Here is a 71,426-nt window from a genome sequence, read left to right on the forward strand (position 1 = left end):
TTTGTCTTATAGCAGTGTACATTGCAGCCATACTAAAATCATCATTCATCACTCGAGCTGACTTCACAAGACGATTCTTCTTACTAGCGTCTAAAGCCCAACGACGTAAGCCCCTACACTGCCACGTGACTGCTGATGTTTTTCACTTTGAGTGTTACCCAAACCATTTGGTGTATCCCAGCCATTTGAACTTGCAAGTTGATTTGACTCATCAAGAGAGCCCCAACCTTCCTAACATTCTGGTGAATGTTGTTGTTCCCAGCCACTAGATTTTGAAAAATCATCCAAGGTTTTCGTAGCAATGACATCTTGTGTTCACAGCTGTCGCAACATCTTGTGTTTTAGATTTACTTCTGCCACAATCACACCACTTAGTTTTCTTCGTTGTACTAGTCAGAGTATCATCTCAAGACTCTGTCAAACTCAAGTTCAAATAGTATTATTCAATGCAAATATCAATGGAAAGTTCGAAACAATCCCTAACAACTGACGTCTGAAGGGCCACTATCTTCAGGTACGACACCTATAACGTTATTAGAGTTTCTAGTTCGCATTGGACAGCGGTTTTGTTTATGCCCGGGTTGTCTACAAATTGCACATGGCTTGGGTCATCGTCGTCGAGCCGTCAACTGAGCAGATGATGTTTCCCCATTTGTCGGTGGAGCTGCAAACAGAGTTTGATAATATTATCTATTATGACCATAGCTCTTGCATTGTGAACATCTACGCCATCCGCTGCCTTCCCCAGCTGATGGAATCCTTTTCCTCCTAGGTCTTCCCGCTTGACCTCGCCAACTTAGTGGTAAAACGATAATTTGTTGAACGTCATGGGGGATGTCCCACTCACTGGGATGCCCAACCAATTGAATGGGAACCGCATATCCTTCCACCCAAGACCGAGTCTTGTAATAGTCCGAGTATAATTCAATGGCTGCACATTTGCACTTAATACCAAGGCAATGAAATCACAATTGGCGAACAATGTAAAAATTCAATTCATCATGCACAAAATAACAAAACATGATTACTCATACCTTATTGCCGCCATGTCATGCATGCAGGGGAGTAGATCAGTCTGGAACTCACCGCATGAACATGTCTTGGTGGAGAGGTTGACCACTTTATCCTTAGTCCCGCCTATAACTTGAACTCCACCTGATCGATTGCGTGTATGGAAAAATGACATGCTTCATTGAACTGTCTGTTCAACAGATCGGTAGCCCAAGGGCTGAGGGGCGTGGTCAAATTCAATGCCTCATTGTGCCAGTCATGGAACCAATGTTGAAACATGCATCTGATGCACTCGATCAACATCGTTATTGGCGTTTTTCTTGCATTCCTCAGGTAGGAGTTAATACACTCCACAATGTTGGATGTCATTAGCTTGTATCGCCTTACTGGTGACCGTGCACATGCCCATCTCTCAACGCTTAATCTCATAAGGATGTCATAAGCAGGTTTGCAACACTATTTCAGCTTATTCATATGTTTGTTAAAATCGACGAACCTATAACAGTTGGCGGCCATGGTGAAAATCGCAGCAACATCTTTGCGCTTGAATCTATTTTTAACATTTTTCCCTAAATGGTAATTGCATAGCCCGTGATAAGCGTCCTTGTACACTTTCTCAACTGCATTCTTAATGCCAAGATGCTAATCAGAAATGAACATTGCATTTTCAGGACAACCAATTGCACAATGCAATTAATTAAGAAACCACGACCAATACTCTTTGTCTTCGACGTGGCCAATGCCAAATGCAAATGGATATATCTGCTCCTTCGCATCTTTACATACCACCACAAACAAAATACCCTTGAATCTGCCTTTCAGATGTGTGGCATCGATAACGACTACAAGTCGTATTACAGCATTGAACCCCCGAATACATGACCCAAACGCTCAAAAATAATATTTGAATCGTTGTTCCCCATCAATAACGACACACATGACAGTATCAGGATTTTCACATTCCAACATATGGAAATACGAGGAGAAGAGTTAGAATGACTCTTTCGACGGATCGAACACAAGACTCTTCGCATACTCCTTCGCTTGCCAAGCCTTACCATAGAGGCATTGCAATCCCCACTTGCAATTCATCTATTCCATTATTTCCTTTGGTTTCAATGGGGTTACACAATTTCCTTGCACCCTGGTGGAGATAAGCTCACCAATTACCCTCGCACTCGCAGTGCAGTACCCACATTGCAAACCATCAACAGTACACGTGTGTACCTTCTAGAACTTTTGAAGTTGCCAATATTCTCCCTCAGGCAACTTCATTGCACGCAAAGCAAACTTGCATGCCTTATCCTTACAACAACCTCAAAACGAGCGTGACATGACTTTTTAACTCTAACCTCAAAATGCTCCTGTAGTGCCAACATGCTCAAAGCTCGTTTCAATTCAGCCTTTCGATGGAAACACTTTTTCACGATATAAATGGTCGTCCATTGATCTAGATTCCTCACTCCCAACTGTTTGAAAGGATATCATATATAGCCCGGGAATAATCCATTGACGAGATACCCCTGTATTTACCCTCTCTTGATCACTGTCATCAGGAGAACAAATACCGTTCTCAAGTGCGATGGCATTCTCATAAATAGGGTTCGCACCCTCAATATCTTCTAATTCAATGGTTCTGCCATGGTCGTCCAACTCAACATCTTCTAACACAACAGTTGTGGTATCACCTGTATCGCCATTTGCATGATTACAATCAGGAATGTCGGTCTGCTCAACCCTATCATCCTTTGAACAGTCTTCATGTCTGCCAACATAATCATCTTCACAGTTATCACACAACTCATCATTCTGATCCACCGTGTCATCCTCTTCAACATCATCTTCAATCTGATCAGATGCATCGTCATCACTCACAACCATCACAATGTCGTTTGCTAATGACAATGGACCCAATGCATTTTCGAGCGACTGTTGTGTTTGTTGCAAAGTACTAAGTATTTCGTTCGATGCACATTTCGATCGAAACTTTGCAGACATCATTTGCAGACACCTCATGTGTGTACCAGGCTGTTGAAACTCATGAAGATACATCAAACGTAATTGCCATGGTTGTTTGTTAGGAAATGCATGTTGTGGTATGTCAGAACAATTAACATTTTGTTGTAGGTGATTACTATGTTGGATACCATGTTCATATGGAATATTTTTTTCATTTCCTGTCTTAACTATCACAAACAAAACAACTGCCCTCTCATCTCGCAGAATACTTGCTACATCTTCATCATCCTTGATAACTACGCGCGAAACTCCTACGGCATGGCTGAGCAATGCATGTAGGTTGATTTCATTATTATGTGAGTTGACCCCAACAACCTCTTCAACGAGCTTCACTAGGCCCGAAAATGACAAATCACTCCCAACACTTCTCACTCGTGTCTCACCACCCTTGTAAGTGTCATCGACCCAATGACCACCGTATGTAATCATAAGCTTTACGTTGGTAGGCTACTGAAATTTAACAGAAAATAAGTGTCACAATCAATCAATTTATCAAAAATTGCCCCTCAATGCATAGAAACCACTTACGCAATGCCTAAGTCACATTTGGTCAATGCATAGAACTAGTCACGCAATACCTAAAAAACTACTGAACAAAAGCCTCAAAACAACACATGAATTGCACAAGTCACGGGCCACCACTCTCGCAATACATAACAACAGGTAACGCAATATATAAAAACTAATCACGCAATGCCTAAAAAACTATTGAACAAAAGTCTCAAAACAACACATGAATTGCACAAGTCAGTCACGCACCACTAAGCTCGCAATACCTAAGAATAATTCACTCAATGAATAATAAGCCTCAGAACCAAAGGTGAATTGCACAAGTCACGCACCACTAGTCTTGCAATACCTAATAATAAGTCAATCTAATATCCACTCACGTTATGCCAACTTAAACAGTTGTGTACCGGCCCAACGTCACGCAATACATAACAACACGTCACCATATACATACAAACCACTCACGCAATGTCTCAATAGAAGGTAAGCATTGCATAATTCACACACCGCGTATAACCCACTTTCCCAATACCTAATAATAGGTCACGCAATACCTAACATCCACTCATGAAGTTATTCAGCATAATATAACTTAAACGAAAAAAAATAACTCGAAAATATGTGCTCAATGAAAATAAAAATTTTTATAAACTTTATTAAAATTTTAAAAAAGATATCCCACCGAAAATACAAGAAGATGATACAAAAAAAAAATGAACCGTAGTTCATTTCTTCCTAAGTTCATCTACTTTGAACTCTATCTCGATGAGAATCTTTTCATTCTCAAGATGGCAGCCTCCAAGTCAAAAGTCCTTTGCATCAGGTTGTCCATGAGGGCATGTATCTCCTGCTGAAATATCTACAGCTTCTCCCTCAAAGACACCTCCTCTTCAAAGGCTGCCTCTTCCCTGTTCTCGACTCTTAGATCTCTGTAGGTCATTTTTCAATTATCTGAGATTGATTAAGATAATTGAATTTGATTTAAATGGTTATTGGCCTTTATTTATTGGCATGAATGCTGACTCTTCATTGTCTACACCCATTTAAGTGCAATGAAGGGAGGCTGAATTGGTTATTAAGTACATGTTTGGCCTGACGTTTCATCTTATCTACCTCTTAAAAGCAAAAGTCATGCCAAATATCATTTTCCAAGAAATTCTTAATAAAAATCAGTTTAAAGGTTTTCTCTCTTTTTCACTAATCAAGAGTATTTTAATGTTACCTCTTTTCTCTTTTCCAAGAAATTCATTATCGTTTCCTCTTTTCTCTTCTTTTTTTTTTAAATTTAAGCATTATGGTCCGATTTCTTAGTAGACCAATCAAAATCTAATACTATTGCTATTATACAAGTCTGAAATACTCAGTCTAAAATTATATATAAACTTCAAGAATTACATTATAGCTTATTAGGTTATTAAAGATTACACTCAATATCCTTTATGGTAATTTTAACCGAAATTACAACTTATATAATTTATTTTGTTAAACAGTTTACCAAACAGCTTTAGCCTATTTTTCTTCTAATTTTACACAATTTGTTATTAAGAGGGCTGAATCAGTAGATAATCACCTTCAGCATTAGGTAGATAAAGTCACGGAATGCCCACAAACAAGTCACGCAATGCTTAACAAATATTCAGTCACATAATGCCTGTCACGCAACGCTAAACAAATATTCAATTACGTAATGCCTATAAACAAGTCACGCAATGCTCAACAAATATTCAGTCACATAATATTCAAGCACCTAATGCCAAATAAACAAGTTACGATTCCTAATATCCAGTCACACACCCTAATATCCAGTTAACTCAATGCCTAACAAATATTCACGCATTGCCTATAAACTAATTGATTTCGCTACCCCCAGCCAGATTTAAGTTTTCAAACTCATATAATTTACCCATCAACTTTTTCGTTCTATGAATAACCCTAAATAAATCCAAGAACCCATAACAAATACCTTGATGTCATCTCTACAGTTTGGGATCATTAGAAAGTTGGCTGCCGATATAGACCTCGATGGCGTTGGAGAGTTGGAAGGAGGGATAGCTAAATCTAAATCGAGATTTAATTTTAGAATTTTAAGCCGAATGGCGGCAAAGCAGAAAGAAAGAAACCAATATGCTCTTTCATTTGGATTAATTGATTTAAAGGGTATTTTTGTCAAGTCGTGCCAAAAATTGACTCAAAACAGTTAAAATTATAGATACGGTCATTTTTTAAGTCATTTTACTATGAAGGTCATTTCCCATAATTTCCTCAAAATATTATTCTAACAAGTAAAGATTTTGACATTGCATATTACCAACTTTTTTTTTTGGGTGAATATATTACAAACTATTACATTGGATATTTTCAAAAAGTTATGTCTGAAGAAAAAACCAATAGTTGTATTTGTTAGGAAAAAGAGATGTTATTATTTAAAACATCTGTTTCAACAGATGTGACTATTTGAAACAAACACAAATTGTGTTTGTTGGAAATAGGCATCTAAGCTTGTAAAATATCATCATTTAGAAAACAGAACGTATAACTGAAAATAATAACATATTTCCTTTCTTTTTTAAACATTCTCCAAGTTTTCTTTTATATCATTTTGCTGCAGGAATATTGTATATAAGTTTGATAATCTTACCATACTCTGGTGAGTGCTTAGTGAATTGATTTCGTCAGTGCAAAACGTCGTCAATCAGTTAGTTTCATTATTTCTTCGAGATTTATATGCCAGTAACTCTTTTGCACACAACAAATGAGGCGAATAAAACCTTGACAGAATAAAACTTATCAAGGAAATGCTAAATTGCTTCAGCAACTTAAGAATGGTCTTAAGATTTTCAAAGGAAAATAGACTTGATAATATATTTCCCCGAATGTTGTCTGGAATCAAATAATGAAAGATATGGGTGTAACTGATGTCATCTTAGGAATTAAAATATTTCGAGATAAAAATGGAATAACTTTGTCACAATCACACTACATTGAAAGGTACTTAAAAAGTTTGATTGTAATAATTTTATACTAGCATTTACACCCATGGATCCTCAAATTAAATTAATACCAAATGTTGGTAGGATTGTTGATCAATTACAATATGCAAAAATAATTAGTTACTTAATGTATGCAATGACATGTAAAAAGAAAGATATAGCATTTGCTGTTGAAAAGTTAAGTAGATACATAAGTAATCTAAGTATTTTGCATTGGCAAGTCATAAACAAAATACTATCGGCTTTGTTATAATAGATATCCATTAGTATTAGAAAAATATTTGAATTCTAGTTGGATTGCAAGTTTAGAATATCATGCTTGCACAAGCAGATGGATCTTTATGCTTGGTGGGGATGCCATTTCCAAGAAACAAATATGTATAACGGATTCTACCATGGCAACCGAATTTATTACATTGACTACTGCCACCAAGGAAGCCAAATGGCTAAAAAATTTACCTTATGGTGTGTGTTTATGGCCTAAACCAGTTTCTTCAATTTCTTTCCATTTTGATAGTGAAGCAACTCTAATAAAAGCATATAGCCAAGTGTATAATGCAAAGTCTAGATAGATTGGATTAAGACATAGCTATGTTCGATAATTAATTTCTGATTGAGTGATCACTAAAACTTTTGTAAGGTCTAATGAAAACTTGACAGATTCTTTAACAAAAAGTCTTACTTGAGATCTTGTAAATAAGACCTTAAAGGAGATGAGGCTCAGGCTCATAAATTGAAAATCACTCATGGTGGAAACTCGACTCAACCCATGGCTCTAACAGCACACATAAAAAGAGCATGTAGACAAATGGCCATAAAAGCATTGCTAGATACTGTGCATTCATTGGTGTTGAAATCGTCGTGTGAGATGTGTTTGGTTAACCAAATAAAATAGCTAATTCAAAGCATAGTCTACCATGCAATTTTGATTAACTTTAACATGTTTTCACTAAGTGAAAGATCAACCGGAAGACACCTTGATTTATGCAATTGAATTCCAAGATTATCGAAAATTTGGATTAATTTAAAAATGGTGGGGATTTTTGGACGCTTTCAAAAAGTTAAGTCTGTTGAACAAAACCAATAGTTGTGTCTGTTGAGAAAAACCAAGAGTTATGTCTATTTGAAACAAATAGGTGTAAACTGTGTCTCTTGGAAATAGGCATAGAAACTTATAAAAAGGACCATCTTTTAGGGGTGAGCAAATGTAAAGCGAGCCGAACAATCGAACCGAATCGAAATGAGTTCGATTTTTTTGGTTCGATTAGTTCGATTCTTTGGATAGTTCGGTTAGGACAGTTTGGTTATTAAAATTAATTTAATTTAGTTTCAGTTAGGAAAATTTCTAACCGAACTAATCGAAACTTAAGTAAGGGTATTATGGGGATTTTGCATGAAAAATAAATCCTAAACCTAATCTCTTCTCCTCTTTAGTTCCTTTTTAATTATATGAGTATTCATCTTATTTATTATAATTTTTTATTATCATTTTTAATATTTTTGTAGTATTGATTTATTAAAAAAATAAAGGCATAAATAACTATATATAAATAAATAAATAAATAAATAATTTGTCAAGTTTGATTTTTGGAAACCGAACCGAACTAACCAAATTAGTTCAGTTTCGGTTAGTTCGGTTATTTGTATAGTTCGGTTCGATTTCGGTTATTTTTAAATATGAGTTCGGCTAATTCGGTTATTATATATCTAAAACCGAAATAACCGTTTGCACACATCTACCATCTTTTAGACAACACAACGTACAACAGAAAATAATAACATATTTTCTTCCTTCCTCAAACATTCTTTAAGTTTTTTTCTATATCATTTTGTTGCAGGAAAATTATATAAAAGTTTGATAATCTTGTCATACTCCAATAAGTGCTCAGTGGATTGATTTCATCAGTGCAAAACGCCGTCAATCACTAGGTTTTACTGTATCTTCGAGATTTATACGTCAGTAACTTTTTTACACACTATAAATGGGGCAAATAAAACTTTAAGAATAGTAACATTGATACACGCCTTGAAGCCAATTTCTACATTTTCCAATTCGGTGTTCTAACATATTATACTATACATTCCCAGTTAAGACTTTAAACTTCTCAAGTGTAATTAGAATGTTATGACATGTTTTTTCGTTTATTATCATATTAATTTTTTAATGTTTTAAATATATTTTAATGAGATATGTGACAACGCTCTAATTCTGCTTTTGAAATTTAAAACTTCACTTACAATGTATTAGATGATAATTATTTTCTTGATTTATTACTTTTTAAAAAAAATCAATTGGAACTTAAACTTTTGAGTAAAATATGAGGCATCTACTCTTAATTGCCCATTTGATTTATTTTATCTTAATTAAAAGCTTATGCTTATATAGACTTGTTTGAAAGTGGCTATATACAACATCTTAACAAATATTTCTTTTGACGACGTTGGTTATTCAAGAGACCACCAAGCGAACAAGGCTGTACACATTAAAGCTCAATCATTTCAGTATTTCACTGATTAATATATTTCGTATCAGAAGGCAGGGCGATGTAGGCCGTAGGCCTTCTCGACGCATCAACAAAAAAAATTGTGTTATCATGATAGAAAGCTGCTCAATGCTTCATCTTTAGCTTCCTTATAACTGGCACCATAATTTTGTTTCTCATTTTCTACTCATAAAACTCTCATGGTTGCCCTACTCAGCACAACACACCCATTAATGTTCTTGTTAAACCAAAAAGATTGTCTCCACTCTCCATTTTGAAGCATAATTTTTTTCTGCTAAAGTTCCTCTTAGTTGAGATGCCTTATACTAGTTGTATTCTGGTTTCAGTGGAGCAATATTTGATTAAACTAACTATTCTGATAGGCCCCATGTGATGGAGTGGCGATTCCATATCTCGATTAAAGAGGGAAAAAGATTCCTTCTTCATCAAGGCAGAAATCATTTACTATCTTGTCTCTGCTCACAAGCTTTCATCAAACCTTAATCATATATAGGATTTGTTTGATATTGCTGTTAACATAGAAGCTGTTTTACAGGATCAAAATTGTAATGGACTACTTTTGTGCTTTTAAAACTTGGTAATGTGATAATAAAGAGGGGAAGGAAGGCGCATATATATATATATTCGACCATATCTCATCTCCATTGCCTTTTCCGATCCTTCTTGTTTATCATGTTCCGCCTGAGTGCCTAATCCTTTTCGTCATTCATTAATTACAAAGACAAATGCTCAAGTCATGGACCTTCATTAATTGTTTTTAGTGGCTGCCCTTGTTTTCAGGGTGGAGGGTTAGGCAGGAGCAATATGAAATATAGGAACTTCTACAAAAGTACTTGTTCATGGAAATTCTCATGCACCGACAATAGGAAGGCAGGCTTTCAATAGCTCAAGAGATGAATCACAGTGGTCAAGAAAATTGCATGGTTGATTGCATGCATAAGCTTTGTTGTTGCAAAAGCAAAGGAAGTAGGAACATTTAAGTAGTTGGAGACTTCAAATCAAAGTATTGGGATTGGAATATGTCTAAAATGTTTCTCTTAATTAATTATATTCTCCAAGTGTAAAGCCTAAACCTTGTCCGAAAGTGAAGTAGAGATTTTGTACCTTTATTGTATTGTTTTTCATATAAAATTTCTGTGTCGCCTTTCCGACGAATGTGGATCAATGTATCTATTAATTGCTTTGCCCTGTGATTCATTTGAATGTTGATTCATTGTCCTGATCAGCACATTGGCAGATAGACTAATTAATGCCAATGACATGTGATGCCCCATTTAAAGTAATCGAGGGTCAACTTATGCCTACCTCCTAGCCAAAGTATGTGAGATTTGATCATCCAACAGACCAACCCTCCAATATTTTCACCAACTTAATTGGAATATAAGCACAGATTCCTTGTCTCCTAACTGGTAATCTTGAATATATACTAGCAACAGCACTATATATATCCATAACGCGGAAAACCAGTGGCTGTGCACATGAATCATATACACATTAAACCTGTTTCAGAACCAATGAAAAAGTTGCTCAAATTAAGTTCAATCAGCCAAAAGAATCTTTGAATTTAAATACCTGCAGTCATAAATGTATAATTTGCTTGTTGAGGGGTTTCTCTCGCCGTCTACTTACCATGGAAGTTGATTTACGTACATTCACAGGAGGAGGGAGATCATTTTGCTTTGACACTAAGGAAAAAACCATGTACTACTACTTTGTTATGACTCATCTCGTGTACAAACTTCCTCCAAGTTGTGGTTTGTTTTTTGTTGAAAAAGAAAATCAAACAGTGGGTGATTGTGAAAACTCTTTCTCTACTTTTTTTTCTCAATCTTCTTGGCAGGCGAACCAAGTAATCTTGAATCACCAAATGGAACTTTACAGTACTTATAAGAAATCATCATCCTACTGCAACGCCAGCAATAGTTAAGAAAACAAGGCATCTAATGATAGGGAAAAGCAAAGGTCCCTTAAAGCTAGCCAGCCTCACACCGAAAGTCATAAAACCAGTCCCCATAAAACAAAAGCGCATGATGCTTCCTTCCATCTCTCCCTATTTCACTCTCTAAAGGCAGCACTCATTAGCTAGCTGCTTGCTCAGAATAATATAATACCAATTCCACACTTCTCTCTTTACCTCTTCTTCCTTAATTACTCTCACACAGCCCAAACTTTCCTCTCTAATTCTCCAAGCGTAGCCAGAAAAATGAAGCTAAAACGCTCTTTTATTACTCTCCTCCCCTTCATCTCTTTGATCTTTCTTCCCTCTTTGGTCTCATCTCAGGCCTGCCAAAGAAGCTGCGGTAATCTACCTATCAAGTACCCATTTGGAACTGGCCCTGGCTGTGGTGATGCACGCTTTCAGCAATACGTAACTTGTGACCAGCAAAAACTCACCTTGACCACACACACTGGAAACTATCCAATTACCAACATAGACTACAGCAACCAAGTCATATACATCTCAGATCCTTCCATGTCAACTTGTGCTTGCTCTCAGCCAAGCAAAGGCTTTGGCCTCGATTGGGATGCTCCCTTTTCTTTCACAGACGATAATGTTTTCACTCTCCTGGACTGCTCAACCACGTCGTCACCTATTTTTAGATCAAATAGCTATAATGTTGACAACAGCAGTGCTGTTCCCCTATGTGACAAACAAGGTGCTCCCATTTGTAGTTACTTGTATTCTTGCAGGGCAATTAGCATCCTCAATCTCCCAATATCCACATGTTGTGTTTATACACCAGTGGATCTCGGCCCATCCTTCGAATTGAATTTGCAGAAGTTGCAGTGCTCTTCATATTCTGGATTTTATAGCTTCAGTGGCCAGGAATCTAACCCTGATAACTGGAAGTACGGAATATCACTTAAGTATAAGTTCAATGTGTATAATGACTATCCGAACTCGTGCGCAGATTGTGAGAAAAGCGATGGAGCCTGTGGTTACACTGGAACTTACAATTCATTTATTTGCAACTGTCCTAATGGCATAAACACGACATCTACTTGTTTCTTTGTGTCATCGTTTAGCAACGGTTTGAGGCTACTCCCCCTTCAGACAGGTATTCATTACATGCACATTTTCCTTTTCCATTTTATAAAGTCAAGCATCCACATTTTTGGTTTGATATCTGCAAACTAAAATGCTAGTTTTCTTGCTGTTACAGGAACTTTGTTCATCTATTCTCTGGCATGGATTCTAGCCATGGTCCTGCTATAGGCGCCAATTAGAGAAGGACAAAATTCCAACTTCCAAAATGAATTAAAATACTGAAGTTTGACTTTGCTTTGTTGTTTCTAAGACTTCTGCCATGCGAGAGGACAAAAAGTCCAACTTCTCACAGTTCTGATAAGAACAAAAGCTTTACTAATTGTTGTAATTTATCTTGAGATGGAAGAACTGTGTGAAAGACAGTAGTTTCGTTTTGCTTTTTTCCTTTGCGTCTAGACGGTGGATAAATGAACACTTTATATTCTTGGGGATGAAGTTACTTTCATTTTGTACAGCAGCGAGTATATTACTATATTAAGTGATTAACATCACCGGTCCATTCATTAAAGCAAACTAAATTTATAGCACTTTAAAAGTGACCACGAGCATTAGCTTATCCTAACCTAAGAATCAGGTTAAAAAGCAGAAATTGAGAGAGCCTGGAGGGTTTGAGAGTATTAAAAACAAGATCATGGGAATAAGGTTCCTTCTTTTGAGCTCATCATCCACTAAAAGAGAATCGCTTTCACTGTAAAGGTTCTTTATTTGCATCTATATCCATGGCAAGCTCTAGAAAGTGATAAAGGAAGATTTATGCCTCCAGTTTATTCTCTCCTCATTTTGTATGCACTTTTTGAAGGCAGATAATGGGCTTTAAGTCTTTAACCAACCTTATTACAACCACACATTGAAGAGTTATAGGCAGCAAGCATCAACAGAGGTCTGAGAATAAGACTAGGAATTCAAAGGATCTTTCTTAGTGGGTGCTTAGCTGGTATTGAAGGTGCCAGACCACTACCAGGGAAAAATAGAAAAAGCAGAAGATAGCCCCTAATAGTTTCCTAGCTCTCACTTTAAAGCTTTGCTTCGTACACAAGAGAAAGAGGTCAGTCACTCCTATTAGTTTCCTAACTCTCATTGTAGAGCTTTTCTTCGTACACAAGAGAAAGAGGTCAGTCACTAAGGTGTGTCTAGGTCAATACCAGAGCAGAAAGATTTGAAAACATATAGCATCTCTAACCAAATATTTAACCCCTTTAGGAAAGAAATATATCCCAAATCCTGAAATCTTCTTGGCTGTAATAGGATGAGTCATGGTCATCCTGGAATGAACTTCATACACGCAAGTACGAGTAACTGAACTGATACAAGCCGCGAAACTTCTAGCAGGACGGACTTGCTAGAAAGCTCTGTTTATTTAGTAACAATTTCTAATTTGCTGTCCCACAAAAAGATGCCTCACAATCGAGTAGGATTCATGACCATGATATTCGCCTCTACTCTAACAAGAGATATAAAACTGACATTCGATTTATAATTTATCCATCTCAAAGTAAGTTTTAATATCAGTTATTATAATCCATTAATTTATAAGATATTATTTGTTTTAAACCCATTAAATCTCATAACTTAAAAATTGAAAATAATATTCATTTTAATACACAACCAACATAAAATTCAAGACTCCCTTTTGAAAAGGCAGTCTTATACCTATACCTTGTGTGATAAGTAACACAGCTTCTCGACTTGCTTGTTTATGCTATCCACCTAATTTAGCGTGGAAAATTCTGCTACTCGTCTACAATAAATAATGTCAGCTACATGTATTCACCGTAAGAGCGAGCGTTAGATATTGCAGGGAGAAACGAAGCACATATTTCCAAGTGTAAAGTGACAAGTTGAGGTTTAAAATGAAAATAGAATAGAAAGCTCTTCCAACAATAGTTCTATCGTTACCAGAAATCGTCTCTTAAAGACTTAAAACCATTTCAATCATAGCTAGATTGGCCTTTTAATTTTTTTTATAATTAAAAAAATTTTAAATCTTATTTTTTAAATTAAAAAATTATATACTAATCAATAAACCAAATACGATACAAAGATTGACCTTTCCACTTATATCCATAAATTTTCGTATCTTTACTCCCTATTCCTCAATCTAGATTACAACGCAGGTGTGGTTTACATAATGCTCCTCGTATCGATTCCTCCAGTCTGCCGAAGCCCCAGCGACTGGAGAAATGTAGACAAAATGGCCAAAGCAAATGAATTAATTTATGAGGGGAGGAGGAAACGCCCCACTCTATCTAACTTAAACCCCAAAATATACAGAGATTTACCGTTGACTGCAAAAATTTGTTTCTCTGTTTTCCTTTCTCAAATTTACCATATTTTAAGTGAAAACTATGTCTATCGTTTCCTTTGTATAATGGTCATCTCATGTTGCAGCACTGGGGCTTTCCTTGATTTAGTAATTTATCCCACATGCATAACATCTGTCTTGGGGATTGGTAATGAGCAGTGTAATAATCATCAATGCATCCGAACTGGCAAAATTTCAAGCTGTGCTGGTACTCCACTGGTTTTGAACTGTTGAATTTTTCCACCCACATTCCCATGCTCACATCTTCCATCTTGAATAGCTGCAACATGTGCTCAATGGTTTAATGAACAGTAATTAACTCCATTGCTATTTAAAGAACAACCATGCACACCCAAGCATATGCAAAATAAATAGATGACTTACTCGCAACTTGTGTTTCTCAAACTCAGCTACAATAAACTGTGCAATATCAGATGACACTATGTACCCTGGACCATTTGCGTAGGGTGGGTAGTCTTCTTCTGGCCATTCCTGGAATTCACCAAAAGAAAAAAAGAAATTACAATAAGTAGCAGATTTTGACATGGGCAACTACCTAAGTAGTATTTTAACAAAAAGTAAACCATAGATAAGGCAAGGACATGTCTACAAGTATCTACAACTATATTCAACTGAACTTTAAATTCCAACCCAGTTTTAGATTGATTATAAGAAACTTTTTTGCTTTTTCATGCTACTCAATTTAGAGCAAGCTCAAAAACTATCACTAAAATATTACTAATTCAAGCATTCACAAAGGCATGCAACCTCCCATGCAGTGCCAATTAAAAATGAGAAACAATTTTCTCAAAGGCCAAACTCATGAACAAAAAAAAAATAACAAATCTATATATATATATATATATTTATATATATAACGAATTGATAGCAAAAGGTTCCATCATTTTGCTACTAAAAACACATTACCTTTCCTCATCTGAAAGAGGAAATATTTTATAACTAAATGGAGAATTGACATTGCAAAGCACATCAAAATACAGATAACAGCACATATGCAGATAAAGATAAAAAAACAAATGGAAAACAAGAAGTTCTAATCACGTTCTATCACAATCTAAACAATGCAGTTCTTCAAAAATAGTATAAATTTAACTACAACCGGAAACTCCACTTAAAGTTAAGCATTCGACAAGGAAACTAATTAAAGAGGGGATGAAATGTAAATATGCCCAACATATTTGCTAAATTCAACAGAAAATGCATACCTCATATGTTACTGCCCATTTACCATTACGTAGGGGCTTGTGGTAGTAATTCATATTTCCAATATACAGGCTTTTATCTCCAACTTTCTTTGCTTCCTTAATCACAGCATCCACCCCAACAAATGTATCATCATCACACTTCATAATATATTTTGCAGCCACTGTACGGACCTGTGAACAACAAGATACAGTATAACGGTAGTTCTTGGTCTCTAGATTTTAAAACTAAAGAACAATAATATTTCAACTACTTTTTTATATGTACTATATCCAATTACAAAACTTAATTTTAGCACCAAAAAAAAGTAAGCAATGTCAAATCATCCCACCACTCACCCCATATTCACAGATGGCAACTGTCTTTAGTACAACTAGGTCATAGTTATCCATGTAAGGAACTATAACAATATCACCAAAATACTCCGCTTCCTTCTTCAGTTCCACATTTACTTCCTTTCTTCCATTCTAGGAAACAAAAAAGAGTAAATATATCAGGCAAGGGGGCTTTCTCAAAAAAAGAACTTGTGCCTGCTTTATCTACCCTTACCAGTGCTACAAAAAACCGAGCCACTACTTTTGAAGACCTTATTAACTTATGCTGCATCCAAGACTTTCTCACAGCCATCCTCTCAGCAAAATGATTGCCAGCAGAAAGGATACCTATAAAAAGCTCTACATTTCCATCAGGAAGTGGTGGTGCCTTCCATTTACTCAACCTCTCAAGATGCTTTTGCGGAGCAAAACTTGGATGTGAAGTGGGCAAGGAAGCAGCAAACACAGAGTGCACATCAAGGTCACCATTTAGAGATAGCCCGGTAGCATCCTCAAGCACAAATCCCTGTAAATATCATCAGCAATTTCAAGATGTTCTATATTCATCAAATCATTAATCCAACATCAAGATGTTAACTCACAGTTCGATACGGAAATGAGGTAACATGACGCCCATCGACATTGAGATGGTAACCCTCCAAACCAGCACTCAACGTGAGAACAAATAACTTTCCCTCTGCAAAAGGGTATGGCCATTCTAGTACCACCTTCTTCTTTCTTCCTATCAATCTGTTCAACCACCATGTAGCCTTCGATTCTTCCAAGCCATTGTCATCATCTCGAATCCATTTCTCACATTTAACTTGTCCATCAACTACCAAATTAAAAATATACAAAGAATCAGCAAATATGCATAATGTTTCATACAAATAACTTTTAAAACAACCTCCACCACCATCCCCCCTCCTCTCCCAACCCCAACAAGATCATAAAGCAACACCACAACCAACTTCACTAAAATTAGCTAACTACCGAACAATTATAAACAAACAAATAAAAAAATCAACAAAACAATATTTCAAACTTTCTCAACCTCCATTCTTCATTTAGTAACTCAGCATTCAGCCAAACGCACTAAAATATAAAAACCAAAAAAAAAAAAAAAAACCTGTTTCCTCATCAGCTCTAGACTTCCACCCTTCACACCTCAGCGCCGACCCCCACTGCATTCGATAACAAGTATTCTGCTCGATCACGGGCTTCCCGCTCCAATCCCCTTTCAACCTCGGATTGAAATGAAGAATCCGCGGCGGATCCTCGCCGTCCACCGTCTTCAACCCTTGCAATTCCATCATAAACTGCGATACCATCACCGACTCATCCCCTTCTTTCAACACCGCTATTTTGGGATCATACTCTGCATGCGACCAATGCGGCAACCCGACCACCGTAATGTGGGACCCTAACGTTAACCCGCAGGGAAGGACCAAGATCCGGCCCCGGCTCATGAACTCCGACCCGGATAAGGAAATCGAATGCGGGCATGATTCGGTTCGGTTTCTGCCTTGATTTTGTTGTCCGGGTTCTGAATCGGATTTGTTTTGACCCGATTGAAGGTCGTCCCAGAGTTTCTTGCCGACAACGAAGGCGTGTCGTGCGGTTTTATGGAGCACCGAGAACTCGTCTTTAGAATCGTTACTGTCGAAAGAGCTTTCGTTGAACAGGAGACCTGAAACTTTCTTAAACTCCCGCATTTTCCGCTCCGGTGTCCGACTTCCGGGCTGGCGAACAGGGTCTGGATCGTTTGCTGGCCGAGCGGGTGCTGATTTGTCGGTGAAGTCCTCTTCGCTCTCGAGAAACAAAGGCCTCGGCAACGTGTCGGTGAAGAACCCTCCAGAACCGGAACCGTACCCGGTTTTGAAAACGTGCGGGATTTCGAAGCTCATGAAGAGAAGATAGAGAAACAAAACCCCCATCAAGAACTGAACTAGCCTGAGTCGACTCGGTGACACTAGCGAGTCAAGTTTTGCTCGTTTCATCGTTTACTTGGAAAAAAAAGGTCTAAAAATAGAAACAACGAGGGTTGGTTTCTCCGGTTTGGTTTCTGATTGTGGAGTGAAATATTGGGGAACCTTAACCCTAGATTTGATCCGCAGGGAAAAGGGTTGGGATTATTAAGCGGAAAGCATTCAGAGAATGCATAAGCTTCGAACCACGTAGAGAGAACGGGCGCAGAGAGCAGAGAAACTTCGAACAAAGGAAAGAGCTTTTAATTTAGTAATTATTTTTAAAACTCACTATTTTTGGAGACAAAACCTTCAAACTTTACGCTCAAAAAGGAAGCAAAAGATTATTATTATTATAATTCCGTTGTTCTTTCCCTCTTTGAAATTTCCTTCCTTCTTCTCGATGGTTACCCCTTTTTCAAATATAAATTAAAAATAAACAAAAAAAAAAAAAACAAATAATCAAAGCAAATACCAAAGAAAAGAAAGAAGAAACAAAGAAATTTCTAAAACTTGAAAGCAATACACGTCGTTTAGGGGACAGGAGACCATGTCAAGCACCAGCCACTTTGGAAGAACGGTGGTCCACCAACGGTCAGGTCAAGTCAACTTGAGCTTCTCACAGGTCAGAAAGAAATAGCGTAGAATTGTTTTCAGTTGAATGAATTAATTATGCAATGAATATTCTTCTGGGTCCTAATTAATAATTAAAACAAAGTTAAGGGGGATGAGTGGTGAAACTTGAAAGAGCGGGCGTTCGACAGAAGAATGATTTGAAGGGCGGTGGGGACTTTTGTTGATGCCAAATGGGGTCATCGTTGCTTGGTTGGTGGAGCTTTTAATCGTTGGAAATGTCTTTTTTGCTTCTTTCTCTTCCCCTTTTTTTGAAATTTAAATGTTTCATCCCAATGCAATTTAAATTATCTTACCAACAAGTAATAAAATAGGATTACTATTCTTAAATAGTAATTTGATTAATAAAATATAAATTTAAAAAAATATTAATATAATTATGCTACATATTCTTGTTATTGTGTCATATTAGTATCACGTGACATAAAATTATAAATGACATTTTTATTAATAACATGTAGTCAATTATTAATTATAAGAATTTATTTGATTTAAAATAAAAATATAAAAATTTTATTGAACACAATAAAAGAATAAAGATTTATTTGAATTTTTTTTAAGTTTAAAATGTTTTTAAAGTATTATGTCAAAATTATTCAAATGTGAAAAAAAATAAAAAAAAATTAGGTAAAATATCTAAAAAAAAGTTTTTAAATTATTTTAAAAAATTTAAATAAGTCATTATATTTTTATTAAGTTGATCAAACTTTTGTACTTTTATTTTGAATCAAATAAGTTTTTTGACTTTTATTTTAAATTAAATAAATTCTTATAACTAATAATTAACTTAGTCAAAATCTTATTTTTTCTTTTATATTGTATGGTATTAACGTGGCATACTAATATATAATGATTGATAATGATGTGTTATATGTCAATATATTATAATTAATGATAATATAACATATTAATTTGATATAATAATATAATTATATAATATTTTTTACTTTTTACTTCAATATCATATAAATATAAATTGACAAGTGCTATCTTAATTAATAATAATTTATCAATCATTAATTTATTTATTTATTTAAAATAAAAATATAAAAATTTAATTAAATATAATAAAAATAAAAATTATATAAAAATGTTTTTTAAAATAATTAAACATGTTTTTTAAATATTATATAAAAAATATATAAAAGAAGAGTTGGGAACGGTGGTCGGCTTCTTAGTGGAAGAAAACAAAAAGGAGAGATTTTTTATTGAAAATGACCGGCATTCTTTGGAATTTTCTCCAAACTAACGACTGACCGCTTTTTTCTAGTGTACTTAACTTCACGACGTTTAACCTTTTTTTTTTTAATTTCTTTCTTTATTTTTGCGAGTTTCTTGTTGATGGTTTTCCACGTAGATTTCACGTCGTGAGTATGTGACCGTTATTTTCACAAGGAATAAATTAAAAAAATTATTTATATATAGTCAATAAAATTTTTAAATTTTATATGAAATTTATAATAATCAAATAGACATATAACAATGTTTTAATCTTGAAATGTATAGAATAATAATTAATAATTAAACACAATATTTTCACTAATTACTTGTATAGAAAACAATTAATTTTTACATCATGTGCTTTTATTTTTTGCATGATAATATGATATCAAGTAGTATTTATAAAAATTAAATTGAATTGCTAGTTTTTAATTTTCCCTTAAATAGTTTTCGTTAATATCGTGTGTGTTAAACGTTAATGTTATAATATTATACTAGAAGTAGACAATTTTCACATGTATAAGAAATGTATAGAATGTAAAATGAAATGCGTGTCAACTATACTTGATTAGTTGACTTTATCTACCTTATTAATGACGACTCTGACTGCATTCACAAGTTAAATAATATCAATCCAATTCGATTTATTGACATAAAAAAGAATCATCCTTTAATAATTAAACTTAAATTAGTAAAAATATATTAGTCCTTCGCTTTCTTTGAAAATATGGTTTAAATCCATTTTTTTTTAAATTACATTTATACTTATTTTTTTTAATTTCAAAACGGTATTCAGATTTTTTTTTTTGAAAAACAGTTTTTTAATATTTATTAATATTTTACAAAACGATAAATTGATATGTTGATGGCATTATTAGAATTTACAAGCAAAGAAATTAATAATGAAAAAGTAAAGGAACAATATACTCTTGCAATTTTTATTTTTTTTGGAACAAGGAGAGTGTTACAATTCCAACGTAAGATCTCCACTCCAAGTCTCAAACCCTACTAACGTTTATCACTTGAGCGTACTCAAAATCACAATATGTAAAAGTTTTTTTTTTTTTTTTAACGAGCATGTGTAATAGATTTTGCTTGCAATAAAAAAGCAAAAAAAAAAAAAAAGAAACTAGTAACAGTAATTTACACTCTTTTTTTAAAAAAAATATTAATATGTAATTAGACAAATTATGTCATTAATCTATGTATTCTATCAAAGGGGTGGACTTAATTCATATATAATAATTTGTGAAAAAAATGAATCATTTACTTTCTGAAATTGATGTTGTCAATTCAATTATTAATGGTTGTAAAAAATTTTCTTTATTTATATTGACATGGTATTTGATTGTATTGATGTATCATTGTATCGTTTTCGAATGCCACGTTATCATATTCAAAATCATTTCAATAAAGTTAAATTTTACCATGTAAAAGATTTTGTAAATAACCATTTGCATTATATTTTAATTAATTATTTATTTTTTATTTAAAAAATTAAACAAATTTATTAATTTAAATGAAGAACATCATGACTAATTAAAATAGACTAAAGCAAAAAAACAAAAAGAAGGTTAAAAATTAAAGTTAATTGAAATAAAACCTCTTTTGGATTGGGCCTGGTCTTAATATGGTGATTTGGGCCAAGAGGTGATGTTTGGACATGTTTATTGGGCTCCACAGCTGCAGCTCATCTTCTTTTTTATTATTATTGTTGTTCCCTACATCGTCTTCAAAAGTCCCTATTCTCTTCTTTATTATTCCCTTACTCTTTTGGTTTTTTGGTTGTCACTATTGAATTTGGCGTCAATGGCCCCTTTTCTCCTTCCTCTTCCTTTCCGACCTTTATTTCTCCTTACTTCTTCTAAAATCTAGTTTCCCCTTTAAACCAAGCCTTCCCCTTTCTCTTTCACCCCTTACTTTGTTTTCTTCTCCTCCAGCCACGACCACTATTGCTGGTTCCACTTCTTTCCTTCCTTCCCTTTCTTCTTAAATCGAAAATGCCCCTAAATAAACCCTTACTTTTTTTTGAAAGAAAAGCAGGAATATTATTGCTCATAGTTTCTCACAAAGGAGAATAACAGAAAGCAAAGTCTCATTGGGGCTTCAGAGAAACAAAAGAGTTCCCGTGGTTGAGGACGAGCTTGACAACAAGAGGGAGAGGGAGAGACCTGATGAGCCAAAACAAAGAGCAAGCATAATTCCTAGCCTTCTACAAACATTCAATAAAACCCGTAACATCTGATATGGCAGTTTACCCCACCGTAATCCTTAAAACAATTAATTCTGCAACTAACAAAAGAATAAGTCAGCCCACAGGAAACCCGTAGTCATGGGGGCAAAATTATTATTCAAAATAATAACTTAATTAACCATATTCAGTGTTTATAGACACCAATTAATAATGGGAACATTGAGTTTTTGGGCCTTTTTTACCTTAGAAAAGAAACCGTAATAATCTCAAAGGTACATGTGATGCATATTTTGTTTTTGTCAACCTCCATGTCGATATATGAAACTTAGCCGACGCCAGACAGTGCTTACAAACGACAACAACAATTGCAATTTGAAGCTCGCGGCCTGGCCTTGTTCATTTGGATACAAAAGGTGAAATTTAGGGTTAGATTGCCCTTTTGCTTAGAAAAGAAAAAAATATTAGTATTACTATTATGTGTGTATTATATCATTGCACAAAACTGACCGATTACAGACGAAAAGCACGTCAAACCTCTGCGATTCAACCCAAGTACCAAGTGCCCACAGCTTCTTATTCCTCCGCTACCGCGCAAAGATCAAAGGCCTCCCCTCGGTTAATCCATTGGCTGGCTGTCAAAGACTCCTGGAAATCACGGGCACTTAATGTCCTAATTCTTCTCGTAAACCAAACCTTTTTGTCCTTTAACAGCCACCCTTTTTATGCATTTTTTCATCCCTATTTGTCTGTTTTTAGTTTCCTTTAACCTTATATAACTGTGCTTGCCATTTACAAACATCAAGGACTACTTCCATAGAGTTGAAGTTTTTCTTCCTAATTAAGGTATATTTTTCCCTAGTTTTTAAACATGGCTATAAATGCTTTTCCTACCGTCCAAAATTGTGCGTCTATAGGCCGAGAAAAGCACACGATGGTCGCTGACATGGATGGCACCTTGCTTATTAGCCGTAGCTCTTTCCCTTATTTCGCTTTGGTTGCCTTCGAAGTTGGTGGAGTCTTGAGGCTCTTTTTCTTGCTCTTAGCTTCACCACTGGCTGGACTTCTTTACTACTTTGTCTCTGAATCTGCTGGCATCCAAGTTCTTATTTTCGCAACCTATGTTGGAATGAAAGTGAGTGATATCGAATCAGTGGCACGTGCGGTGCTGCCAAAGTTTTACTCTAGCGATCTGCACCCCGAGTCATGGAGAGTTTTTTCTTCATGCGGGAAACGTTGCGTGCTTACTGCAAATCCTAGGATTATGGTGGAACCTTTTTTGAAAGATTTCTTAGGGGCTGATATGGTTTTAGGCACCGAGATAGGAATTTACAGAGGTAGAGCTACAGGATTTGTTTGTCAACCTGGGGTACTTGTGGGGAAGAACAAGGCTGATGCTCTTCAAAAGGCTTTTGGCGAAGCACTGCCAGATGTTGGGCTTGGAGATAGGCATACAGACATTCCCTTCATTGCATTGTGCAAGGTTAGCAAAAACTAACTTCTGAGTTAAGCATCGAACTTCAAAGTTTTGATCAGCTATAACATCTAACATATAAATAAAAAAATATTGCAGGAAGGTTACATTGTGCCACCGAAACCGGAGGCTAAGGCAGTTAGAAGCGAGAAGCTCCCAAAGCCTGTAATTTTTCATGATGGCCGGCTTGTTCAAAAGCCAACACCTCTCATGGCTCTCTTAATAATTATCTGGATCCCCATAGGATTCCTCCTAGCCTGCTTGCGCATTACTGCTGGTTCACTCCTCCCCATGCCTCTAGTCTACTACGCTTTCTGGGCACTCGGAGTTCGAGTGACTGTCAAGGGCACCCCACCCCCACCAGTGAAAAAATCAACCGGTCAATCTGGTATCCTCTTCATTTGCTCCCATAGAACCTTACTCGACCCAATCTTTCTCTCTACGGCTCTTGGACGCCCCATCCCGGTGGTGACCTACTCAGTCTCTCGACTTTCAGAGATAATTTCACCCATCAAAACTGTTAGCCTAAGCAGAGATAGAGCCACAGATGCATCCATGATTAAGAAGCTACTTCAAGAGGGTGATCTAGCTATCTGCCCTGAAGGAACTACTTGTCGGGAACCATTTCTGCTGAGGTTTTCAGCCCTTTTTGCAGAATTAACTGACCAGCATGTGCCCGTTGCCATGGTGAACCGTATGAGCATGTTTCACGGCACCACAGCCAGGGGATGGAAAGGGATGGACCCATTTTACTTTTTCATGAACCCTAGCCCAGCATATGAAGTAACTTTCTTAAACAAGTTGCCGATGGAGCTGACATGTAGCTCAGGAAAGTCTAGCCATGAGATTGCCAATTACATACAAAGGGTGATTGCTGCAACTCTTTCATATGAGTGCACAAGCTTTACAAGGAAAGATAAATACCGAGCCCTGGCTGGGAATGATGGAACAGTGGTTGAGAAACCTAAGTTTTCAGCCAACAAAGTAATGGGCTGTTAATTTTCATTTTTCCTTGTAAAGTCCTACTTTTGTTTTCGAGTGATTGATGTCTTGGCTAAAGTTTAAACACTAGGTACCTCCACCGCCACAGATGGTGCAGGGGAATAATTTTGGAAGCCCAAAAGGAAGTGAAAAACACTTCTTTCAGGTTTCGACTTTATTGTAACATTGTCTGGGGTATCATTCACATCCAAATGTGAAAAATCATACATCTTTCAATAGAATAATAATTAGGATAAGGCCTAAATCTGGATAATTCTGATTCCAAAACAGCAATCATAGAGTTCAATCTTTTTTATTTTTTGTCCTACAGCAACATTATCAACCATTTATGAAATTTAATGACTACATACCATAGAATAATCACCTACTTAATTAAAAGATTTAGAGTAGTAATTCACTAAACAAGAAAAAAAATTAAATAATGCTACTCTCTTCTTCCATTTTGGAGGTAAACAGAGTTCAAAAAGCATATAGATATACAACAACCACCAATACCTGTAGTTTACAAAAAAAATTATAAATTATAAGCAAAAAAATACATTACTAGTATTTTTTTTTATGAAGTAATTATATTTGAATTAATATTAGTTTTTGATTGTAACAAACAAAAAAACCATAATTAGTCATTGATAATTTTTAAGCAAATATTATAAGTATTTCTTTTTTTGTAACATGAGTTTTCTTTATAAATTTACTATTACTTTATAACAATATGTTTAGGAAAAGTTAAAGTATTAGTAGTAAAAAGTAATTAGCACTAAAACTAAGATTAAATAAAGTTGCAGATTTTTACATTATAAATGATTAAGATTAAAGTAATATAAATTTGAGGTGATAGGAATTAAATAAAAACTTTAACAAACTCTTTGGAATATTAAAGGGAAAAAGAAAAAATTAAGAAAAACCTGTAAATTATATTGGAGGGAAATTAAAATACTTGGGGATCTCCATAAGATAATGGTTAGAATCAATCTGAAACAAACCAAGCGAGTCCTACGTTGTTCCTAATAAGAGCCAATCATGCCCGCCTCTGCCTCCCAATTTAAGCTCCTTCTCATCTAAGACTCTTTCTTTATCATCTACCATTTCTTTTTTTCTTTCCTTTTTCTTTTTACACTTCTCCCTCGGGATCATATCATTGCCTTTCGTTTTTCCCTGGTAAGATTACCATTCTGGTGATACAAAAATGAGCATAGGTGACTCAGCAGAGCTGGAGGGTCACCTCAGTCTCAGCGATCGTTTGAAGGTGTTCAAAGCTTCTCAATTCGACCCCGATGCCTATCTCCTCTCCAAATGCCATGCCATGACCGAGAAGGTCTCCTCTCTTTGTCTTCGCTTCACCCTTTACGTACTATTCATCAATACATGTGTGTGAAATGGTCATGGAAGCTATAACTGCCAGCAAATAGGGTTCCTTTTTTGTACTATACAAGACAGGAAAAGAAAAGAAAGAAAAGTTATAACATTTTGTTACAACAAGATGGCCACGTTTCAGAATATCGGTAATGTTGAAGATAATCAATTTGGTTCATTGTTTTGACAGGAGATTAGGCATGTGTGTTCACACTTGTTGGAGTTAAGGAAGGCGTCTGCAGAGGAAATGCGTAAAAGTGTTTATGCTAATTATACCGCCTTTATACGGTAATACTTAACTTTCAGCTATATATGTATTTAATTTATATATACTTTGGTGTCTTTCATACTTGTAGGTAGTCTAACATGTTATTGTGCAAGATTTTCAGCCCTTTCATTCCATTCGTCCTAAATTTTGATGATGCCTGATCAGAATTTTAAATTATAGAAAAAGAAGCAAAACAATGGTACTTCTTGATTGTGAGTATTTGCGATATATTAGATGTTGACATGATATATGAGTTAACAGATTTAGTTTTCATTTCTCTCTCTCTTCCTGGGATATGGTACCATACAAACATAGGCCACCTTTAATGTCCTGGCAACTCCAAGTATCAAGTCTTGGGTAGACTTAAGGTTGTTGGAGGCTCGTCATCCTCGCTGTTTCAGTTTGCAGGAAAATGAGTTGTAGAAGCTTACCAACTATACTCATGACGTGATAGAGTGTTATATGTTCTATTCAGATTCTAATTGAAAATCGGTTTTAGTTTTAGTAAAGTTTTGTTGATTGAGAATTACTTGGCGAGTAAATTTATTTAAAGAGAAAATATACCTAATGGGTTAGAGATGTTAATGATTAGGAATTTCTTGATAACCGTAGAGTAGGTTTTAGCCTTTACAAGAATGAGAGAGATGTAATCTCCATATGATTTCTAATGTAAGAGATCGAGGTTTTTTTTGTGAAAGTTTCACATGAGAAAGAGTGACGAAATATTGAATTACATGTGATAGAGGGTGTTCCATGGGTTTAGACACTAGTGAGCTTAGAAATTAGATTTATTTTAAAGTTTTAGTTTAGTGTTTGTTTATGGGTGATTTGTATTTTTTGTAATTTCTATATTTATAGTGAAGATTTTTTTTTTTTTCTCGTGTATGGATGTAAGCATAGGTGTCTCATCATGTTAAATATTGGTCTCTTGTCTTGATTTTCCTTTGTGTCGGAGTTGAAATGCTTTTGTTTGAAAATCACAAGAAGTGATTTCATAGTCACGCCACTGTATAATAAACTCTTTGCATGATCCAGGTGGACAACAATACACTTTCCACCATAGCATAATTTCTCACTTATCTATCAACTCCATTTATAGTTGATAAAAAGGTGGTTGGAGTCCTCCACTGTGTTCTTACACCAAGGGCATTGCATGTTTGCTTCATCAGGAATGATTCCCTTTGATTGTAACAATTTTCTTTTTTAGTTTGCAACCTATCTAAATAAACAAGCTATAGAAGACATTGAACTTTTGGGTTGTATTCTGATTTTTCAAATCTTAATTATAAGAGCTCTTTTAACCTGTTTTTCTGCTACACGATCAAGAGAAATAGAAAGATGCCTGATCGAGAATTTAAGCTCCCATTCTCATTGAAGATCGAAATCATCGTATCCTCCTTCTTTTATATTATGCACACATTGCATAAAATGGCCATTAATTAATTGATTGGGTAGTTCCCATTCCGCTTGAATAAGCCTCTTTGAAATTCAACCTCCCATCTAGTATTGTACGAGGAAATCTCCTTAGCATAATCTCTCACCTGCCTCTTTGATTGTTGCCAATAAGAACAAGAGAGGGAACTTTGTTTTCAAGGTTAACGATCCACCCAAGAATTAAACCAAAACGTAACATTTTTCCCATTGCCCACCATCCATCGACACACCTCGTTTCCTAAAAACGATGATAGGCTTGTTATATTTTTTTATGCTTATGCTGCCCCCCCAAAACCCTTACAGTACCCTTGACATCTTTTTAGTGTTGTTTGTGGAAGGGATCCAAGATCCCTGCATGTTTCTTGAGGATAACCTTTCTCCAAGGAGAATTTGTCTCATTCCTGAATCTCTAACACCATTTGCCTACAGCTGCCAAATTTTTATTGAGTAAATTCACAATGCTCATGCCACTTTTTCTTAATTTACGTTTTGTCTCCGCCCCATAGGAATCTTTTTCTAAGTCCCTCGATCTTGCTAAAAACTCCTTTGGGAACCTTTAAAATGGACATCTAATAAAGGGGTAGTGATAATAAAACTGAGTTGACGAGTGTTTGCAATTTCTGGAAATATGAATGAACTTTTACTGCTTCTCCAAGAACAAAAAAGAATAAAAGAGACAAATCGGCGAAGAAGAAAGAGTATGTTCTAACAGAATGGACCGTTTAATTAAGTGCAAGAGAGTTTAAATACAAATACACGGTTGGAGGAGAGAGAAAAAAATTGTATACAACCAACCAAAAAATAACAGCTCGCATGGCAACGGCTTGGAAGGAATTTTGCAGCGGCATAGTAAAAGATTTAAACGGCAACTACTACTATAGCAAAACACGTGCTACTGCCGCGTTTTCTTCCGCGAACCCCATTGATGAAGCAGAGTCAAGCTTTCACGCGGGAACGACACAAAACCCTTCAACAACAAGGATCACTCTACCTCGTATGCAGCCTGCAAATCTTCCTTGACCTTTTTAGTTCACTAGGTCCCTAGTTTTCAAACTTCTTGGAATGGGCAAGAGATCTTAGTGAGTAGGAGTTTTTCGATGACAAGTAGTGACTATAAATATGTAATACATATTAGCTTTTCAGAGAAATATAATGCCCATGCGATTTCTTGTGATAGATTGATTTTTTATGGGAGTATTATTGAGTTGTAGGGATGTGGAGAAGAGTGGGAAATATCATGTTATAAGGTCACATAGGATAGAGAATATTTCATGGGTTTAGATACTAAGGAGCTTAAAAACTAGGTTTGTTTTGGGACTTAATTTTAGTGTTTCTTTTATGGTTGTTTTGTAATCTTAGTATTTTTTTTATGTTTATATTAGACTTTTCCCTCTTGATCGAATGAAATAGGTAATGGGTGCTAAATCGTTAAATTATGATATCTTCTGTGGGTTTATTTTATGCTGATTTCAATATCAAATGTGTTTTTACTTGAAATTAAATCCCAACACGGAGTCGTCATAAAGTGTGAATATGTAATTTTGTGTCTAAAGTTTTACATTGTTTGCATTCGAAGCACATCCAAGGAGATTTCAGTTCTTGAGGGGGAACTCCTTTCCATGAGGAATCTTCTATCTACTCAGGCAGCTTTAGTTCATGGTTTGGCTGAAGGTATCATCCTTGATTCCTTGTCAACCGGTCCTGAAGATTCAGAAGAGGAGGACATATCTGATGTTGAAAATACAAAACTTACCAAAACAGAGAAGTGGTTTGTTGAGTTTTTGGACAACCTTGACGTTCTATTGACGGAAAAGAGAGTAGAAGAAGCTATGGCTGCATTGGCTGAAGGGGAGCAATTAGCAAAAGAAGCTAAAAGTAAACAGACCTTAAGCTCGGATGCACTCCCAAAATTGAAGAGTGCCCTCAGTGTGCTGAGACAAAAACTGGTTGATCAGCTTGCAGATGCTACTTGCCAACCTTTCACACAAGGCTCCGAGCTTCGTTCTGCTGTTTTAACCATTAAAAACCTTGGGGATGGTACTCGTGCCCATACGTTGCTACTCAATTCTCACCAACAAAGGCTGCACCGTGGTATGCAAAGTCTTCGCCCTTCAAGCACTTCTTATGGAGGAGCGTTTACATCAGCCCTTTCACAGCTTGTATTTTCAACCATTGCACAGGCTGCTAGTGATTCCTTGGCAGTTTTTGGTGAGGAGCCTGCATACTCATCTGAGCTTGTAACTTGGGCTATCAAGCAAACTGAAGTTTTTGCAGTTCTCTTAAAGAGACATGTGCTAGCTTTATCAGCAGCTGCAGGGGGTCTAAGAGTTGCCACTGAATGTATTCAGATATGCCTCGGCCATTGCTCTTTGTTAGAAGCTCGTGGATTAGCCCTTTCCCCCGTTTTATTGAGGCTTTTTAGGCCCAGTGTCCAACTGGCATTCAGTGCCAACTTAAAAAGAATTGAACAGAGCAGTGCTGCCCTAGCTGCAGCAGATGATTGGGTGCTTACTTATGCATCAGTTGGTGCACGTCCATTCTCTTCTACTTCATCTCTTAATAATGCAAGTACGTCACAACCAAAGCTTTCAAGCAGTGCTCACAGATTCAATTCAATGGTTCAGGTAATTATTTTTGCTTCCTTCTCAATAGGATATCCTAACAGTACTAATGGGTTCATTTTATTTTTATCTTACTTTTCTTTTCTTTAAAAAGTTATTTATTTCTTTTCCTAACTCAACCTTAGTGTCTATTAGACCTGTCGAAAAAGAAAATCTTATTTATCGTGGCTTGTCTTATTGCACCTGGTTTTACCAGTTCGGTGTGGAAGTGAAGAGTGTTAAATTTGATTAATATTATGGGATAAAAACATCATTAAATGTTTTTTAACTTCTTTTATTGCAAACTTTTGAATCTTTAGTGTTCCTAATTGTGCATTTTGTCTGGTTTCAGGAATTTCTGGAGGATGTTGGCCCCCTTGAGAGTCTTCAGTTGGATGGTCCAGCTTTAGAAGGTGTTTTACAAGTATTCAACTCCTATGTTAATCTGTTGATAAATGCATTGCCTGGATCAATGGAAAATGAAGAAAATTTAGAAGGTTCTGGCGGTAAAATTGTTAGAATGGCCGAGAACGAATCCCAACAAATGGCTTTACTCGCCAATGCGTCATTGCTAGCAGATGAACTACTTCCCCGTTCTGCAATGAAGCTTTTGCCATTGAGCCAGTCTAACAGAGTGGAAGCCACCCCTAAAAGAGCTTCAGATAGGCAAAGCCGTCTTCCAGAACAAAGGGAATGGAAGAGGAAACTTCAACGCTCAGTTGATCGCTTGCGAGATAGCTTCTGTAGACAACATGCCCTTGATCTCATCTTCACAGAAGATGGGGACATCCGTCTCAATGCACAGATATATATAAGCTTGGATGGGAATTCAGAAGAACCTGAATGGTTTCCATCTCCAATTTTCCAGGTTATAAATTTGCAAATTTGTTAATTGAGATATCTTGGTTTCTTGACATAAGCATGCACTGTAATGAACGGCAAACTCAAACCAAGCGATATATAGACCATGTCTAAGGTATAACAGCATTGCGGATATGACCATATAACCATAGAATATTATCTTATTGTAATAAACTGCAGTGGAGTTTAAAAACTTTACAAGAGAGCTTATGTACTTGCCCTGTCTCCTTTTAACCAAATATGTCAACTTCATGCTTCAGTATTATGAACCTTGTTTGTAATTAAATAGACACATGAAAGCATGATTCTGGAGTTCTTAAAAGCCATCACTGATGTGTATGACCTTAACCATATAACATATTTTGTGGAGTTCTTGCCCTAATGTTTAGTAGTATCTGTACGGGCATACAGGCAAAAAACATACCTTAAAAGGCACCTAAATATAAAGTTGTACCACGTTTCTGTATATCAAGCACCATAATTGCTGGTCTTAATTATAAAAAAAAAAAAAACAAAAACCAAAATGCCGGTCTTCTCCCTCAGTAGTACAGTTGTTTTTCTTCATGCTTGATCTGTCTCCTGTCCACACTGTCCGATAAAGATAAATAAGGTATACAACTAGTAATACTGTAGTGTTTCATGCCATGGACTGAGCTAGCACAGTATGGTCTTTCACATCTATAGTCCAAATATTGTAGTAATAGGATTGCATCTCTGATTCATTGCTAAAAATTCCACCTTTTCTAATGCTAAGGTTGTATTGTTCAGGAACTTTTTTTAAAATTGACACGGATTGCAAGTATTGCGACTGATATGTTTGTGGGTAGGGAAAGATTTGCTACTATTCTATTAATGAGACTCACAGAGACCGTGATCCTTTGGCTTTCTGATGATCAAAGCTTTTGGGAACAGATAGAGCAGGGGCCTATGCCTTTGGGTCCCCTTGGTCTTCAACAGGTATACTCACCTAGGGTAAAACCATTACTATATTGATGATTAGTTTGTATTTTAGTGATTGAACTTCATACAATTTTTGATCTTGACGCAGTTTTATCTGGATATGGAGTTTGTTATCATTTTTTCTTCTCAAGGCCGATATCTGTCTCGAAATCTGCAACAAGTTATCAAGAACATAATAGAGAGAGCTATTGATGCAGTTACCGCAACTGGAATTGATCCATACAGGTAAATACAGTCAACAAAAGATTGTCAAATATAAAAGACTTCCTCATGGGAGCATTTTCATTTATCAGCAATTCTATTTGTAAATTCAAAGCCAGCTACATTTTGTTTGAATGATATTTTGAAGTACTTTACTGTCAAGAATTATTCAACTTGTTCAGCATGTAAGCTGATAACCCTTGTTTTTGCAGTGTGTTGCCAGAGGATGACTGGTTTGCTGAAGTTGCTCAAATAGCAATAAAGATGTTATCTGGTAAAGCCAACTTTAGCAATATGGATAGAGATGTGACAAGCCCTACAGCATCGATATCTGCAAAATCTATATCTTCAGTTGTATTCCACGGGGAGTAACTAGAGTTCCGCCATTAATGTTTGATCTTTCCATATAGCAAAGCAACCAAGCAGCCATTGGTCATTTATCCACACTGCCATAAAATAAATTAGTAGGAGGTTTTAGATCCTTGTTTCAACTTCCAAGAGTATGTGTTTTCTCTTATGCAGGAATGCAGAGTCATTGATATATCTCTGCACTTTCCATTTAATCTGTTTCATAAACTTGTTAACAGGCCTAGCGAAACAGGAGCTTCTGATTCTGAAAGTTCCAGCAATTAGCTTCCAGATCCAAAATGGTGAAGATATCCTGCAAATTAATGGGAAATTTGTATTTCTCATGAAAATTGTAGCTTTTGGTCCCTCAAGTTCCAGTGACAAGTCTTGAGATCCGAAATGATCGAGAGTTGCCGCACATTAAAGAGAAATCTGTGAACCTCATGAGAAAATTACATTCCTTTGCTTTTAAATTGAAATTAATCCATTTTCCTTAGAATGTGAATGAGTTTTTATTTCTGTTTTTTCTATCTTTATTTACTGATATTTAAAATAGAACATCCCAATGATTACGCAATTGATGCTATTTTCAGCTGGTAAAAAATTATTTAAATCTCCTATAAAACATACGGGATTTGTTAATTCATCCAAGTACTTCCTATCCTATTATCTTAATTACTTGGTTTTTAAAGGATGTTTTTCCTTTTTCTTTTTCTTCCTTTCTCTTAGTCTTAACTGCTTCATTTAAAAAGAAAAAAGATGCAAAACAAAAGGCTCCTTTTCCCTTTTCATCTAGCTGCATTAAGGATTTCAACTTATACCAGAGGGTGGATGGATTGGAGTCGGAAAACTTCTACTATTTGCCTCCATATGTACATAAAACCTGAAAGGAGTAGCATTGCAATTATTTATTATCCAGTTGTTGATAAGAGAAGACTTCACAAACTCCAAGTTTGAGCCTGAACATTGTTCTTTTGCTTGTCTCAATCTGTGTACCCTTCTAGCTATGCTGCTCTGTACAATTCCTTTTTTTCTCCCTTTTGAGGGACCAACATTGCGAACGATAGCATTTTGTTTCTTTCCTTGGTGATAACAAAAAAAATCATGAAAAACCAGCTTGTCAATCAACGTGTAGCCAATGGATGATGGAGATGAATTCCCTATGTGTCTTGTGACCAGAATCACCAAAAAAATTCTGTCTTGACTTGTTACAACAACCAAAGGAAATCCGATGGAGCGGAGGGGCAAACGCATTCTGCCTCTATGTCACTATAAACTTTGAGATGCCTCTTTTGCTATTGCTAGTTGTGCTATATATATATATATATATATATGCCTGTCTTAACTTGGTGGTACTCTCACATGGTCCTAACATATTCTCCAAGAGTCGAATCTTCTGTCCTCAATCTAACCATCCAAAAATATTTATTCAACTGTGAATCAGTAACGTATTGCATTGTTCTACTCCTGTAGCATTCAGATACACAGAGGCTGAACTTGTCTTGGAAGTTCAAGCATATCCCTTTAATATTTTAATCCTACTCAACAGCTTAATTGCTTAAGAAATCTGAAGTCTATACCGATAGGCGTAAGATCCTTCTCGAAATTCCAAAATGCAGTCTTTCCTTGGAGTGCATAAACAAGTAGAAAGAACCTTTGATGTCTGCCCACAGAAGTGTTTAAAGTACAGCATTAGGACCACCAGTGATCTAGGAACATGGAAGTTGTCCAAACGGAAACGCGCTTCCAGTGAAGAACAACAATCTAATAAGGAGGTTGTGACACTGATACCAAAAAGAATCATTTCACCACGTGATGACCTTTGCTTCAAGAATTTGGTGAACTGGATGTTGTCAGTGGATCTATTCTGGGGCATAAATAGAAAGCGTAGTTTGCTGCTGCTATAACGACCTTGCAGATTGATTCTTGAGAAATATCTTTTTGATTTTTTTAATATGAAAAAGGAAAAGAGAACAAAAGCTTTTTTTTTTTTTTTATCATTTGAGTACTATTGAGCATTTATCGGAATATTTAATTTAGGTAATCTTTCAGCGCTATTGACCAAGGACATCATGATCCAGACACGTGCTTTTACCATAACAAGCTGTTCGGAAAAAATGAGGACAAAAGAAAAGGCGAAATCAATGTCCTGGATCAACTCCGGTTCTCGTTGTTATGGGCTCAAGTAATTTTCCAACTTTCCCATTAACTTGCACCCATTTCACATTCCTGCTTTCCTGTTCAATCACACCGATCACAGTGAGAGAAACCGGTGATAGTTAGCATATTCTTCTCCCTAGACCAAAAGAATCAGGTGTCCAGACAAAAATGGGTGGTCAATTGCTGTGGCTTCTTCTAGGATTGACTATCATAACGACAGCATCCGGGGGAAAGAGGAGCATTAGTGAAGAATGCGACCCTGGTGACCTGAAGGGTCTCATCAGTTTCAAGGGTGGAATCCGCATGGACGCTTCTGGTCGGCTAGCAAAGTGGGTTGGCCATAGTTGTTGCAAATGGGAAGGTGTTTCCTGCAACAATGCAACTGGTAGAGTAACAGAAATTCATCTGCCAGGATTCATTTCCACGGATGATTTCGTCTTTCAGTCCCAGATGGAAGGTTGGCTATCCCCATCAATCACATTCCTCACCTCTCTTCAAGTCCTTGATCTTGGGGGACTCACAGGCCTTACCGGAAAAATCCCACCACTGATTGGTCATCTCCAGAACCTGAGAAAGCTCCACCTTTATGGAAACAAGCTAAAAGGGTCTGTACCAGAAAGCATCGGTAAGCTGTTAAAACTTGAAGAACTTCACCTGCATGAGAATAAATTATCTGGGTTTCTTCCTCCTAGCCTTGGTTGTCTTAAAAATCTTAATGCTTTACTTCTACATTCAAATAGATTCACCGCTAGTATTCCTGATTCATTCACGAACTTGACAAATCTCATCTATTTGGATCTTCATAGCAATTCCCTGACTGGTCATATACCAGAAAATGTTGGTGAGTTGCAGCTTTTGAAGGAGCTTGATCTTTCGGACAATTTTTTGTGTGGGGAAATTCCACCTTCAGTAAACAATCTGACAACCATTTCAGTCATGTACTTGGATAGTAATCATCTTGAGGGAGAAATACCATTTCCATCAACTTTTCGTCAAATGCCTTCGCTTGGCTTTTTAAGGCTGCAAAACAACCACCTAGGTGGAAGAATACCACCCAATTTCGGATATCTGGTCTCCCTCCAAAGGGTTTCTCTAGCAAATAACAAGTTTGAGGGAGCAATTCCCCCTAGTTTGGCTAATCTAGAAGCCTTGACAGAGTTATATCTTAGCGGCAACAAGTTATCTGGACTTGTACCAAAATCAATTGGTCAACTCTCTCATCTCATACTCTTAAGCATTTCTCACAATTTAATTCAAGGACCATTGCCTGATGAAATGTCTGCCCTCCAAAATTTGCAAACACTGGATCTCTCATTCAACCTTTTAAATCTCACCTCCATTCCAACATGGCTAGCAGAATTGCCATCTCTTTCCCGATTATATTTGGCAGGATGTGGAATCAAAGGCCAAATACCAGACTTCTTGCGATCAACTCCAAGTCCAATACAGGAACTGGACTTGTCGGTTAATCATCTCACTGGTGGCATACCAGCATGGATTGGAAGCCTCACTCAACTATACTCCTTAAATCTTTCAAGGAACTATCTCGTTTCAAATATTCCAGATTCAGTTGCCGACTTCCAGGAGTTAGGAGTGCTAGATCTCCACTCAAACAAGATAACAGGCTCCCTGGATCAGGTTTTCAAGATAGGAAACAGCTTTCCGGATGGTTCATTGACGTATATTGACCTATCTGACAACAGTTTCACAACTGGAATCGAGCAAATTGGTGTAGGAACGCAGCAGAGAATCGAGTATCTCAATTTATCACATAATTTACTCGAGGGTCAGTTACCAACTTCTATGGGGCAATTGAAGGCATTGCAAAGTTTGGATTTGAGCTATAATAAGTTGGGTTTCAGCTTGGCAGAGGCCATAGCAAATCTAAGCATTTTAGAGACTCTGAAGCTGCAGAGAAACCATTTTACTGGTAAAATACCAGTTGAGTTTTTGAACCTGAAAAACCTTAAGGACTTGGATTTATCAGATAATCTTTTGGTGGGGGAAATTCCCGCTGGCAAACCTCTTAGTGACTTTCCCCAGAGTTCTTTCACTGGAAATAAAGGTTTATGTGGGAAGCCCCTTTCGCCCTGCAAGTCTTGAACTAGTTTTTCATTCTCAGCAGAAACTACAGCAATCATAGAAGACATGTAATTGCTTCCCGAAAATGTTTTATCATTTACAAATATTTATTTCTAGGCATGCCTCTGATCTGTAAACACTGATGCTACAGTGAATAGATTTCCCATTGTGTTTCACATGAGACAAAATGCAAAATGCGAACCCCATAAAATGTCAGTAATACTCAGAAAAATATTTCATTATAACAAAATTTTAACAGATTGTTTCAAGTAATTGAAAGCGAAAATCAGAACATATAGCGGCATCACGTTTTACACTTGCAACAATTTCTAAAGCTTCTCGCTGTCAAAGGACTCAAGGTAAATACAGTGTTAGAGTCTGTGCCATGCTTAATTAACAGGATAGGAGAATTTGTAAAGCCATACTTTTAACTTTTATATCCTATTATTCATTTAACACGACATAACTCACAGAAAAGAAAAGGCCTGAATCTAGCAAAGATTATAAAAAATATGAATTCAACTAGTGTGGAAATGCCATGCCCTGAACCTAAATATTAAAACTAACAGCAATAGATAAGTAAAAGGATCTCAAAGGGCGTACCTTTGGTCTTTTTTCTTTTCTTTTTCTTTTAAGTTCCTATGACCATACTATCTGTTTGTACAAGTTATTATTCGCGCATATGCTTATCTGGTTAAACTCATCGCCATCCAGTGAACGAATTTTGACCAAAACCCTCCTGATTTGCATTTGTTACCAAACACATTGACCACCACACCGGTGACTATAAGCTCTAAATGTCATCTGAGTAGGGAGACAAACAGGTGAAGAAGTCCACTTGTTGTCTCTGGCTATTGAGTTCAGAAATTCTAGTACCAACAAACAAGGCGTAGAAATTTCTCTGAAATTAGCCATTTTTTGGATCATAGCTACAAGAGTTACAACATTTCAGCACTTAAATCAGAGGGCTCTTGACTTAAGCCCAGTTGGTGGTAATTCATATAGTCAATGCCGCTTAACCGTATACAACATAAGATCTGCTCTGGCAACTCTTCAGGTTTATTCCCCTGTTTTAGGAGGCAAACATCATGTGTGAGTAAATGATATTAGAAAACCAGCATCCAAAAATCCAACAACCTTGTTTGGGGAGGGGGGATCTTTGAGGAGAAAATTGGGAGGAGAAGTTTGAACTTGCCTGAATTGTGAGGCCAACATCTAAGATGCAGAGCTTTAGCCTATCTAGGAATGCATCAAAACCTTTCCTAGAGATGTAACTGAATCTGTGCATATCTATATCAATCTCGAAATAATTTTCTCCCTGCAAAAACTCATTGCGGTGACTGGTGAGCCCAAGAAAGAAATCATAATGAGATAATGTATCTTTATGATCCAATGCTACTCAAGGTTGCCCCCATTGGAGCAAGTCATCCAATATAAGTTGGTAAAAATTAATTTAATAATGCAGCATCTTATAACTTCTCAGGCTAATCAGCCATTAAACCCTCTGCCCCACACCTCCCCCTTTATCTATCTATTTACCTTTTTCCTGGTGGGATTTTTAAGAGATGGTTGAGGGGTACCCTTGATGGTGCCACCCAGCCATTCAACCAGGAAGGAAAAGAAACTAGTTTGAAACACAAAGCGCATGCAGAGACATGGTTGAATCTTTTCAGAAGCTATATAGAACACAATGGATTTGCTCAATGTCAATGGGGATTCCAAACAGTCCATCACATATCACAAATTATAACCCAGAACTACCTACAAATAGAATTGCTTATTGCAGGTAGTTATGATCTTGATCTGATATATATGCGATGGCTTAGGTGGCAATGCCATTGCTATCTGTCAGCACTAGCCACAAAATCACAGATAGAAAATTGTGATCATGAATGAGAGTTATAACTTAGTTAAATCTAACTTCATATAACATATGTTTGGAATAATTCAACATACATACATATGAAAGAAATGATATACAGACTTACCAAGTAGAATTCATGCTGTGGACGTGAAAGAAAAGGCTTTTCATTATATGCGTGCATAAGCTTCCTCTCAGCTGCACTCATATGAAGATCTTCCACATTTGCAACACGACCCAATATTTTCAACCTTTCTCGAAATGGGACAATTGTATCTACAGGGAATCCTTTAACCTTCTCAACTTCATCAACAATTAACCTCTGTTTTAAAAAGAAACATAGTAAACTCGGTTGTAAATCAGATAATGAAATGGGGAATTAATACATGAAGAGATCACCTAAATATAAAAACATAAAGCAGCAGAGACAATCAGACAAATGCTTCAAATAAATAAGTGTCATTGGCAAAATGATATTGGTAAAAACTAAAACCTTATGGCATGATAATTAAGTAGTAATCAAAACATTAGGAGTTGAGACTATTATTGCATCTCTACTAGGATAGTGTTGCAGCAACATAATCACCAAAGTGAATCTCTGGGAAAATATTGACATAAATTTAGCATGTATCCATCTTACCCTGATGTTTTCTTGAAAGTGAGGCGGAAGCTCCTTCAAGTAACTGTCAGAAAGCTTAAAGTACAAAACAAAACTCATCCCTTCCCCATCAGTTTCACTCTGAAAAAGTGCAGCAGGATACAATGGAATCTGCAGAGTCACTGAAGTTTAGCATTGAACTCTATGGAAAAATAAATAATTAAATAAAGTTCTATGAATGCTTAAGTTTTTGTTTATTGTGTGGCACGGAGAGTGCACCTCATGATAAAACAAGATTTATAATGTTAAATCAGACGAGTAACAATGCAAAAAAAAACTGAGGATGGCTCAAGAATCAAGATGATTTTGTCATGTGATGGAAGTCATTAGTTGCACTAAGAAGTGAGTACAGTGCATGTTGAAGGCATAACAAAGACAAGAAGAACCATTACAATGCACTTCCATCCCATGGAAAATAGAAAAAAAAAATAACAAAAACACACATCTATTCACAAAGTGCAACTGTACAGGAGAGATACCTGAACATTAACAACCAGGATAGATGGTAGTTTCCCAGACTGGCTAACAACAGGGAGTTCAACAAATCTAGCTATGTGATCTATTTTTCGTGGAGATAAGAATACATCAACGCCAAAAGGATAATATGCAGCATGGTTAGGTGCAAAATCCTTCTTCTTATCCCTGCCCATTAAACAATAGTTACCTAGTTAAGTGAGAAACAGACAAGATAATAAAAGATCCACCAATGTGATGCCTAAATCAAAAAACTTGTAAAAGTCTCGTACATGCTATTGCTTCATAATGATGAATAATTTTGCGTAAAATAGTATTCACATATATGTTAAAGTAATGAAGCAGAGACAGTCTTACAGTCATACCTAAAATAATTTTCTCCTCGAACCTTGAAAGTACCCGGCTCAATATGAGACCAACAATCAAACATTTTCTTTTCTATAGGGCATACAGGTACTTGAGAGCCTGCTTTTGGCCTCTGAAGAAGCATCTTCGAAGAAACTAAGTGAAAAAAAAAAGGAATAAATTTAAAAAATTCTAACAGAAAAACTCCTATGCTCATGTTACAATGCTTCTTTCTAAAAGACTACATATGTTAACAACAACAACAGAAGCGACTGTGCTTCATTATTCCAGCTTTAAATGATTCTGTGAGAAAACTATTCTAATATCTTTGCTCAAGTCTGAAGAGATAAATCTAATCAGAGCTCCTACACGATTAAAACTAATCCCACCTTCACTGAAAACCATTTCACATGGATTTAGCAATCTCATAATAAGACTCTTCAACAAATTTAGGATAAAGATGATGATGTTGACTACAGTATGGGTGAACTTTCTAGTTTATATCCAGCAGATTAAAAAGTTCAATGGATAACATAGATGCTCACATAGGGTCGCATTGGGATGCCCTTCTCTCCACTTAAATGGAAGTTTTAAGGCATTCTTTTTCCTTGCACTTGGTGGGCTAGAGCTGAGTGACCTTCTCTTTTCAATTGATGGAACAGTAGATGCAAGACAAGGTAAACAATTGCTTGGAAGAATGCCACAGTTATCCAACAATCCTTCCTCCTTTCCAGAACCTTCATCCACAGAGGAGGCAATATCATCAAGGAATACAGGTTGCTTTGCTTTGTTTGAAGGCCCATCAGATTTTGATTGGGAATTAACATCCTCCGAATTCAAGACCTGACTATTTGAATTTCTAGTGACCTCACCAACAGAGTTGCATGCAGAATTTCCAGCTGATAAATCCCCTGGTTTCTGCATCTGATCAACTAAAGAAGAATGTTCTCCACAATTAGCATCTTTTAGAGATGAAATACTGGATATAGATACACCTTCAAGACCATTTAAAGATAGCACATCTGCACATATGGATGCATATGCAGTCAATGGTACCATTTCAGATAATCTTCAAGAAAAAGAAAAGTAAGTTTAAATGAACGATGTCTGAGTAACATTTCTAAATATCATACCCTCCTGAACACTTTCAAACTCCTCATCACAGTCAGAGTCAAATACTGCAACTGGATCAAACCACTCGTCGATGCTTCCTGCCAACATCACATCATAAAAACATCAGAGCTATTCAGCTATAACTAAAATAAACTTGTTCTAGCTGAAATGCTGTAACAATGCCGATACTTATACATAACTTTGTAACATGACAAACTGAACAAGTGAATTATAAATCAGGGATAATTATTGTCCTGACATATAAAAACAGGATCATTACCCTATTATGGTCCCAACAAATTACATTCTGGAGCAACTTTTTGGCTTCCAAGTGCCAACTTAGAAAAGGCCAGATTTTAAAAGGTAATGCGTAGAAGCGAGAATCAGGAGAAAAATTGTAAATAGATTGGAAGTAAGTTATATATATTAAGAAATAAAAGATAAAAGGAAAATCTGCTGGAGTAAAAAAGATAAATCACAGAAAGTGATCAATGAAGAACCAGAGTAGTATATCTATTAACCAAAGGAAATTTTTGACTAATTTAACAAGTAATTCACCAACGCACAAATGTAATCTTAACACATAGAGATTAATTTACACCATTGTTCCTCGCTCTTATCAATAAGCAAATATGCAGCATTATCCATTATGCTTGAACAAGTAGGATTCTAAATTACAAAATTGATGACCAAATATATAGAGAAAGCAGGCATCAGAAACTGTAGATTCTATATGCATTACCATCTTCAAAACTCTAAAAAACAGAAGTCTGGTAACATATAAACAAAAAAAAAGGTGATCAGATGTGACGGATTTTTTATGGATAAAACTGTAGTGTATGATATAGAATCAGCATTGAAGCAAAGCAATGAAGTAGGGAAGTTTGAGGGGGAAAAACAAAAAAAGGTGTCCAATATTTCATTCTTTTTCCTTATTCCACGGTCAACAATTCCCATCTTAACACCTATTCTGTTAACTGAACAAGACAATGGAAAATGAAAATAGTAACATAGTTATCTTCATAAGCTTATAATTTACACCTCATTCAAGGGACATCAGGAAATTAACTTCATCAAATCTCTAGACCCAACTTTGAACCTAGAAGAAAACTGTTCGTTATATCAAATCGTAATAATCTTCTTAGCAACATCAGTGTAGTCTTGAAACCACCAATGAGTGCAGTGCAGCAGCTAGCTCCAACTCAATCGAACTCCAACCAGCTCAGATGCATCTGCCACAGATTAATCCCCAGTCTGCTAAAGCTTAATAGAATGGCAAATTAAGATCTTTAACGGATTAAACTACTTCTGGGGTTACGAAAAATTAACAGTTGAAAGTTCGTAATTCTGCCTTTTTATTAGTATCTTTGTATACTCTATGCTGCGCTGGCACATAGGGAGGAAGTTAATTCCACCAGAACTCTGCCGTCAAATTTGGTTACGGTAAAACTTCTCCTCTATCAACCTACATTCACTCTGATCATCTACAAACAATCTGTATAACAATCCCAGTACTTGGGGATATGCTCAGACAAAAGCTTCAGGTTATAGATCATAGAAAGAGTAGGTACCACATTTACCACTATAAATTTCACCTTGGTAAAAACAAATAGCTACCGTTATAGATGCCTTTAACCTATAATACAGGCATGCATTTCCCGGTAACATATAAACCAGAATCAGACTCTTAACCACACAGAACCTTCCATGCATCTACCAAAAACAGCGCAGCAGCCAGAACCCATCAAGGAAATCAACCAGAAAATGAAAATCCGTGATCACATTGCAAAACACAAGGCTAAATCAAATCAAAAACCAATAGGCTAAGTTTTGATGATAGAGAGAGAGAGAGAGAGAGAAGGGGAGGAAAAGACCTTGAAAAGTTGGGTTGGTGAAGGAAGAGTGATGATCAGGTGGAGCAGGCCTATCAACCTTATCGGAGGATACCTCAGATAACCGAGAAGACACTCGTTTCTTCAAGCAGCTTTTCCTTCTTTTACGGTTCTTCTTCTTTGAAGACCTTAATTTTGGGCTAACACAGCCTTCAGGTCTCGACGCGCAAGCCCCCATCTCTCTCTTCCCTTGTCTTTCTTAACAGATCAATTCAACTCTCTGTGATATCACCATCCTCGAAAAGGCCAAAACAAAAGACAGAGAGGAGGAGGGAGCGGAGATTTTTAGAGAGAAGAGAAAGTTAAACAAGGAAGAACAGCAACATCATGATCAATAACAACAACAATCACATTGACAACCGCAAACGAAAACTACCATTTTTTTTCCTTTTGGAGGGAGAGTATTATTATTATTATTATTATTAATTAATAGAGAAAGCAAAAATTCATATTATTTTGTTTTTGTGGTTTCTTTCAGACTAATCTTATGTAAGAGAGAAATGGGGGAAAGGGTCTCATCTCACGCTAGTGACGGCCGTTGTTGCAGCCTGCGTAAGGCATCTCCCCTCCTCCTTGTTATTATTACTATACTATTATTATTATTTCTTCTTTTCAGAATTATTATTCCATCTTCCGCTATAATTTTCTGTAGGTCCCACCATCGAAGGGTGCAAACATATGCCAGGTGGCACAGTGTGATTAGGCGAACGTGCGGGAAGCCTGGCACAGATAGAGTTTCGTGGAACTGCTGCTCGTTTGGCCACGCCTCGGTTGTTGCTTTGTTGTTCTTTCGCCCAACTCCCACTTCGTCTAACCCACGTTTGAGTTTTCTTTTTTTTTTGGATTTTTGCATGTGAAGGAAAAACCAGTCCTTTCCAAAAGTTTTTTCCTGGTAAATGTTTGGAGGTAAATCTTCGTTCAATGGTGTGTAAATGACAAAGCAACGTGATTACAGATATACTCACGATGACAATGGCTGGCTTGTAAGCCGAAATAGCTGACGTCAACCTCCATCGCTGTTGATGGTTACGTACTGCTTTGAATTGACTATTGAGCAATAAAAAGGGGGAGGTAGTTGAATTGATGGTTCTTGGATTGCAGGGCAAAGGCAAGAGGTGAAATTTACAGTAACTAAACTTCACCCTAGATATGTCAGCCTCAGCCTCAGCCTCAGCCTCAGCCTTGGGGATACCCCCGCCATTTCTGTCTGTGTCTGCTGTTGTTGTTGTTGTTAATGACTGGTTCCAACGTGATAATCTTAGTATCCTGTCCAACCTGAGTTAATTTGTTTCCGGTTTAACCTTGGGCCGCAGCTTTAATGGTAAGATTGGGAGGTTGGATTTGGACAAAAGAATTAATGTAGCACAGCACCAGAAGATATTTCCTTGCACCCCATGTTGTGACGTGAAAAGAACATGTCAAGTATGAAAATAAATGCAAGTGGAGTACTAGTTGAAATTGTTTTGGTACTAGCTTTTGTTTCACCAAACCTACCTAAATGGTTGTACCAAGAAAATGGCAAAGCAAACTACCTAAATGGTACTGCATTTTTTGGTGACTAGTTTTTTTCTCTTTTCAGATGCTGACAAAGCGCCTTGGCGTACAACCTCTTAGCATGAGCTTTATTATCAAAGAGAAAATGCCAAAGATGAGAGATATGATAAATTGTCAAGTCATTTCGGATTAATACAATACTTTGTTGGAGTTAATCCTGAATACGTTATCTTTGTAGGATGTGATATATCTCCACTTAAGTTTGGAGATTAAATCATATATTTATCCTAACCTTTTTATACCAAAAAGAAAGAGAGAGAGAGAGGATTTTATAATTAATTAATCTTAGTTTGCCAAAAGGGTTTCCTTCTTTTCATTTGGATATATTGAAAAGCAAATGCCTTATCAGCAAGGCTTTACTAGTGGGGCATACATTGTTGGGAAATAGAAGCCAACATTTACACTTTCTAAACTCATAAGCCTCACGGGAAAGGCCAAAGGACCCGGAAAAATAACGCCCATTACATGAGAAAATACATCTCCAAGGAGCAAAAAATAAAATAAAGTCCAATTTGTTTATATATATTGTTATGAATATTTTTGTGAATATCCATTTATTCTATCTATATTTAGATTTGATGTAAATTAGATTGGATTAGAATTTAATCCATTTAATCTCTAAGTGTTATCTTCATCTTGTAAATTCTATCAAGACAATGGAATTATTCACCTATAAATAGACTCTCTTAATTCATTTGTAAACACACACTTCAATAAGATCTTTTTTCTCTCCCTAAATACTTTCTTTCCTTCTAAATATTTTCTTTGGTATTTTTCTATAGTTATTTTTTCAGATTTATTTCATAACACGTTATCAGCAAGTTTTGGAATTATTATGTTTTCATCATCTTCAAGCTTCAAAAGGATTTCAGTGATTGGGTTTTGATTTCTGGTTTTTTAAAAAATCAAGTAAGCGACTTGATATCTCTTTAGTATTTTCATTCCCTAAAAATCAACCTTAATATGAATTTTACTATGATGTAGTATATATTTTGTCCCTTGATCGGAAAGTGAATTTGCTATTACATAGCTATTAATAAAAAATCATGAATGTCCTTTTCCTAAAGTATTAATAAAAATTATAAATGTTCATCCCATGAAGTAAATGCGATAGATGACCTACTAATAAAAAATTATAAATCTGTCTATTCCTTGGAGTGAATGCGACATCATTTAATAATTATGGTCATAATCACGAATCCATCCATTTCTTGAAGTGAACGTAACATTTACACTATTACTATTTTAATTATAATTTTACTACCATAAGTGGATGAATAATTTTATCATCTGAATTTAAGAATAATTTTACCACTATAGGTGGATATATAGTTTTACCATCAAAAGTGGATGGATGCCTTAATTCACTAAAAAAAAAATGGATAATCCACCAGAAGTGGATAACCCATCACATGCGGATCACCCACCAAAAATGGATGTATACTTGTAACCTACCACAAATAGATAAATACTTTCAACGTACCAAAATAATATGTTTTTATTATGTGTTTTTATTCTATTCTTAATATTCTTTTATGTTAACTTGTAAGTTTCTTATTGTATATATTTATGAATATTCATATTGTTGGATCTAAGATCTATAATGTAAATATATGTCTAACAGACATTACTATAACACACACTATATTTAAAGACAATAAATATTTTTCCTACTTGACATCTAAAAAAAAAAATCAATATCAATTCAATATTTGGTAGTACAAGATTAATTGAAAGCTCCAAAAGAGCTAATATTTTACTACCTTGAGGAATAAATTTTATAATAGAAGATGTATTATTTTCTATTAAGTCTCAAAGAAGTTTATTAAGTTTTAAAGATATTTGTTTGAATAGATATCATATTGAGACAACAAATAAAAAAGACACTTAATACCTCTATATTACATCTATTATCTCAAGTAGAAAGCGTGTGCTAAAAAAAATTACTCGCTTTGTTCTCAAAATTAAACTATACAAATATTAGAATAATTAAAATCTATAGTAAACCAAAAGTTTACTGATAATTTTAATGTTTGACATGATCAGTTAGACCATCCCAGATCAATAATGATGCAAAAAAAAAAAAGATTAAAAATTTATATGATCATTCATTGAAAAACTAGAAGATTTTTTAATCTAATGAATTTTATATGTTGTTTGCTCTGAAGGTAAATAAACTATAAAGCTATTACCATTTAAAGTTGGGACTAAATTCCCTATGTTTTTTTAATAATATTCAAGGTTATATGTGGATTTATACATCCACCATATAAACCATTTAGATATTTTACAGTTTTAATCGATACATCGACTAGATGGTCACATGTGTGCTTATTATCAGCTTGCAATTTGGCATTTGCAATCATTCGTTTGCAAACACATTTTCCTAGTTAAATAATCAAGATTATTTTTCTTGACAATACTGGTGAATTTACATCTCAAACCTTTAATATTGCATATTAGTTGGAATAAATATTGAACAACCTGTTGCTTATATTTATACACAAAATGTCTAGCAGAATTATTTATTAAACACTTTCAACTAATTGCAAGGCCATTACTTATGAAATTCAAACTTCCAATGAGTGCTTGTGGGCATACCATTTTGGATGCAGCAGTATTTGTATGCATCAGCCAAACAAGTTATTATCAATTTTCCTTATATAATTGGTTTATGGTCAAGAACCAAATATTTTTCATCTAAGAATTTTTGGATGTGCGATATATATTTCAAGTGCTCCACCACAATGCACAAAGATGGATCCTCAAAGGAAGTCAGGAATATATGTTGGATACGAATCTCCATTTGTAATTACATATTTAGAATTATCAATAGGAGATTTATTCATAACAAAGTTTGTCAATTGTCATATTGATGAAACAATTTTTTCAACATTAGGAGGAGAAAAATAAGCAGCTGAAAAAAAAAATTCTTATAATGAATTATCATTATCTAGTTTTGACTCTCACACAAAGCAATATAAACTTGAAGTTCAAAAGATAATTATTTTACAAAATATAGTAAATCAGTTGTTAGACGTATTTACTGATCTAAACAGAATAACTAAATCTTATATACTAGCTGCAAATGCTCCTATTAGCATTGATGTCCTTGTAGGACAAGGCACACCAAAAGCATGGAAGACTAATCGATTTTAAAGATAAAAATCCTCAAAAAAGAAAAGGAGCAAATATTCAAGATGGTCAAGAAGAGGAAACAAAAACTCCAGAAGAGAACTCTGACATAATTTCAGAAGAAATTCAATTATCTGAAATTAGTGAAAATGAAGAGATCTCAATAAATTATGTCATGACGGGAAAAAGATGGAACCGAAATGAAATAATCATCGACGATATTTTTGCATACAATGTAGCGCTCAATATTATGAAAGAAAATGAGGATCTTGAACCTACATTTGTTGAAGAATATAGATATAGAAATGATTGGTCAATGTGGAAAGACACAATCAAAGTGGAATTAAATTCACTTGCAAAACGTGAAGTTTTTATACCTGTAGTCTGTACACCAAATGGCGTAAAATCAGTGAGATATAAATGGGTATTTGTGCGAAAACGAAATGAGAAAGATGAGATTGTGAGATATAAAACACGGCTTGTCGCATAAGGTTTTACCCAAAAGCCTGGTATTGATTATGAGGAGACATATTCTCCTGTGGTTGATGCAATTATATTTTGATATTTAATTAGTCTGACAATACATGAAAAGCTTGAAATACGTTTGATGGATGTAGTTACAGTCTATTTATACGACTCACTTGATAATGATATCTATATGAAAATCCTTGAAGAATTTAAGTTGCCTAAAGCACAAAATTTAAAATCCCGAGAGATTTATTCAATTAAATTAAATAAATCTTTATATGGATTAAAATGATCTGGACGTATGTGGTATAATCGCCTAAGTGAATATTTGTCAAAAGAAGGCTATAAAAATGATCTTATATGACCATGTGTTTTTAAAAAAAAATTCGGATCTGAATTTGTGATAATTAATGTTTATGTTGATGATCTAAACATTATTGAAACTCCTGTAGAGTTATCAAAAGTTGTGGATTATTTAAAGAAAGAATTTGAGATGAAAGATCTTGAAAAAACAAAATTTTGTTTGGGTCTTCAGATTGAACACTTAACAAATAGAATTTTTGTTCATCAATTTAATTATATAGCGAAAGTGCTAAAACAATTTTATATGGACAAAGCACATCTATTGAGTTCACCAATAGTTGTAAGATCATTAGATGTGAAAAAAAAAAAGACCCTTTCTGACCTCGTGAGGATAATGAAGAACTTCTTAGTCCTAAAGTACCATATCTTAGTGCAATTGGAGCATTAATATATTTTGTTAGCAATACACAACCTGATATTTCATTTGCTGTGAATTTATTAGCAAGATATAGTTCTTCTCCAACTCGAAGACATTGGAATGGAATTAAACATATACTTCGATATCTTCGAGGAACAATGGATATAGGCTTATATTATTCAAATGCATTAAAATAAGATTTAATTGGTCATGCAGATGCAGGATATTTATCAGATCCACATAAAGCTCGATCCCAGACAGGTTACTTATTCACATATGGAGCTATGACTATTTCATGGCATTTTGTAAAACAAACTATAGTTGCTACTTCTTCTAACCATGCAGAAATTTTAGCAATTCATGAGGCAAGTCGTGAATGTATCTGGTTAAGATCTGTAACTCAACATATTCGAGAAATGTGTGGTTTGTCAACCAAGAAAGAAATTCCAATAACATTATACGAGGATAATACTGCTTGCATAGCACAATTAAAGGAATGATACATTAAAGGCGATTGAACAAAACATATTTCACCAAAATTCTTTTTCACTCATGACCTCCAAGAAAAGAGTGATATTAATGTTCAACAAATTCGTTCAAGTGACAATCTAGTAGATTTGTTTACTAAAGCCCTTCCTACTGCAATATTCGAAAAGTTGGTATAAAAGATTGGGATGTGCCGTTTTAAATATATTAAACAATGCAGTTGTTAGGGGGAGTAAAATACGCACTGTAATCTTTTCCTTCATCAAGGTTGTTCCCACTGGGTTTTTTTTTATAAGATTTTTAATAAGGTAGTATTTTATAAGCGTATTCTTGAAAAGAATTATATATTTTTTTTCCTTCACTCGAATTTTTTTCCCATGAGGTTTTTTCCTTGTAAGGTTTTAACAAGGCATATTCTTAATACAATGGATATTCAAGGGGGAGTGTTATGAATATTTTTGTGAATATTCATTTATTCTATCTATATCTAGATTTGATGTAAATTAGATTAGATTAGGATTTAATCCATCTAATCTCTAAGTGTTATTTTCATCTTATAAATTCTATCAAGATAAAGGGGTTATTTGCTTATAAATAGGCCCCATCAGTTTATTTGTAAACACACACTTCAATAAGATCTTTTTTCTCCCCATAAATAATTTTTTTCTTTCTAAATACTTTCTTTTATATTTCTCTTATAGTTGTTCTTTCAGATTTATTTTGTAACATATATATATGTCCCAAAAGAAACCATTTTTCTATCTATTGTAAATGGAATGGAATTTACATTTACAAATCTTTATTTGTAACTCTTATAAAAAAAAATCAAATTCATGTGTATATAAATAAAATATATATGACTGTTATGGATTCACGCTTTTAAATAAAAAAACATGCCTATTAAGTACAAGAAAGCTTTCATTTATAACTTCAAAACTCATTTTATCTCTTATTAATATAAGATTGGTGACAATTTACCTTACTTTTTCTGTTGTACTAGTTATTTTGTCTTTATCCATAAAAGAAAGGGACTCACTCTTATCTAAGTCTATATCAATTTTGATATATTTCACCTCACATCAATAAAGAATTAAAAATTATCATTTATCACAAATTCATATTTATGATTCAAAAGATAAAATAACAACAAATTTTCAAATAAATATAAAAAAAAATCATCCCTTACATAAGCATTACTTACAAACAAAAGATGGAAAAGATGCAGTACTAGTATAAAGATCAGATGAATCAAAGTGTTGGTCGGTATATACATATAAATCTGTGGACAGGAAAAAAAAATTGGTGTAGCCAATGGGTGGGCAACTGTGGGGCGCATGAATATATAATGAATTGGCAACGGGACCGGTTTGAAGACGACTATTTATATTGTATGACCGAATCAGCGAAAGGTTCCCTCAAGAAAATGTCCATCCAAATCAGAGGATGGCAACAGCTTGGGCAATTAAAACTATGGTTCAAGGGCATGCATGGCTCTAGGAATTTGGTTGCACGCACCACACGCCCTTATGTTTTGCCATATTAATTTCAATCACAATCTTTCCGTTGCCCCAACTCTACACCTAATCATTTTGTACAACACAAGTAAATACGACACAATACACACTAAAATTTAAAGTGGATTTGAGTTTAAAATAATTGTATATTAATCATGTCTAACATGTTCAAATACATATAAATTTTATATTTTAAAAATGTCAATTCCATTTAACCCAGTTAACATGTTTAGTTTATTATGTTATCCTATACTTATATAACCTTTTACCCATTTATTGTTTATTTAATTAATCATATTAACGTATTTGCTCGTTATTTGTTTATAACATCAATATCAATTATTCAACGATTTATTTGAAGACTTTTCACATGATTGATGGATATTGCTGTTTTAGTTTTTTTTAATTATTTATTTTAAATTTGAAAAATGGCTTTATATTTTATTAGTATGTATTTTAATTTAATTGTTTTTAAAATTTTAATCATGTTAATCATTTACATGGGTTATAAGCTGTGTTATGCCATAACAAATTTAATCTGATTCATTTAATAAACATATATAAGCGTACTGTATCATGTTTTACATTTAATAAACATATCTATGTATATACTAAGATTATGATATGTTTAATTAGTTGTGTCATGTTCATGCTTATACATATAATTGTTAATATATTATATATACATGATAGATTAAGACACGCGAACATAATTGTCAGATTTACCCAATTCTATACAATTATGTGACAAAACGGTTCTTCCACCTATCTCTTTAATTTTCTTTTCCAAATTTGAGTCTAATTTTTTTACCATAATCTCAATGTTAACAAAATTAGTTTTATAATTTGTTGAAAATCGATTTAACAACAATTAATAACAATGTTAAGATTTTATCTTCCACTTAGATGAAAGAAGACATGACATTTTGATGATGACTAACAATTAATAACAATGTTAAGATTTTATCTTCTACTTAGATGATAGAAGACATGACATTTTGATGATGACTAACATATTGATGTGTATTAACTTTTTAACCATGCGATATATATCAATTTCAAAAATATCATATATTATCTTAATAAAATAACACTAATACTTTTAACATTATAAAAATTAAGTTTTAATCAAAAAAATATATTTTTTACTAATACGAATCATGTGGTTAAAAAAATTTAATTAGCATGTTACATTATCAACAAAATTACTACGCTACCAAATTTAATTGTAAAAGTTTAAAATCATTCTCAATTGTCTGCAAATCGTTTTTTTATTAACATAAAGAGATTAATTTCATAAACATTATTAGTAAAAATACTAAAACCATGAAATTGACATAGTTAAAAGATCCAATTTTAAATTTGGACCTTTATTTTTATATTAACACTTAAAAAGGAAAATTAAAAAAAAAATCAAACGTTATGAATAGATGTTAAAGGTTAAAAATCTCCTTTGTAGTAATTAATATGGGGAGTCACGTCATGAGCAGATGCCCATGCCCACACGAATTTTGTTTTGAAAGCTTTGACGAAAGCAACCATTATTACTTGCGCTCGCTCTGCACTAAAACCTTAAGGCGGGCTTTCTTAAATGTGAGTAAAATAATTAAGCAAAGCATCTGGGTATTCTGAGTCCATCCGAGGTGTGTTAGGTGGATGCAGCCTCCCGCTTTCCTTTTTTCTTATGTTCCTTCCTAGAACGCTACCATTACTACATCGTAATCTTATAAGACATAAAATACTCTTAAATTTTAACTATTTGGATCTGAGTTTCGATTAAAATTTAATTTTTTTATATTTTACTTAAATTTGATTAAAAATCAACACTTATTATTCGCACCTAACTATTAATACTTGTAAAAAGTACAAACTCAAACTCTTGTCCGGAATTAAAAATAAATTTAGAATCAACTTTTTATATATACATTCTTGATGAAATTTAATTCATAGATTAAAGTTAACTCATAAAAAATAAATTAAAATTTAAAATCATATACAATTAATGAATTTTAATAAGTATTATATTAATTATAAATAATTTATTAAAAAATATATTAAATTAAAACTTAATATTAAAAATTATTATTTATAATTTGGTTTTGGTAGTATCTTATGACTACTACTTAAATCCTACTTTATCCTTTGATGGATAGTAGTTTTACTATCCAAATCCTACTTAAACTCAATTATAGAATACTCTAATTTTACTTGATTGTATCGGGTAATGCAAAGTACCATATTATAAAGTATTCATTGTCATCCCTATTACTACAAATTCTTTGGAGATGCATAGTTTAGCTTTATCTACCACGTTTTGCTACAACCGTTATTAACTTCTCTAGGGAATTAAATCTTTTTTTTCAAATCATGTTTGGTATTTTGAGATTAAATAAGTGATTCATAAACCTACTCTTAACTTATTATGTGATTAATGTTAAGTGAATCAAGAAATCTTTTATCACACCTAAACCATTATTAACACAGATATTAACATAATAATAGAAATTACTTTGGCTTTATCGATTACAAAAATATATCGGCGTCACGCACTTTTTTGTTATTGTCCTTTATTGTAACAATTGAAGCATTATTCAAATTACTCATAATGATTTGTGTTATGAGTATATCAAATATATTGAGATTGATTATCATTTTATGCTTCATCATGCTACTAGGGGGCTCTCCATCTGACTTTTTGTGTCTTTTTCATAACAAATCGTTGATATTTTTACCGAGACACATCTTTTTGAACAACTTCAAAACTTGATTTTCAAATTCAAACTAGTATCGTCGTGACCACTTTGAATATGAAGGAGAGTGTTAATATAATAATAACAATTATACAAATTATAAATTAAATTAGTACAAATCTATTATATTATATGACAATATTATTAACTTGATTCTCTCTTAAATTAATAAAAATCCGTTAGATATACCCCTCGTTCACTTTTGTACAATTCAAAATTTAGAATACAAGATTTAGCAAAAGACAAAGAGATGCTAACTAATGTTTTTATAACTCTTCAATAGTAGTATATTTTTCCGAATGCAAAGGCTTGGTAAGGTCATGTAAAAAAAGGAAAAATTGGTCGTCGCTGTAGCTGAACAGAAGAACTTAAATTTAATATTTGGTTTATTAAAATTGATATTGATTTGTTATATAAGTATAAATTTGAAGGGAAAATTAGTATTGAGCTCTTTCAAATAATAAAAGATATAAACGTACAAATTATATTTATTAGAGGTAAATTCGTGCATTGCATATGGTCGGTCCGGCTTGTACCCCACAGAATGCAACTCACTCACTAAACACATCACAACTCCCCTCCTCTAAAGTCCACATGACAATTTGAGAATCCTGTTAAACGTCTTGTTCAAATTTTTCAAACCCTTGCTCCGTTAAGACTTCCTTTTATATACAGTACAGAAATTAAGGCAATAAAAAATATGGAGAGAGAGGGAGGTTGGTGTTGCTGAGATTGGAGGGAGTATTTATGCGTAGACAAGACTTTTGTTAATAGTTCAGAAGCCTCTGGGCACACAAATTCCAATTAATTGACTTTGATAATTTATATTTGAGTGATGCACAGTTTCGTGTGGGTGTTGAATTTTTAATTAAAAATAATTTAAAATTACATAATATTATAAAAAAAATAATTAAAGAGAAATAATTTGAAATTTAAAAATACTATAATAATAATAATAATAATTGTAATGATAATTTTAAAAAAATTTAAATATTTTCTCTTCTCTTATTAAACAAAATTTTTTATTTAAATAATTTTTTTTGAAAACATTTGATTTTTTAGATCTTAATATATGCTAATGTTGATATAATCATATTTTGGTAATTACATGATTCTAATAGTGAAATCAAATTCATATTGAGAAAATATAATATTTTAAAAGTAATTCTTGATAAGCTACATAATTGATACAATAAAATTATTAAAATAAAATGAATATTTTTTGAAAGTCAAAATAAAATGAATGTTAATTATACTTATTAAACTTTTTTAGTTTTAATGACGAAATTTTCTAAATGATGTTCAATTTTAATTAAAACTTTTTTATCTCATGCCTTTAAAATTATTTAAAATTAATCCACCTTGTAATTCCTATCATATCTCATTAAAAATTAAAAATTTATTTCACGTCAAACTTACATGAAATCTACAAATATTCATAAAAAAATTTTATTTCTTAATACATGAAAACATTGTTAGTTTCAATTATCTATGAACCAAAACACCGTCACTCAATGTAAGAAAAACCTTTCCTGAAACTAAAGAGAAAAAAATCTCCTGTTAACAATTCTAATGCAATCGACCCTACAAAAATCAACTTAAAATTTTTTTTAATTAATTATTTTAAATTAATCACATGTTAATAGAAACATGACCAAGTGTGGAAACCCCTTTGGGGGTTCCTTTTGCTTATGTTATAGATATTTGTTTATGGGTTCTCAAATCTGAACCAACTTTGCGGCGTTTACTTTACGAATTTTCCTGTGTCCAAAAGGGTAAGATGACGGAGCAGAATATGGGAAGAATTGAAGGCACATTTCGTAGGGACCATTTAATGAGGTCAACAACCGTGCCGTTAAGGTGAAGCTACATCCGCAATAGGCCCAAAACTAATGGCCAACGGGAACAAGGTGCAACTCCAATGTGTGCGTTGCCCCATGAACAGCTTTTCCAATATATTTCGTCCTTGTTTTTCTCTCTTGAGATCGGCAACACAAGCAAGTATATTGATATTCTAACATGGAAATAAATGTTCTATAAAATCAAAGAACAAAAAATGAGTTACCCAGCAGCTCCTTGTTGTGCCGCCAAATGGATTTGCTCCATGTCCACTTTGCATCGGAATTCTTGACTTCTTTTTCATATTCTTAGGACAATGACAGCCATTTTTGAACCGGCCTTTGATTCCTGCATCACATATTGACTAGGTTATATACAGTTTTTGATGGTTTACCTAATTAGCTTTGGCTTATTGGATTGACTTGTATACCAATCGCTTTATATGTGGATAAAAAATGGAGGGCCAAATACGACTTCCTGGCTAACAGAAACCACACAAACCTATGCTAATATGAGCTTGAAATAATCATATGACCAACTTACTAAAATTTTCTTTCCCCTCAATTTCCTTTTCACTCCCCCGACATTTGCCCATTCCGTCACACCAAAATTCCAAAATGGGCTTACTTCATTATTGTCCTTAGCAATTTACATCTCAACAGCATTGATATCATGGCATTCACAAAAGTGGGAAGAAATATGTACAATCATGGTGTAAATATCGAGATCGGCAGAATATGTACAATCATGGCATTTGCAAAAGTAGAAAGAAATATCATCACAATTCAAACTTCAACAAACAAAAGTTCCCAATCACTACACATAATTCAAGTTAGGCTTTGCAGCAATCACGGTGCGCTCCTTACGTAATCATGCTTCTGCATCTGAATTCAAACAGAAATACCTAGGCATGAGAATAATGTTCAAAATGGCCACCATCCAGAAATGACAAATAATGCTAAACTAGATTTTGACCTGGATCTTTGGATGTTTCTGCCTGGGTAGTTGAGCACTCTAAATCAAGTTGGTGTACTGATATTGTGCAGTTGTCCTATACGTATAAATAAAAAAAAATCCCAAATGCACAGGCATGAGGTGTTATGGAAATTTTCAACTCTTTGATATTCCTAAGGATATGGAATGAAATTCCTTAAGCAAACTTATCATATACATTAAAAAAAAATAAAAGGAAAACTCCTTTATTAATCAAACGACTAGTTGGCTCTAAGATATTTGTATCACATACCTTTCTTTCATTTACAGAGATACTCACAACATTGGCACGTGGTTGCGATTCAGAGCAAGCTGACAGTGGAGAACAGGCAGACTGAACACATCATTGCAAAAAGAATCATGTTTCTTGCTTTAACGACTGCCAATATTTTGAATGTTTATTTTTGTTAATATTTAGAACAAAATAACTTGCCTCTGAAACACAAGAATTGGAAGCATTGTTTGCTTGCCAGTGGTTGCCAGTTGAATTATAACCCCGAGATAGCTGCAAAGCTGAATTACAAATCCCAAAAAGAAAAGGGTTGCTTCAACAATTAATGAAATCATGCTTGCCACCCATACAAGGGGATAAAAGTAATGCAGATATGGGGTAACAAAATTTTCTCATTCTCAGATAGATTAACAAGATAGATTAACAATGACAATTGTTTTTGCTACAGAACGGAACTAAAAATATAGGTCACTGCATTACATGTAATTGATGCAACCACACAGCGATTAAAAACCTATGAAAGAATGAAGCAAAGAAACATAGCAAGCTTGTAGAACATCACATGTAGTACATCTGACAATTCGTGTTTTTGTATCTTAAACGTGTCAGACACGATTAGATACAAAACATATTAAAGTTAAACATAAACACAAGACGAATAATATTCGTATTTTAAATTTAAAACACGTACACGTATACGTTTAATAATAATATAATACAATACAACATGATTAATATATTTGTTAAACGTGTCAATATACGCACGATTAATAGTACGATTAACACAATCAAATATAATTTTATTATTTAAATTTAAAATCAATAATTACAAAAATAATTACAAAAAAATAATAATAATAACATAAAATATAACAAAACAAAAATTCAAAATTAAAGTTTGGACATGGCATAATTACATTATTATCTTTATAAATTTAAAAAAATTATTAAAATAATTGTTTAAAATTATTTAAATAAGACTAAAATAGTCTTTGACAATTAATTTTTAACGTGTCACGTATACACGTTTAAAGATGATATACGATTAAACACAATAACACGATTAATTAAACATATTCAAACATATTACTCGTGTCTGATACGTTAAGATACGAAAATTTTTATATTTTAAATATAGACACGATTAGACACGAAACACATTAAGACTAAATCCAAACCTATTTAACTTTGTATATTCTCGTGTCGTGTTAACATATCGTAACTAAAATTGCCAGGTCTAACCTGTAGTAACTCTTTCCCTACTTTGTGACTAGCAAGCATAAGTTGACCTCTCCATATATGTTAAATTCTCTTTCAGAGATGCACTCTCCACGGATACAAGACGGATGAAATATCTCCCGACATAATCAGTCCTTTTATGACGAAGTCTTACAGCATTTATGTTGGAGGGATGAAAAAGTCAAATGGGTGACAGATCAATACCTCTATTCTCTGCAGCATCCATGCTGCAAGACTTATGAGGAGATTGTTCAGCACTGTCTCTAATTGTATCTCGAATCCTGGTGGGCCAATTACAATACAAATAACTAAGAACAAGGTAGCAAAGAAAAAGAAAATTGATTGCTAATATCATTTTTTTTTTCCCACTCCACTATGGATGTCATTTTGCCTTTACAGTCTATCTTGAACAAACAGTAAAAACTCAACAACAAATGGGAAGCATAAAACTGGCATGCATATACATGCACATGCATACATGTAGGTTGTAGAGTGCAGACATGTAAAGAATTGTCTAGACCTATCAGGAGCCATATCACATATAATGTGCATAAAATACTTTTCTAGTTCATTGAAAAGCTTGATCAGAATGACCTGACAATCCAGTGCATACAAATTTTGAGATAAATGTACATGTAAATTATGAAAACATTTTTTTCTGTAATAAATTTGTCTTCTATCAGAACACATACTAATATATTTAAATTTGGAGAGGTACGCTCAATTTCAGGAAAGATGTTCACTTTATGTAATTCATTATACCGGTTATCTTCCTTTGGTGTAACCATTTTACACTCTTCTTGAGTTTCTAGCATCGAGGAGAAGACCCTTCTATCCTGCCACATAAATCAATAACGTCTCAGATAGAAAACACAAATGGGTGGCAGATCAAGCTATTTTGAAAGTTTAATCTTTTGCTTCTTTTTCCTTTCTTTCTAAGGAGAAACAAAAGTACTTGAACAGAGACTCACAAGGAAAAAGTTGTCAGATGAGTAAAGTGGCTCAAATTGGTCAAGTTGCTGATTAAACTATTCAATTTATTGGTTCACTGGAAGAATCCCAGAACCAAGTCTCAAAGACTATAAGTTTAAAATGTTCAGTTGGATATTAACACGAAGAGAAGTTTACAAGCCACCATCAATAAATAAAAGGCTCCTTCTTCCCATGGCATGAGGTTATTACACTAAAGGCAAATGTTTTTAGACAAATCTAAACATTTCATTAGTAAGGTATTTCTCTATATTTCACAGGACTAGCTATGACGTTAGATAGCTTATTAAACAGTTAAGACTTAAGAATAAAGTCCATTTCTTGTTTCAGCTTTGGGAACGATATGCTAAAAGTCAAATTAAGTCTTCTTACCTCTTCATTCATATTTGCAACAGCATTCTGAATCTTCTGTAATATATTTGCTAAACTTGTCACCTCAAAATGCAATGCCTGATTATAAAAGCATCTGGAGAAGTTTAGAACAAATTCACATAGAGAAGGATGTTAAATGAACAATTCACAGCATAAAATTGATACCTCTTTTTGAGCTATGAGATTCTGTATGACTGTGTCCTTTGCTGATATGGTTTTCTGAAGGTAAGGTTGTCTAAGGAAACACAATGATGAGAAATTTCTTTAGTTGAAATCGCAAGTTAATTCTTCCGAAACAAAAAAAAAAAAAATATCTTCAAGACTTGTGTGGATATCTCTTCAATTTGAGCTTGGCTGCAGTCACTAATTTTTGCTACTTCCAACTGCCCTTCTAGCTCTGAAATAATTTTATTCTTTCTTTGAAACTCATATTCATCATTTTGCAGTCTATTTTCTAAGTCATGGATCTTTTCTGCAAAAATTAAAAGTAAATCCAGTTCAAATAGACAATGAAGAAGGTAATGATTCTTGTTGATTGCATAATTTGGCTTTTGTGTTGCATCAGGAATGATTGGATTTTGAACAAATATAATTTGAGAGTACTAAAGCACCCAAGTTATTAATAATATATATAATGCAACCTCCTCCCCATTTCCCTGGAAGGGATAAAAAAATAGTACAGATCAATTCATGACTCACATAGGTCTCCAAGCCAAGAAAGACTTGGGCATGATTCCATCTATTTTCCCAAGGTGTAAGTGTTGGAAATAGGTAATGTGTCCAACACAGACACATCCTATCTTCTCAAGTTTTTCCTACATACTCCCAAACCCATGCCTACTTAATAGTGTTGGATATGTGCTCGACATGGGTACTTTAGAAAAAATGAAGAGTCAAAGAAACATAGGTTTTCATACTCCAAAGTGATGGGCTGAATAAAGCAGGTAAACAAGAGCTCGAAATTACCAACAAATGCTTTTCCAAATGCAGAGACCTGATCCATTTTTCTCCTTAATCCAGACACTAAATACAGCCAACAGTGTTAGAAGCATACAAGTACTGCAACCTCAGAATAACGATTGAGCATGTCATTGTACAAGATGCGGGTAGTTATGAAAAAGGAAATAGATTAAACAGTTACATGCCTATTTCCTCTTTTTCACTCACAATTCTTTGCACATTATCCAGAACTTGCTTGACAGAGAATGCCTCCTTTTCTATTGAATCAAATAGTGATAAATGAGAGTTTATTTTCTCAGACAGGACAGTAAGTTTTCTATCTCTAGCTTCAATTGACTGTTTCATTTCACAAGTAGATTCCTGCACATAAAAATTAGGCTGATGAATAATATATAAGTTGAACACATTTTCTTGACATGATTAAGTCTTCAAAACAATATAACTATCTCATACAAAACTTAAGCTCAAAAATAGCAATAACGAACACTATGAGCTAAACTCTGAAATGATATAAACAAAAAACGATTAAGGCATTGCAGAGTATCGATTCTTTGTGCTTGGGCATCAATTTGGTCATTGCAATATCAATTTACTTCACAAAAATTATAACGAATTAACAAACACGGACCTGGTAAGCATTAACAAAACTATCTCTGGACTGAAGTAGGCTCTGGATGGTCCCTTGCAACTCTTTTTGCTTGTTTTCAAGCAAAGCGTTGTCGTTGTGAAGGTAACTCACCTGCAGCAACAGCATCTATTTCAACCTCTAACAAAGAAGCATTTTCACGAGCATCTAGAAGAAGGCGCGAAACGAACTTCGCAAACCTTTCTTTCAAGTTTTTGATGTGATTCATTAGATGAAGCTAATTCGGCTTGCAATTCCTGTATCCTTCTACTGTATTCCTCCTCGGTTTGCTTTTGTTTCTGCGTCCAAACGCCAGGTATCAGTTTTCCAGGCAAAGAAAATTTTTATTTAAAAAAAAAAAAAGAAAACAAGAAATTGTACAATGAAATCTAACCTGGATTAAGAGATGGATTTGCTCGGTAGCGCAACGTTCTCTCTCCTATTAAAAAAAATTAAGAACATGAGAGAGAGAGAGAGAGAGAGAGAGAGAACTGCAATGGCGATGGAAAACTGGAAGAAAAAAACAAGGCGTTACTCTGAGATCGCGAGATTCTGTGACGAGAGCTCGAAGCTGGAGCTTGAATTTGGACAACTTGAGCAATTCCATTTCCATTTCTAACTTTTCATTAACTGGTATCACCTTTATTCTTCAAGCAAAAACAAATTGGCCTTTTTCTTTTTTCCCATGACTTTCCCGCCATCGAAAAAAGTTTATTACACTAATTTGAATCGAACAAGTTTTAAATTATATGATTCAGGATTTGGTCGCTAAAATTATTCCCATAATAATAATGGTACAATCTAGTTTTGGACTTGGCCTTGAAAAATGATAATAACGACGAGACAGCGTGGCCCGCACCTCAAAATCTTTGTCTATCTACGACCTACTATGTTTAAGCAGGCTCAAATCCACCTACAAAAGAAATCGCTTATATTATTGGTAAATTGTTTTGAATTTATTTAAAACATATTAGGCATAATAAATTTTTATTTTTTTATTATATTTAATTTAATTTTTATATTTTATTTTGAGTCAAATAAGTTTTTATAACTAATAGTTGATTAATTATTATCAGTTAAAATATTATTTATTAATCTATGTCACATAATTTTAACGTGACACATTAATATGTCATAATAATGATAATGTGATATAATGATATGTTTATATGATATTTTCACCATCCACGTTAACCACGTCAACACTATGTCAGCGCTATATGATATAAAATTACAAGTGACTTTTTAATTAATGATAATTAGTCAAATATTATTCATAAGGACTTATTTAACTTAAAATAAATACATATGAACTTGATTAAATGCAATAAAAGAATAAAGACAGAAGCGGCCCCATAAGTTCAAAGGCTAAAGTGAAATATTCAAATGAGGCTTTTTTTTTATTGAAATTAAAAAAAATTATTAAAATTTTATTCTTCTAACTTTTTGAGATGCAAAATTTTTAATTAAACTTTTATAATCAAGTTCTTCTAATATAATATAAACTCTAAATTAAAGTAAAAAAATCTGTAAAGATTAGAACAATAATACCTAATTGTTGAATGCTTATTGTAAACCGCAAATGAGGCTTACGACTTTATGAAGATAATAAAAGAATAGACTTCTTGTGTATTTTTTGGAGAAAAATTAAAGTTAAAGGAAGAAAGAGTAAATGAGAAAAGAAGAATTTAAAAGTAGATATTATACATTGAAAAAAATAATTAGTTTTATATATAGGAAAAAATAACTGTTGGAAATCATTAAATGAGTAGATTGGAAATAAGAGAAATAAGTGAGAAAAAAATTGTTGTTGGAGATTAAATACATATGATCGTTAGTTGTTTGGAAATAAAAAAATATAGTTGAGAATTAATAGCATTATAGAAATAAAGAAGTGATAGAAAATTGAAATTTATTAGACACATAATTATAAAAGTGAGAGAACAAATAAATTTATTAATTAAAATTTTACTTTTATATATATATTTTTAATTTTTATATATTTTTAATATAATTAATTATATTATAATTATTATAAAATTATAAATCCTTTTTAAATTTGGGGCCTCCCCAAATTGGGGGCGTAAAGCTCTTACTTGGGTGGCTTCACTCAAGGGGCGGCTCTGAATAAAAATTTATTTGAATTTTTAAAATAGTTTAAGAGATTTTTGCAAACATTATGTCATTTTTTTTTCTCAGTCAAAGTGTGTAATTTTATTAAGCACTGTTGGAAACAGTGATTATCAGCTAATAATTGTCCATAAAGTTCACAAACTAATAGTTGTCCGTAAAGTTTACATATGTCATATAACACCTGAGAGGTCATGTTAGCTTTCAACCACTACTGGTCATAAAAAATTACACACAATAATAATATGCTGGCCAAACTAGATAAAATGGTCAATACCATATTTCACTAGACCATCAGCGAAAGAGTTTCTTTCTCACGAGATGTCAACAATGGTAACATCCCAAGTGATCACATGAGTGCGTCTAACTTGTAAAAAATATTCCATTTGTCTCATGGCTTTTGGTCAACATTACATTACCAAAAGATTGCTTTAGGGTCCTGCACATCGAGGGGACCAAAAAATGCCTACAGGATAGCCCTTAGAGTGTCTCAAAACTCCACCACAGCCAGTTGGTCCTGTATTCCCAATCCACGGACATTCCAAGATAAAATTCGCATTGTGAGCAAGTGGTAATAATAGTAGTAGAAATTGGCAGTAGGACCCGACTAAGGCTCTTAGGATTTAGGGAGAAAACCTTTCGACTAAGGCCTTTTATGCCTTTTTTTCTTAATCTTTTGAATCATCTCGCTGCCTTGGTTTGGATGTCTCATTCAATTAGATTTGCAAAGCACATATTTGAAGGGATGGCTCTTGCTTCATCACTGCTCTTTGTTGGTGGAGAGAGCTTTATTGTTGCAATATTATATGAGGCAAAAGAACCCGAGCGGTGGTGTTCAAATTTGCTTTGGGATCGGATTATGGGTTTTATTTGAATGGTTTACACCATTGGGAAATACACCCTTGGGTTTGCATCGCTTGACAATTAGGTTCACAAACGAGGTTGGCATAAGTATATTGGTCATTGGGCTCACGGTTAGGTTCAAGACTTTAGTCCACCTCAACTTGTGTGGACTTCAAAGTGGATGCTGCATTGGCTAGGCCTGCACACATATATTCAACATGCACATCAGTTTGATTCGCCTCGGCTACCGTGGGCTTCAAGAGGGGTGCATTATTGACTTGGCCTATGCATCAATGGTCGACCTGCATATTAGATGGACTTGGGCATGAGACATAGGACTCACTATAGTCTGAGCTAAAAATTGCTCCATTGTTGTCCAAGCTTGGGCTTGCCAACTCGTGTGGACTTAGATGGGCCGCATTGCAATTAACTGAACAGGAATTTTGACCATGGTTTTCAATGCCATCCGGTTTGCTATAGTGGCTTGGATTGAGTTGGATTTTCGATTCATGCGACTCACTTTCATCTTCTCTTTAAGGCTTATGAAGGACTTCATTTTCTCTTTGAAGCCACTATTTCATGAAGACTTCTTATCAAAAGCTCTAATGTTTTTTAGCTTATCTAGGCTTAATGGAGAAGAAGGTTTACTGTAAGACATTGTCATAAGCCTTTTGCCTTAAGCTTCAAGAGGAATACTATAATATCCCGTACTTTGATATGGTGACTAATAAAATTTATTGGATGTCAATTGAGGTTAATTATAATGTTTAGAAATGATAAAAGATGAAAAAAATGATTTGAAATAAAATATTCCGCACACGAGAAAGTAATAATAAAATAATGATTTTTTTGAGAAAAGAATTGGCGAGATAAAAAGTGATTCAGAAGTCAATTGAGGCATAATAAGATATTTTGGGTACGAAGGGGACAAGAGGAGATAAGAGAAAATTTTTGAAATAAAATAATATTTTATTAATAAAATATAATTAAAATATTAATATTTTATTCAGTGTCAAATTTTTTCATGAAGAAGGAGTATATAGGCAACCTAAGTGGGGGAGAAGAAGAATGAGAAAAATTTTGGAGAAAAATGACGTTAATGGGACTACGTGTCTTTATTAAGTAAAGATAGCGCAGGTAAATAAATATTTTAAATATTATGGGGACATTGCGTTGGAGTACCAACTTCATACTTTGTTTGTACATATGTAGAAGAAGATAATGAAGGAAATTGGAGTTAAATGAGTGTTGGGAAGACTAAATTAAAATGGAAAGAAACTTAAAGGGTAAAATGGTAATTTTGCATAAAATTTGGTCAAAGCTTTCAAAGGAAGCTTTGACTCTCATCCTTATCGGCCCAAAACAATCCTTATCCTCCCAGCGAGATATTTTCTTCTTCATTCTTGAAGCTTCCAACGCCATTCTCTCATTCTCCCATGGAAAACTAATTTTCTTTCATTTTCTTTTCGTGTTTTTTTTTTTAGTACAAATGAGGGGGGCCTAAACCGTACCTTCGAGTTACATGATTATTAGAAAGTTTTGAAGAACCACCTAGAGTAAAAAAATCCATTTTACGTGCATAACTTTTGATGCTACTGTAAAACAGATATTCCCCACTATTACTATCAGACAATATACTAAAGTAAAATTTAAAACAGAAACTGTAAATACGAAAAGCACATAGAATGGAGTGTTTCATTTTATGACCATAATTCTTATTACCGTCATAAAATTGAAATACTTCCATATTACAAATTCAATGTGAATAACTAAATAAGGAAAATAAACTAGGAGTACTAGTCCTTTACATTCATTTAAAACGAACATAAGGTAAACTAACTTTATCTAATCTAAGGATGCCTCTGAGCCGTCTTTCTGCTTGTGAGAATACTTGCAGATTCTGGTGCGTATGCCCTTGATTTGAGAGATGGTCCGCTGCTTGGTTCCCCTCTCTATGGATATGAGAAATCCGAAAGGAGATGCCCCTCAAGCATCTACGAATGGAAGCAAGCAAATATCGAGTCCTAGATGAACCCTGATGGCCCTCTTATATCATTTGTACCATTACTTTTGCATCCATTTCAATCCAGAGTCTTGTAACATTGTGCTCAGTACACAAAAGTAAACCCTTGTGTAGTGCCAGTAACTCTACCTGCAATGAGTCCTGTGCTCCAAGATTTTCAGAGAATCCAAAAATCATGGTGCTTGTATGGTCTCGTAAAAGTCCTCCTCCGGCAGCATTCTGAAAGTTGTGCTTGAAACTACCATCAATATTAAACTTAAACTCACTTGTTAATGGTTTATGCTAAGATAAAATTAATGGAAGAGAAGGCGCATCTGCTTGGAATGTAATCCCCCACTCTTGAGTTATCTTTTTATCCCCTTGCCATTGCCATTTCTGTAATTGTTTCCCTAGGAAAAGCTGGTGTACAAGCTTTAATATTCTCCACACTACTCATTAGGATACATACCTGGGTTCCTGTGCTTTGCATCATTCCGTTCCACCCAAAGAAACCATAAAATGAATAATGGCACTAAAATGCGGATATGACTAGGCTTACAGTAGTCTCCAGAATAAAACCATGCACCAATAATCTGATTAATAGTGCTCAGATTTATAATATGGATTTGGAAGAATTTTGCAAAATAATTCCAAACTTGATTGGCAACTGGATTGTCCCACATGACATGTATGATTGACTCCTCCAACTTACAGCATTTACATCGGGAAGCTAATTGGAACCTTTTAGTTTTCATTTTCAGCTCAACCGGTACCCAATCATGCAATAATCTCCATAAGAAAAATGAAGTGGTTAAGGGAACAAATTTATGCCATATATAATTAAAAACCAGGTTCACCACCTTCATTTTTCGGATTAATTGCCATGCACTTTTTGTTGAAAAATCTCCATCAGAAGTACGGGTCTAATACGCCTTGTCGTTGCTAGATGTATCAATTAGGATTTTAAGGATTTCATCCACTACCTCCTGCTTCAACACAGTTTTTAATTTCTCAACATCTCAAGAATTATTCAAGAAGAAATCACATACTTGTGCCATTGAGGAGGCAAACACATGATTACTATTTATCAGCGGTTCTTCTCCCATCCAGTAGTCATGCCAAAAGAACAATTTCCCTTTTCCAACCTGCCACCTCGTATTTTGTTCTGTGATGGCACTACTTGCAACCATGCGTTTCCAAGTTTGTGAGTCGTGGAGTTTTGGTTGGACATGTGTTGGAAGCTGTCCTCTACAATACTTCCTTCTCATGAATCGGGTCCATAAGCTGTTGGTAGTCCGAAATCTCCACTAAAGTTTCATACCGAAAGCCTCAAACACATCTTCTAAGCTTCAGATATCTAAACCTCCTTCAGCCATTGGTAGAGTAATTTTCGTTGATGATGCTTTGTGGATTTTTTTAGAAGTTGCCGAACCTCGCCATAAAAAGTTATTAAACAACCTGTTAATTCTTTCAAGGACACAAACCGGAGGTTTTAGAACTTGAAGCAAGTAAATAGGAAGGGAGGATAAAACACTCCTAAGAAGTGTGATCTGGCCGCCTAGAAAGAGGATTTTATTCTCCCATCCTGTGATACGTTCTTCGATCTTTGCCACTTTTTGTTTTCTTTCCTTGTTTTCTTTTCATTTCTTTTCTCTTTTTGCTTCATTCTTCTCCCAACTTCTTGTGCACTAAAGTTACAACTTCTAACCCTAATTTCCAACATATATAAACTCTAGGAGAAGAAGAAAGAAAAGGAGAGAAAGGAAGAAAAACCTTGGTTTTGGTGATTCAAGCAAGGAACGGTAAGAATTCTTGTTTTTGGCTTGAGTAGTCTTTGAAAATGAGTTATTGACTTAGAGAAATCTCTTGTGGCAGCAAAGATTGGCTTGATTGGAGAAAAATTGATAACAGTAAGCCAATAAACCCATGGGTACATGAAGGACTCAAAGTGGAAAAGGAAAACGGTAAGCTTAACACTATGTTTTAAAGCCTACCGTTTAGTTGAATATTGTGGGAAATTATGGTTGTTGAAAGGATCTACTTGCATAAGCTAGTTGAAAATTGTTAAGATTGTATGACATGTCATTTGAAAGAAATGAAAAAGGAATATTGTGGATGGAGGATTGAGAAACAAAGTATTGAAAGTTAGATAGATAACGATGCGTGTAAACTAGGAAATATCGAGTGAGAGTGAGAATGATTGTTGCTGCCATATATGTGGATTATGTGTGGAAATATAAGATAGATTTGGGTGGAAATTATTTAGAAAGGCTGAAGTAGACACGTGACATCATAATTAAGTTACTGGTGATATAATTTAAGGAATTACGTAAGCAATGGATATAAGTAATTTTAGTAAAAATGTATTAAGATGTGAGTTAATTGAAGATGGTTTCATGATAGGAGGAAAAATATAAATTTGAGTAATGATTAATTGATTGAAGTGCTGCTCGTATACATATGTAATTAAATATATTGAGTTCGTATTATTGCTAGGAAATGCAAAGATAAAGTTAGAGTATTGTGGGGGCGTGCTGGAGTAAATAACGAGCGACCGACCAATGAAAATAGTTAGAGACACCTCCGAACAAATAATAACTTAATATCTCGTTGTTGCCTGGTGAGTGAACTTGCATTAAAATGTTTTGGAATAAATGATTTTATGCTTGATTGAGCAACTTGAAATATTTTGTTGGTTTTTCTTTAAAAGTTGCATGGGAACAAGCCTTTGATGAAATGTTTTGATATTATGAGATATGAACATGATGAATTCATGAGTTTCTACATTATGTTGATGTGTATATTATACATTAAATGATATTTTTGTGTGATAATTATAACCCAGCCATGTACTATGTAGGAGTGCACATGAGTTGTGCTGACCTAGCCATGTGCGGTGTAGGAGTGCACATGAGTTGTGCTGACCCAGCCATGTGTGGTGTATGAGTGCACATGAGCTGTGCTGGCCCGGCTATGTGCGGTGTGGTAGTGCACATAAGCTGAGATAGAGTTGGGGGCGAGGTCGGTGGTTATATATATGTTTATATATATATATATATATATATATATATATATATATAGAGGTTTTGGAAATTATATTGTGGTTGCATTGATTTTTGAATGTTAAAACTTGAGAAACGGTTTCCACTTGATTTTCACTGCAGCAAAGATAGATTTCCGTTGTGACAAAAAATTGAGTTAAATTGCATTGCCTTCAACATAAATGCATCATGATTTCTAAAACCTCCCGTATTGATACTTGTTCCTTTCCTATGTTCACTCACCGAGTTTATACTCACGTTTTTAAAATTCATGTTTTAGGTTTCTTGAGTTAAAGGTGATTGGATCCTAGGACGAGGTGCTCATCCCTATCCATTGCTCGGCAGGTTTAACATGGCACTAAATGTTAGCAATCGTGCCCAGAGTCACTTCGTTGACGGTCAAGGTTTAATCATGTGTATATGAATACTTGGTGTGAAATACTAAGAATCATTTGTTAATCTATATATGAATATAATGGTTGATGATACCATTATGAATGCATGGTTGTGTTTTATGAATTATTTTCAAAGGAACGGTATTTGAACATTATGAATTTCGAATTCTAAAGGAATAGGGATTAATGTATAAGATCAATTTAGTAGGCTTGCTTGGGCTTAGGGGGCTGAGCCCATTGGGTCTTTGCGCCAGTCATGGCTTGGGAATTGGGTTGTGATAGATACACTGGCTATTGTACTCATCATCCTTCCTATATGGCATGTCACGACCCGGAACTCCCCATCGGGCCCGTGACAACCGCCGCGAGGCCTCGACAGACATTCTTCACCCCGAATGCCGATTGAAACCTCGCAAGGCTTAGCATCAACTTCCGCATCTCCCCGGTGAGCAACAATTATTAAATCTCGTATTTCAAAAAAATCATAAGTCATTTTCAAATAAGAACAATAAAATATTATTTTTTTGGCTCACAGGGGTATTTTCGTAATTTTTCGTCAAAAATCTCAAAACTTGCTAAAAATGTAGTAGGTAAGCAGAAAATATATATTTAATGATTTAAAAACAATTAAGTATCTAAAACGTTCATTTGAAAGCAAATTGTTGACAACTAGTACTATTCAAAAATAATAAATAAAATATTCTATTTTCTCATAAAATAAATTTTTATAGAAATATTCGTAAATAATTTTTCGCACATGAAAGTAAAGTAAAAATTGTATGAATAGAAATACAGATAACCAAAATATAAGTTTTGATCTGCAATGACACGTGGGCTCCAATTGACCAAGATGATGTAAGACTGTGAACTCTTATTTTCTATAATGCAGTTCCGACCTTAGTTCTCGTCCTACTCGACTATCTACAAATTGTCCTGAGCCTGAAAAATGTATAGGAAGAAGGGGTGAGATTTTATAATCCCAGTGAGTAAACAGATACCATCTAAAGCATCTAAAGCCGAGTAAATGGAGACAATTAAAATAAGTCATCATACTGTAATTTCATTACCTTTCAGTTCATTTCAACCAAATAAAATAAATCCATATAAATCGAGTAATCAACTTGGCTTATGAATTTCTTAAAACTTTGGCTCGTGCCAAAACTCATACTCGGTGATACCTTGCGCAGGGCATCCAACCGAGTCCGCCAAGGCTGTTAAAATTTTGTATACACTTAAAATATATTTTAGTTTGAGAAAAATACAGCCGTTCCTTGGCGTTGGCTGAGTTCCCCTTCACGTGGTGGTTTGGCGTGAAGTGAACCCTAAGCTTTACCCCAGGAGATACCCTACGCGCCTCTCCGTTCGAGGTAATAATATAATGGAGTTTACCATGCCCCTCTAATAGGTTGGTCCACGGAACCCCCTCTGCAGTAAATAATTAATATATACTCCACCAATTTAATAAAATTCATTCTAGCATGACATGACAATTTATCGCAATCTAGCCTCTCAAGGCTGAAAACACAGTATAAATAATTTTAACACCAAAATCAGTTTAGCCATTCATGCTCATTTATTATCATAAGCCATTCAATTCAAAACCATAAATTTGAAACACAAACTAGCAGTCTCCAATTACTCTATTTTCAAAACCAATATTCGATTTTCTAGAAAATTTATAAAATCATTTTATAAAATTACAATTTCTCTTAAAACATAGCAATTTACCATTTAAACCCATTTTCCATAAAATCACACAGTTGTATAAAACTACTCTAGATAATTAAGACGATAATAAGTTTACTCACAGTATTAGGAGTAGAAATACTCCTATCTTCCGCCCTCGGGTGCAGTCTCTTACCCGAAACAATTGACTCACCACCTATCCATAATCTATGACACAAAATTCAATAAATTGTGTCAATTTATCATAAATTATTTCAGGCTCTTATCCATGCGTATGCACTAGATAGGATTTGAAATGTTTAAACAATCGCTTAATTGCGGTGTCCGACCTAACTCGCCTATACACGGCGTAAATTCCTAAAATCCTCAATTCGACTCCAATTCCATCCATTTCAATTTCAATTATCCAATTATATCCACAATACCTCAA

General features: G+C 34.4%; 7 protein-coding genes and 1 long non-coding RNA gene across 10 annotated transcripts in view; 4 read left to right on the top strand and 4 right to left on the bottom strand.

Moving 5' to 3' along the window:
* Window positions 1–11,068: 11,068 nt before the first annotated feature.
* Window positions 11,069–12,518, top strand: LOC18609310 (Putative membrane lipoprotein). Its single transcript, XM_007044346.3, has 2 exons — window positions 11,069–12,093; window positions 12,199–12,518. Exons 1-2 carry the CDS (start codon window positions 11,238–11,240, stop codon window positions 12,249–12,251), a joined length of 909 nt encoding a protein of 302 aa, XP_007044408.3. The 5' UTR covers window positions 11,069–11,237; the 3' UTR covers window positions 12,252–12,518.
* Window positions 12,519–14,112: 1,594 nt separating this feature from the next.
* Window positions 14,113–18,328, bottom strand: LOC18609311 (hydroxyproline O-galactosyltransferase GALT4). The gene is made up of 7 exons (XM_018116353.2): window positions 17,053–18,328; window positions 16,526–16,758; window positions 16,159–16,449; window positions 15,948–16,076; window positions 15,612–15,782; window positions 14,770–14,877; window positions 14,113–14,665 (listed from the first exon to the last, which is right to left on the bottom strand). Exons 1-7 carry the CDS (start codon window positions 17,921–17,923, stop codon window positions 14,456–14,458), a joined length of 2,013 nt encoding a protein of 670 aa, XP_017971842.2. The 5' UTR covers window positions 17,924–18,328; the 3' UTR covers window positions 14,113–14,455.
* A 4,478-nt stretch (window positions 18,329–22,806) lies between these two features.
* Window positions 22,807–24,408, top strand: LOC18609312 (glycerol-3-phosphate acyltransferase RAM2-like). The gene is made up of 2 exons (XM_018115192.2): window positions 22,807–23,418; window positions 23,509–24,408. Exons 1-2 carry the CDS (start codon window positions 22,807–22,809, stop codon window positions 24,406–24,408), a joined length of 1,512 nt encoding a protein of 503 aa, XP_017970681.2.
* Window positions 24,409–25,597: 1,189 nt separating this feature from the next.
* On the top strand, window positions 25,598–32,708 carry LOC18609313 (Vps51/Vps67 family (components of vesicular transport) protein). The gene is made up of 7 exons (XM_088803892.1): window positions 25,598–25,726; window positions 25,955–26,052; window positions 29,043–30,090; window positions 30,419–30,934; window positions 31,696–31,884; window positions 31,976–32,112; window positions 32,301–32,708. Exons 1-7 carry the CDS (start codon window positions 25,598–25,600, stop codon window positions 32,458–32,460), a joined length of 2,277 nt encoding a protein of 758 aa, XP_088660018.1. The 3' UTR covers window positions 32,461–32,708.
* Window positions 32,709–34,688: 1,980 nt separating this feature from the next.
* Window positions 34,689–36,923, top strand: LOC18609315 (uncharacterized). Its single transcript, XM_018116005.2, has one exon. It carries the CDS (start codon window positions 34,765–34,767, stop codon window positions 36,697–36,699), a length of 1,935 nt encoding a protein of 644 aa, XP_017971494.2. The 5' UTR covers window positions 34,689–34,764; the 3' UTR covers window positions 36,700–36,923.
* A 165-nt stretch (window positions 36,924–37,088) lies between these two features.
* On the bottom strand, window positions 37,089–43,585 carry LOC18609316 (uncharacterized). Of its 3 annotated transcripts, XM_088803689.1 has the most exons (10): window positions 43,004–43,585; window positions 41,150–41,227; window positions 40,889–41,038; window positions 40,562–40,753; window positions 40,037–40,172; window positions 39,677–39,839; window positions 39,180–39,308; window positions 38,667–38,861; window positions 37,874–37,996; window positions 37,089–37,745 (listed from the first exon to the last, which is right to left on the bottom strand). In XM_088803689.1, the coding sequence occupies exons 1-10, from the start codon at window positions 43,197–43,199 to the stop codon at window positions 37,617–37,619; spliced, it is 1,491 nt and encodes a 496-aa protein (XP_088659815.1). In that variant the 5' UTR covers window positions 43,200–43,585; the 3' UTR covers window positions 37,089–37,616. The 3 variants fall into 3 exon arrangements, with proteins under 3 accessions (XP_088659815.1, XP_007044416.3, XP_017971495.2); XM_007044354.3 differs by having other exon boundaries at window positions 40,562–40,948; XM_018116006.2 differs by having other exon boundaries at window positions 40,562–41,038.
* A 12,656-nt stretch (window positions 43,586–56,241) lies between these two features.
* Window positions 56,242–61,673, bottom strand: LOC18609317 (RUN/FYVE domain protein). The gene is made up of 15 exons (XM_018114635.2): window positions 61,435–61,673; window positions 61,294–61,338; window positions 61,100–61,198; window positions 60,903–61,013; window positions 60,460–60,634; window positions 60,281–60,337; window positions 59,650–59,786; window positions 59,480–59,539; window positions 59,315–59,392; window positions 58,715–58,788; window positions 58,157–58,233; window positions 56,915–56,994; window positions 56,735–56,815; window positions 56,464–56,539; window positions 56,242–56,372 (listed from the first exon to the last, which is right to left on the bottom strand). Exons 1-15 carry the CDS (start codon window positions 61,510–61,512, stop codon window positions 56,359–56,361), a joined length of 1,242 nt encoding a protein of 413 aa, XP_017970124.2. The 5' UTR covers window positions 61,513–61,673; the 3' UTR covers window positions 56,242–56,358.
* Window positions 61,674–70,029: 8,356 nt separating this feature from the next.
* The window catches only part of LOC148764252 (uncharacterized), a 1,954-nt gene continuing 557 nt past the window's right edge, over window positions 70,030–71,426 (bottom strand). Inside the window, exons 2-3 of the long non-coding RNA XR_016024841.1 lie at window positions 71,119–71,203; window positions 70,030–70,249 (exon numbers count right to left, since the gene is read on the bottom strand). This is a non-coding gene — a long non-coding RNA (uncharacterized LOC148764252). The remainder of the gene's footprint in view (window positions 70,250–71,118; window positions 71,204–71,426) is intronic.

The sequence above is a fragment of the Theobroma cacao genome, chromosome 2 (genome assembly GCF_053813885.1).
Source record: "Theobroma cacao isolate CCN51 chromosome 2, ASM5381388v1, whole genome shotgun sequence".
NCBI classification, from domain to species: Eukaryota; Viridiplantae; Streptophyta; class Magnoliopsida; order Malvales; family Malvaceae; genus Theobroma; species Theobroma cacao.

Excerpts from the sequence above, each read along its gene's own strand:
- LOC18609315 (XM_018116005.2), top strand. The coding sequence starts at position 34,765 with ATGGGTGGTCAATTGCTGTGGCTTCTTCTAGGATTGACTATCATAACG.
- LOC18609310 (XM_007044346.3), top strand. The coding sequence starts at position 11,238 with ATGAAGCTAAAACGCTCTTTTATTACTCTCCTCCCCTTCATCTCTTTG. Across the intron at positions 12,094-12,198 it reads GCTACTCCCCCTTCAGACAG|GAACTTTGTTCATCTATTCT; the intron begins GTATTCATTACA and ends TTGCTGTTACAG.
- LOC18609313 (XM_088803892.1), top strand. The coding sequence starts at position 25,598 with ATGAGCATAGGTGACTCAGCAGAGCTGGAGGGTCACCTCAGTCTCAGC. Across the intron at positions 25,727-25,954 it reads GCCATGCCATGACCGAGAAG|GAGATTAGGCATGTGTGTTC; the intron begins GTCTCCTCTCTT and ends TTGTTTTGACAG. Across the intron at positions 30,091-30,418 it reads GATTCAATTCAATGGTTCAG|GAATTTCTGGAGGATGTTGG; the intron begins GTAATTATTTTT and ends GTCTGGTTTCAG.
- LOC18609317 (XM_018114635.2), bottom strand. The coding sequence starts at position 61,512 with ATGGAAATGGAATTGCTCAAGTTGTCCAAATTCAAGCTCCAGCTTCGA. Across the intron at positions 61,014-61,099 it reads ATCAAAAACTTGAAAGAAAG|GTGAGTTACCTTCACAACGA; the intron begins GTTTGCGAAGTT and ends CTGTTGCTGCAG. Across the intron at positions 56,816-56,914 it reads CCAATTCTTGTGTTTCAGAG|TCTGCCTGTTCTCCACTGTC; the intron begins GCAAGTTATTTT and ends TGATGTGTTCAG.
- LOC18609312 (XM_018115192.2), top strand. The coding sequence starts at position 22,807 with ATGGCTATAAATGCTTTTCCTACCGTCCAAAATTGTGCGTCTATAGGC. Across the intron at positions 23,419-23,508 it reads CCTTCATTGCATTGTGCAAG|GAAGGTTACATTGTGCCACC; the intron begins GTTAGCAAAAAC and ends AAAATATTGCAG.
- LOC18609311 (XM_018116353.2), bottom strand. The coding sequence starts at position 17,923 with ATGAAACGAGCAAAACTTGACTCGCTAGTGTCACCGAGTCGACTCAGG. Across the intron at positions 16,759-17,052 it reads TAGAGCTGATGAGGAAACAG|TTGATGGACAAGTTAAATGT; the intron begins GTTTTTTTTTTT and ends TTAATTTGGTAG. Across the intron at positions 14,666-14,769 it reads TTGAGAAACACAAGTTGCGA|CTATTCAAGATGGAAGATGT; the intron begins GTAAGTCATCTA and ends CACATGTTGCAG.
- LOC18609316 (XM_018116006.2), bottom strand. The coding sequence starts at position 43,199 with ATGGGGGCTTGCGCGTCGAGACCTGAAGGCTGTGTTAGCCCAAAATTA. Across the intron at positions 40,173-40,561 it reads GCATCCCAATGCGACCCTAT|TTTCTTCGAAGATGCTTCTT; the intron begins GTGAGCATCTAT and ends TTTTTCACTTAG. Across the intron at positions 37,997-38,666 it reads CACAGCATGAATTCTACTTG|GGAGAAAATTATTTCGAGAT; the intron begins GTAAGTCTGTAT and ends GAGTTTTTGCAG.